Genomic DNA, 72,089 nt, shown 5'->3' with positions numbered 1-72,089 from the left:
CTGACAGGAATGTACGTTTTTGGGTGAAGTCACTCATGTTGCCATTAAGGCGTTTGTGAAATATATGCATAGATTCACCAACATATTGAAGACCACACACAGGACAATCACGTTTTCAAGAGCTTTTGCAATTCACATTGCAGAAGATCTTTTCTGTGAAACGTTGATGAATGCTGCAATTGATTATAACATTTGCAGCGCTTTTCCCCACAAGGCTGGCAATTACCTGCAGTATGGTTAGGTTTGGAAAGGTCAGCACGGATAAGTATATTTCTCAGGCTGTTAGGTTGTTTGAAGGCAATAATCGGAGGCTCAGGAAATATTTTGGATAACTTAGAAGGTTTCTCAATTGCTGTCAAATGATCACGAATGGTCTTGAAACTATTTCTCAGGCATGGATGGTAAGTGAGCACACATGGGATTCTTTTACTTTTCTGTTTTTTCTTTGTAAGTTAGCAGACTGCTTCTGGGGAACGATTCCGCTTTTCGAAAACTATTTCTGATGTATTTGTGTTTATATCTCCATCTTTTCAAATGACATTTGAACTGCCCCAGACGTTGTTTTGCAGCGTCTTCAGTGGAGCAGATTCGTCTTATTTTGAGAGCTTTGCTGTATGGAATACTCTTCGTGCAGTGTGGATGATGGCAACTTTTAGGCGACAAGCATTGACGAGTATCTGTAGGTTTAGACTATATATCTATGTTTATTATACCTACAGTAGCTAGATGTATCAAGGAAGTTTATGGTGGAATTAGATGTTTTATGGGTGAATTTGATGGTAGGGTGTTGATTGTTAGCATTTGTTATAGGTAGGGTGTTGATTGTTAGCATTTGTTATAATCATTTGTAATTCTTGGTCTCCCTTGTCCCATGGCCATTTCATGTCAACGTCATCAATGAATCGATAACAGGGAAGCGGGTTTTCGATGGAGCACTCTAGCAGTTGCTTTTCAACTTCACCCATGAATATATTGGCATAAGATTGAGCCATTTTAGTACCCATAGTAGTGCCATTTGTCTGTAAATAGTGTTCTCCTTGGAATGTGAAGTTGTTCTTTTTCTAGACCATAGTAAGCATTTCAACTAAGCAATCAGTAGGTGGCATTTTAAGAGATCGAGAGTCCCAAACTTCTCTTCAAGCTTCATTACCATCCGCATGGGGAATATTCGTATAGAGGGAGGTGACATCCATTGTGGCAAGAGTAGTTTTGGCAGGTAGAGGGTTTAAACCTGCCTTTTTAGTAGGTAATCTGTAGAATCTTTTATACTAGATGGCAATTTTTCTACATGTGGTCGAAGATAGTAATCAACGAATTCGGATATTTTTTCGGTGGGATAACCATTAGCTGAGACGATTGGTCTTCCTGGGTTACCAGGTTTATGAATTTTAAAGTACAGGTACAATCGCCCAGGTTTAGAATCTTTAGGTTTTAAATATTTGAGAGTATCGTTATCAACAATGTTATGGTCACACATTCTCTTTAAACATTCTGTTATTTTCTCGCTGAATTGGAGGGTGGGGTCCGCATTAAGTTTTTTGTAAAACCGGTAATCATCTTATTGGCGAATGGCCTCTTGGACATAGTTAGATTTGTCCATGACGACAACTGCACTCCCTTTGTGTGCAGGTTTAATTACAATGTCGTCATTAATATTCAAATTAGTTAAAGCCACACGTTCACCATGTGTTAAATTTTCATAGGCCTGATTGTTTATTTTTACATTTGTAAGTATGTCCGTTTCAAATAAAGGCAACAGTAGTATACCGCTGTTCAAAACTCATAAATCCATGGACTAAAAACAAAATCGGGGTTAGAAACTAAAACCGAGGGAAACGCATTAAATATAAGAGGAGAACAACGACACAACACCGAAACGCAACACACACAGAAACGGACCAAGCAATAGACAAAACACCACGAGTATAACAAATATAACATCAAAACCAAATTGCTGGGCCTTCCAAGTGCTCCACTCTGAGTCAAACAAAAAAACCTCTGAAACTGATATTACCAAGATGCTTGATTTCTTGACTGACAACATACTTGTTAGGAGAACGTGTTTTTCAACAAACTGTCGGCATTCCGGTATCAATGCCCATGCTACGTTAATCTTAAAGACCCAAATGTTGAAAGACACCTATCCTACCTCCATGACAACTTGGAAACTCAACATATACCCTGACGACACTTACCAAAGAAGAAATCCGGGATAATCATAGGTCAGTTCTATGTTCCTTTGGAATTTCAACCAAAGATGAAGAAATGGAACTTCCATCACTGTATTTAATACCTAAACAACGTAAGTTTCCTTACAAAAAGAACGGTAAATTGCTGGGCCTTCCAAGTGCTCCACTCTGAGTCAAACAAAAAAAATCTCTGAAACTGATATTGCCAAGATGCTTGATTTCTTGACTGACAACATACTTGTTAAGAGAACGTGTTTTTCAACAAACTGTCGGCATTCCAATCGGAAAAAACTGTGCCCCTCTACTTGCCGTCTTGTTATTTATTATTATGAGTCTAACTTCATGCAGGAACTTCTAAGGAAGAAAGATAAGAAGTTAGCAATATCCTTTAACTCTACTTTCCGCTATATAGATGATGTTCTTTCACTAAATAATTCAAAATTTGATGATTATGTGAAACGCATCTATCCCATCGAACTAGATATAAAGGATTCTACAGATACAGTTTAGTCGGCCTCATAGCTTGACTTACATTAAGAGGGTCGGTTGAAAACAAAACCTAAAGAAAAAAGAGATGAAGCTTTTTAATTGTGAACTTTTCATTTGTAAGTACATGTAGCAACATTCCAACAGCACCTGCATATGGGGTATATATATCCCAATTGATATGATATTCCCATGATTTCATTTCCTATCATGGTTTTCTTGATAGAGGGTTGCTGCTCACAAGGAAGCTATCAAACCAAGAGTTCCAAATGGCGAAGTTGAAATCATCCCTTCGTAAATCTTACGGACGCCATAAGAGTTGGTTGACCGTTATGAAATAACCGCTTCACAGATGATATGGGATATGTTTCTTACGTCGTAACTACATGTACAATCCCCTTCCCTTTCATGAATGTGACTTACAAAATTAAACTATTTACCGGATGTGTTATCACCTGAGCAATACGAGGGGTGCCAAATGTGGATCAGGATCTGCTTAACCTTCCGGAGCACCTGATATCATCCCTAGTTTTTGGTAGGGTTCATGCTGTTAATACTTTAGTTTTCTATGTTGTCATGTATACTATTGTTTGTCTTTTACATTTTTAGCCATGGCGTTGTCAGATTATTTTTAGATTCATGAGTTTGACTGTCCCTTTGGTTCTTTCGTCCCTGACACGGAGCCTTGGCCTACATCTAACAGCAAGCTATAAAGGGGTCCCAAAAATTACTAGTGTCAAACAATTCAAACCGGAAAACCAAACTGCCAACTCTTTATAACAAAAAAAGAAACACTTATAAACTACATTACCGATGAATAATTGAAGTTACAGTAATATACCGCCGTAATACACGAAACAATTACAAATAACGAAAAAATGACCCAATTGCAATATAAAATACACAGGTAAGTGAAAACAATTTTGTTGTTAGGTACATTGTATATGTAAAGCAAAATTATATCCGGGTGAGATTTGATCCGGAGGAAAAAATGTCACAGTAGTTGATGTTATTTTTTTATCTGGAGGAAAATGCTTCCCTGTGATATTTTTTCCTTTGCCGTGAAATTCTTTCTGGGTAGTTACTAATAGTTATTAGAAAAAACTTGTCCTTTACAAATACTATGAAATAATAACAATGTATTTGAATAAAAGCGAAATTGTTAAAAAAAAATGGATTATAATCATGATAATGGGAAATAATTTCACAAATTATCATTGATTTTTTTTTTATTAAATATTCAAATCAATGTCATCCTTTTAAAAAGAAAATTATCATGAAACATAGGGAAGAAAACAAGAATTAATTTCAAAGATCGTAATTGTGAAAATGATATTATGCTTAAATAAGGTTAGTGAAATACATGTAAAAGTGAGTTGTTTTCAGATCTCAGTACAAATATAAATTAAAAAGTAAGATAGAAATATAGTTGCATTACTACTGTTAACAGTAATAGAAGAATTTGATTATGATGATATTTTTAACAATATAAATAGTTTTGTCTGGGACAGAGATGTAGCTGTTGATTATATGGAAATCAAATAAATCATAGCATAACAATATATTGGAACAATGGCATGTTTTACAACCGCATAGTATTTACCTGTGAAAAAAATATCTGTCTTATTAAATCAAGTTGTAAGTCATCTTTTTATATAAATGAATATATAAAAAATAAGTTTCAAGTCAAATTTCACTATAAAATAGATTCAGAAATATATTATACTAATATCTTTAAAATATAAATTGCTCATAGTTACCTCCCTTTGATAAATTATGCAAATTTGTTCTACCTTTGTGAAACATTGTATAATTATAGTCAGGTATATATTGATTGTGAGTAACTTACATAGTAGTTAATGGAACTCTATTTCACACGGTTCTGTGAAATATAGTTCGGCAAATATATACCGGTACATACTATCCGCATTACACAGATAGATTTTCACTCCTCTTAAAAAACATCTACCTGTGAAATACCATATGCCTGGAATAAGATTACCGTGACAAATTATCCTCAGGATAAAATATCACAGAGGAAGAAATAAACCGTTACATATACGTGTACAGTTTAATAGGAAAAAGTTAATAGTTTTACAAAACAAATAATTTTGTTGTTCTAAGTACAAAAGAAGTGAAAATTTAAAGTAATGCCAAGCACTTATAAATACCAAAATGTGCAACATGCGGCTTAGGTTATCTATGCCTGGGATAAGAAAACATTTTGAACATATAGTATCAACAGGTTAAATAATTAAGAAAGTACGTTTAAAACATGTTTAAAATATTTTTACCACACGTTTTACAATCAATAATTAAAGGAAGTGAAAATTTAATATTCAAATACATTTTCAAAGAAAAAACATTATCATTAAAATACGACGAAAGTTCAAAACGGAAAGTCCTTTAAAAAATAAGCTTTACCTATTGGCAAAATCAAAAGCTCAAACGAAATCAAACGCTTAAACCAATTGCCAACAACTGTCAAATTCCTGACTTGTTTCAGGCATTTTCATATGTACAAAAAAGATGGAATAAACCTCTTACCTGCATGACAAACGTAAAAAAAGTCCATAATAGACAACAATGAGTAAAATTAACAAACGGATATCAAGGTAAAAATGTGTGTAAAATAGGGAAACAGCAAAGCACTTTGTGTTAATATCGTACTCACGTCTATCACAGACACAGTTGTGTACACAAAACAAATTCCACAATGACGGGATGTATAAGTACACAGCCACGTCCCACGTGAGATAGCAACACAAAATGTTTCTCAGTCAAACAATGGAAATAAGAACTTGTCGGCCTTAATAAGGTTTCTCATTTGCTCTGCATATATGAGACATTAACCAACCAACAACGATTCATCAAAAACATGCACATTTAATACTCGATTACAACTTTTTGCAACAAGCTAGCCAAGAATACCAATTCGCGTCGAAGCCACATCTCAAAATTCTTCGCGTTTTAATAGTGTTACATATATATGAAGTCGAACATATACTGCACTTGTATCATACTTTTAAATAACAGAAAAAGTAAAATTTATTCGGTTGGTTTTAGAATCTAAATATAGTCATTACATGTCTTTTTTCGACCGGTAATAAACCCTTGATGTATCACGTCTGGTCAGAATTGGGAACTTTTATCCAATGCCTGAAATAGAGCGAGTGTCACGCTCTCTGAACGTTACAAGGGTTCCCTTGGTGGCCTGTAGCAAGGTTAAATTTCTGTCCTCCAATATTTCCTCATTTTCCCGAGATTACATACCTGCCAACTTTCAGGAGACATACTTATTGTTTGTATTGCTAATTTGATCTTGTCCTGAACATGCATGACATATTTGCTACATGACGTCAAGCAACAGCTATCAAACATAATGGTTAATCGATAGAGAAAGATGTAACAATTGATAAAATATAGTTAAGAACCCTTGCGACAACTCTTTTGATGGGTCCGTAGGTGCAACGTGGCCTGTTGCAAGGCAACAGTCCTGTCCCTTTCCAATTTACCCTCATTTCCAGTGGCAGTCCAAATTTTCCCGACCATCATCCTAGATGGCCTCTATTATAAAAACCTACCTATTGTATTTATTGTTAACTTGTTCTCGTCCTGAATATGCATGAAATATTTGCCACTGGACGTTAAGCAACCAACAATCAATCAATCAAACATAATGGTTAATCGATAGAGAAAGATGTAACAATTGATAAAGTATAGTTTATATAAATATATTGGATTGTGGCTTTATTGAATTATTTGCCGAGGCCCGTAATATATACCGAATATTGTGCCAAGAGTGCTTTAGTTTGTATCCGTGCAACTATAGTAGACAGCAGGGTTTCCCATATATGTATATATATTTCGTTTAAACTTTTTTTTTTTCTACCCCCCCCCCCCCCCCCCGCCTTTATTTAGATGACTTTGCCCCCATTGTGTCTATGAGTATTCTCTCAAACTTATTTTAGAGTCTACATTTTAATGAATAACTCTTCACATTTACTTTAAACACAAATATTTTTGAGCTAAAAAGGGAAAAAGATTTCTTGTATTTTAAACAACTTTTCTAAATGAGGGGCCACTAAACTTTTAAAAATAAAGAAGATAAAGTTGTGGAATATAACAAATATTCATGGACATATTTTGATCACAAAATACCAGTATAGTTCGTTGGAAAAGTTTCTTTATAAGATAAATACTGATGTGCCCTTTTGTACTAACAAGTGGTTTTTACAACAAAACAAAAGCTTTTATCACATGAAATTGATCCCTAATTTCATGTGTAGTCATTATATTGATGGGTTACTCTGTCACGGAATAGAAGTTCCTTCATTATATAAGTTCCAAATGGTAAAACTATTCTGGAATATTATTTCCACAGGAATAAATATTACAGTAGATGTTCCTAACGGAATAAATAGTATAGAATATTTGTTCCAACAGGTACAGGTATTATGACATTGTTTATAATAAAGTTTCCACTGGAACTTCTGTTAGGTGGAACAAATATACATTGACAACTCTCATTCGAGGGGTTGTTCCCAACCTTCGGGATAGATTTTCTAGACAGTTTTCTTTTCTTAACCAAGAAGTGAAAAAAGTTGAGACGTAAAACTATCCTTGAAACACGTGTGTCACTTAAACGACTATAAATTAGTCTCCCTTATCAATTACCTATATTAAAGTCAAAAATTAATTAACGTTTTAAATCGGAGATTGTTCTTGGCTTTGAACATTTTTCGTCACAATAACAGCTTTAAAAGGAGAGGAGGCATCAAAAGTGTGTATCAAACACGTGCGTCGCAAAGAAGTAAATAAATTCTTTATGTAACATTTAGCGGAAGCCATTTTATCATATTATTTTGTCAAACAATTCAATCAACACCTTTCGTAATTAGTTCTTTGTTGTCTATAGCTATTAAATGCAATTAGCTGATTATTGTTTTTCTTACAAATCTTAATACGGTCAAGGTGAATTCCGAGTAGAGTCCAAGAAACTCTAACAAAAAAAGTAAATATACAAGATAGAGGGAAATAAATTGTTATAAATATTTCTTTCGTCAAAGAATTTTTATCGCCACAATTACTATTTTTTCGCAAATTGCGGAAACCCTGGTAGACAGAATGCAGAATGGCCACACTTTTTTTATGAAGAGTTATTCCAGCCCGTCTAATGATTCGGCCTTCCTAATATCAGACAAAATGTTTTAGTCATGATGAAAAAAATCCAATAGTGAAGGAATTAACAGGACCAAGCAACAACCGTCCATTTCTGAAGAAGACTTGCAAAATTGCGGTCATCAGATGGCTTATCCGTTCATAACAAAAAGACTTCAAAGGAAAATCTTGTTCGTCCTAGTTTTGTGTTGTGCATGGAAGAAGGGACAGAGAAAATCGAAATCGAATTGTTGTCAATGATAACACGTTTGTAGTCATATCAGATAATTGTGGTCGTCGATTTGTTGTAATGGCGGTCAATGAGACTACTAAAAATCTTGACAGAGGGGAAATCCAATTACATAGTAATACCAAGTATGTATAAAACAAAAATGTCATGAATTCAATAAACTCATCATAGATACCAGGACTAAATTTTGTGTATACGCCAGACGCGCGTTTTGTCTATAAAAGACTCACCATGCAGTGACGGTCAAATCCAATTACGCTGAAAAGGCCAAATAAAGTACGAAGTTAATGAGCTAAGGTAATCTATGTCTGAGGTAGAAAAGCCTTAGTATTTCAAAAATTCCAAATTTTGTAAACGGTTAATTTATAAATATAACCATATCAATGATTATTCATGTCAGCACAAAAATTGCTGACTACTGGGCTGGTGATACCCTCGGGGCAATAAATCTCCACCAGCAGTGGCATTGACCCAGTGGTTGTAAATAAACATCATAGATACCAGGACTTAATGTTGTGTATACGCCAGACGCGCGTTTCATCTACAAAAGACTCATCAGTGACGCTCGAATCCCAAAACGTTTAAAAGTCCAAATAAAGTACGAAGTTGAAGAGCATTGAGGTAAAAAATTCCTAAAAATTTTGCCAAATCCAGCTAAGATTGTCTATGCCTGAGGTAGAAAAGCCTTAGTTTTGCAAAAAATCCAAATTTTGTATAACCATATATCAATGATAATTCGTGTCAGCACAAAAAGTGCATAATATGCTAGACTAAATCAGGCCTTCTCCAACCAGTGCGACTATTTGATCCTGATTAGGTGTACCAATGAACCAAAAAATACGAGTCAGAGGCCAGTTTAGAATCGTCTTTTCGGGACATCTCAGAAAAATAAAAGAGACAGTAGTAGTCACCCATTCTTCGCGGCAATTCAGAATATGGCAGAACAAAATCCGGCTTACAACTTACACAGCCTAATAAACTGACATTATCGCCACACTCCATTAGTAAACCAAGCGCTTGTTGATAAATATTCCGTATTAACTTCACGATAGACTTGATGTTTATATTCTAGGTACTAACGTTTTTTTATCATCCTTATTACATGTTGTAAGGATAATTAATATAATATCAGTACCTGAAATATATACATCAGATATTTGTGTTTGAAAATTTTGACTACTGGTTAGTCTAATGTTGGACTCCCCAAGGGTGACTGGGGTATTGAAATATTGTCACTTGGTCTTCTCCCGACCGGCAGTAAAACGCTTGCCGAAGTGGGGCGTCCGTTTGGCTGTGCGGGATGTACCAAGTTCGCAGTCACGTCCGGTCAGAAGGGGGACGTTAAATCCGATGCCTCGTGTAAAGAGAGTGCCACGCTCTTTGCACGTTAAGAACCCTTGCAACAACTCTTTGAGGGGTCCGTAGGTGGCCTGTTGCAAGGCAAAATTTCTGTCCCTATCCAATATACCCTCCTTTTCTGGTGGCAGTCCAAATTTCTCCGACCATCATCCCAGATGGCCTCTATTGTATCAACCTACCTATTGTATTTATTGTGAACTTGTTCTCGTCCTGAATATGCATGAAATATTTGCCACTGGACGTTAAGCAACCAACAATCAATCAATCAATCTAATGTTGGACATCCATTGGACGAGCCGCGGTACTTGTAAATATCGCTATTGAACTATGGTAAATAATTGTATTACGTTTTTAAATGTGTTCTTTATATGCGCATTTCCGTATTTGCTATTTTACTTGCAATATGTGCTTTTACGTTTTTCTTTGTTGACTTAAGGGTTTGTTATTAAAGTGTTAACAGACTTTGAATTTTGAATTTTCGTCGGAGTTCGGTGTTTATGTTATTTAACTTTCTTCCAAATAACATACCGTGTTTTGTATGTATAATACAAAGAAAGTACTTTTGACAAAGTAATTCTTAAAAAATCATTTTGATATTATTGTGGAATTCATGTTTTTGAATTTTACTATGGTCGGAGTTTCATTTGTATGACTTTCAATATTTGAAATTCAACATTTATGACGCCATTGTAGACCCGGCTGATCTTTTTTATCGTAATTTTCTTCTAGAGAACCACTGAATGGAATGAAACCAAACATGGCATGAATGTTCCTTATGAGGTGCTTACCAAGTGTTGTTACTTCGTAGTCGATCCATCATCGAAGATGACCGCAAACGGGGGACTTAATTAATCACAGGACCCTATGGGAAACGCATACAAATGACTTCTTTTAGAGAACCACTGAATGGAATGAAACCAAACATGACATGAATGTTCCTTATAAGATGTTGACCAAGTGTTGTTACTTTGTAGCCGATCCATTATCCAAGATAAATGCCAGCGGGGGACTTCGTTCAATATAGGAGCTTATGGGAAATGCATACAAGTTACTTCTTTAGGAGAATCACTGAATTGAATAGAACCAAACACAGTATGTATGTTCTTTATGAGGTGCTGACCAAGTGTTTTTACTTTGTAACCGGTCCATCATCCAAGATGACCGCCAAGGATAAACTGTTAGTAGCAAAAATGTTAAGCAAAGTAAGATATACATATAAGTCAATTTGACCACAATTGTCAATTGACCCCTTAAGGAGTTATTGCCCTTTAAAGACTTTTTTCACAATTCGTTCATCATGTTGACTTACTTTAAAAAATCTTCTCCTTTGAAACTGCTGTATCAATTTCAGCCAAACTAAATGAGTTTCAGAGTATCTAGTATAAATTTTATATTTTATTTCCTTGTATGTCAAGAAACATAGCTCCTATGGCTAAAATAGAACATATGAGAAAATGATTTTTTTTTTTGCTTTTGAAAAAAAAAAAACGATTCAAAGAACATTTAAATAAATTGAAAAGCCAAAATCATCATTGATGAGAGATTTAACCAAACAAATTAAGATGAGCGATTCAGGCTCTTTAGAGCCTCTTGTTTATTATATATGTTTGATTGCAGGTATTGACTTCTATTTCACGTATAAGAGGTATAATAGTTTGCATTAAATGTATATAACAAATATACCAATAATCCGTAAGAAGTAAAATCACAAAAATACTGACCTGAGAAATACTGAGAAAAATTCAAAACCGAAATACCCTAATCAAATTGCAAAATTAAAAGCTCAAACATATCAAACGAATCATTACAGTTTTCACTCCATTAGTTGCATAATTTCAATATAATAAATACTGAATCACTAAAAATATTGTAGGAACATTCATTTGTCATTTCAGATCTTGATTACTTCTATGGATTGATGTTGAAATGTAATTGTTATTATATGATGTCTTTTGTTATTTTCAAAAAAAAAATTGTTGACAAGAGCTCAAATGATTGGTTTTCGTAGTCGCCTCAAATTTATGCTGTCACATCTTTTTAGTAATTGCCACTTGGTTCATATCTCATTATGTTGAATTTGTTTGGAACCTATTAAGAACCCCTCTATAAAAAGTAAAATCACATAAATACTGAAATCCGAGGAAAATTCAAAACGAAAAGTCCCTAATCAAATGGCAATTCAAACTCAAAACAGAAAAAAGGCGAACCATATCCCTGACTTGGTACAATTTATAAAAAAAGACCACATTATTGATATTAATGTCACCACCAAAGTGTTGACTACTGGGTTGGTGATACCCCCGGGGACGAAACGTCCATCAGCAGTGGCATCGACCCAGTGGTGTAAATAGTTCTCAAAGGTACCAGGATTATAATTTAGTACGCCAGACGTGCGTATCGTCTACATAAGACTCATCAGTAAAGATCTTATAAAAAAAAATGATAAAGCTAAACAAGTACAAAGTTGAAGAGCATTAAGGATCCAAAATTAAATAAAACATTGCCTTCCCTAGTACACTTCTTTAAGGCAATAATGTAATTCAATTTTATCTGAATAAGAAGAAAAACAAAGTTCTCTGTTAATTGCGAAAGTGTTCTCACTCATACGTGGATACATGACGTCTTTGACAGTGCCTGATTTATCTGATACTCTCATATCAAATGGGAAAAGAGAATCGGATAAATCTTCAGTACATGTACTGGCAGTAACAATTGTACTTGAATGTATTCTGCGTTCTTGCTAGATAAAGACAACAGTAGTATACCGCTGTTCTAAACTCATAAATCCATGGACAAAAAACAAAATCGGGGTAACAAACTAAAACTAAGGGAAACGCTTTAAATATAAGAGACCAACGACAAAATGTAACACACACAGAAACGGACTAAGCATTAGACTAAATCCTATGAGAATAACATATATAACCTCAAGTACCGTGACACGTCTTATAGTAATGTGTATTCACACTCAAAAATAAGAGAAAACAAACGACACAACGTTAAAATTTAACACACTCAGAGACGAACTATAATATAACAATGGCCTTATTCCTGACTTGCGACAGGATATTTTTAATGGAAAAAATGGTGGGTTGAACCTGGTTTTTTGACATGCTAAACATCCCTCTAGGAGATGGCTTTCCCTGAATAAGGAATATAATCTGAAATAGTTTCACCTGGTACGTTAGTGTTCCCGATAATATCCAGTAAAAAATCTATATATAGTTGCTATAACGACTATAAAGCTATAAAATGTCTGCTTATTACAACCCACGGACAAGTTCTCATCTTTGGCCATTTCTGAATGCGTTTGAAACCATTATTTCTAATATATAAAAAAAAAAGCTGATGCCTATATAATTATTCAACATGTTTCTTATTCTTAACAACAGACTGAAAATTATAACGCTGACAGTATAAATCTAAAATAAACAAGACCAATAAAGAACAACATAAACAGTTTTATAACAAAGTGATATTTTTTTATTTTTTTTTATTCAACAACAGTATTGCTCGCTGTTATCAATTACTCCACTGACACAGCTATCTCAGTGAAGGTCCCTGTTTCATTAGTACGAGAAGTAGGGATTTTTTCAAGTAGATAAACTGCATATTTTTAGTCTTTACAAAATATTATAAATATTACATGCTATTCTAATTATATTAAAGTATTTATATCATCTGACGTTATTTTCGGAATTTTATAGTTCATCCAAGTTGGGAATGACTTCTATCAGGTTCCATGTGTTTCTGGATAACGGGTTTTTTCAATCAATATCAAAAAGAGTGTAATTATCTTTTATCTACATCATGATTCAGGCAAGACAGATATAATTTGAAAGTATAATAGTCGTACGTAATCAAAGAACAACTATGCTGTGTTTTTTTTGTAATGTATAATGCCTGGTACCAGATAATAATATAAATATTGTAATTAATGTCTATCATGCATCATTAATAAATACAAAATTAGATAAAAACATAAGTAATACACAATGATAATATTACTGATAATATTACAAACCATGTTATCAGTTCAAACATTTCAAATACAACTAAATATTTTTCCTAATATTCCTTTTCTTTCATGGTTAAAAAAAATGTTTTGTAGAACAAGCCTATTTCTACGCTCAGTTTTAAAAACATAAAATACATTTATATTCTTTGTTCTAAACTCTGACAGATAGCGTATTTTGTGAATTGAAAATATAATTACTAAGAAAAATATTAATATCATAATATTCTTTAAGACAGACAGCTAGATACCATAAACATACTACGTATACACAAGCCAGAGTCTGAGCTTGATTTGCTATATGATATAAAAACTAAACTGAGGAAAAAAGGTCATTTATTCAAAATCATAAAATGCAAAAAATACATTTTGCTAATAAAACATTTGACATAAAAGTTCATATTTAATATGAAATAATAATACATAATTACTACGAAATTACATCAACTAATATCATGTCAATTGAATAAATGACAAAGAATAGCAAAGGTGGGGAGAAAAACCTGCCCCATAAATAAACATATTTACTTCAAAAGATAATATAAAGGGCGGTATGTGGGTGGGAATTTTGAACAAATTGTTTGATAAGAATCACAAGTTAACACATCAAATGCTGATGATAAAAGGAAGTGACCACAATGCACTTACACGTGAACTCATGCTGACCCGCAAGGCCATTGACCAATAAGAAAGATGATATCCAATCATGCATTGGTCATAAAAGAAATTTCTCTGCACGTGAAAACAAGTTATCTAATTTCAACAATTTATCGTTTAATTAAGTAGGACACTCTGACCCTTTGACCAGACTAGAGACATTATACATTTACAGTAATAAAAGCTCACTCTTTTATTTAAGTCGGTTAGTAATAACCAATTAAACAGAATTATCTTCTCTGCTGTCTTAAATTATTTTATTCCGCTTCATTTTCAATTAGCAAATAAAACTGGTTTTAAGACAGACAGCTAGATACCATAAACATACTACGTATACACAAGCCAGAGTCTGAGCTTGATTTGCTATATGATATAAAAACTAAACTGACGAAAAAAGGTCATTTATTCAAAATCATAAAATGCAAAAAATACATTTTGCTAATAAAACATTTGACATAAAAGTTCATATTTAATATGAAATAATAATACATAATTACTACGAAATTACATCAACTAATATCATGTCAATTGAATAAATGACAAAGAATAGCAAAGGTGGGGAGAAAAACCTGCTATGACGGGTTTTTTCAATCAATATCAAAAAGAGTGTAATTATCTTTTATCTACATCATGATTCAGGCAAGACAGATATAATTTGAAAGTATAATAGTCGTACGTAATCAAAGAACAACTATGCTGTGTTTTTTTTGTAATGTATAATGCCTGGTACCAGATAATAATATAAATATTGTAATTAATGTCTATCATGCATCATTAATAAATACAAAATTAGATAAAAACATAAGTAATACACAATGATAATATTACTGATAATATTACAAACCATGTTATCAGTTCAAACATTTCAAATACAACTAAATATTTTTCCTAATATTCCTTTTCTTTCATGGTTAAAAAAAATGTTTTGTAGAACAAGCCTATTTCTACGCTCAGTTTTAAAAACATAAAATACATTTATATTCTTTGTTCTAAACTCTGACAGATAGCGTATTTTGTGAATTGAAAATATAATTACTAAGAAAAATATTAATATCATAATATTCTATATCATTTATTTTGTAGCCCCAAATCAATTTTTTAGTGTTAAAATGTGTTTTCCAAGTTTAACTTTTTCTACCAGATTAAATATGTCTTTCCAAAATTTATCAAGAAAGTGGCATGTAATAAAAACAAGTGTTTATAATCTTCTGTAATATTACAGTGTGAGTTTTTGCATATTTTCCATGTGTTTCCGGATAACGGGTTTTTTCAAGCAATATCAAAAAGAGTGTAATTATCTTTTATCTACATCATGATTCAGGCAAGACAGATATAATTTGAAAGTATAATAGTCGTACGTAATCAAAGAACAACTATGCTGTGTTTTTTTTGTAATGTATAATGCCTGGTACCAGATAATAATATAAATATTGTAATTAATGTCTATCATGCATCATTAATAAATACAAAATTAGATAAAAACATAAGTAATACACAATGATAAATTACTGATAATATTACAAACCATGTTATCAGTTCAAACATTTCAAATACAACTAAATATTTTTCCTAATATTCCTTTTCTTTCATGGTTAAAAAAAATGTTTTGTAGAACAAGCCTATTTCTACGCTCAGTTTTAAAAACATAAAATACATTTATATTCTTTGTTCTAAACTCTGACAGATAGCGTATTTTGTGAATTGAAAATATAATTACTAAGAAAAATATTAATATCATAATATTCTATATCATTTATTTTGTAGCCCCAAATCAATTTTTTAGTGTTAAAATGTGTTTTCCAAGTTTAACTTTTTCTACCAGATTAAATATGTCTTTCCAAAATTTATCAAGAAAGTGGCATGTAATAAAAACAAGTGTTTATAATCTTCTGTAATATTACAGTGTGAGTTTTTGCATATTTTCGATTGTTTGTAATAAAACTTTGTTTGGAAAAATAAAATGTAATAGTTTCTATCTGAACATTTTTAGATTATTTTCTTTCAAATAATTATGAACAAATTTTAATATGTTTTGAGCTTTATTTTCTATGTTCTCAAAATTTAGTAGTCTCTTCCATTTGAAAAAGCCAATTGGTATTTCTTTATATTGTTCTAATAATATTTTGTATATTTTACTTGTTTCTAATTTATTTATATTTTGTTTAACATTTAAAGTTATTAGATTTTAGAAATACTTGAAATAACTGTGAGACACGTTTGATGCGTCTATCATGTATACAAGTGAGAGATTTAACTGGTTTGAAAAGCAGGTTCTACCCAAGATTTTCTTCATGAGAACCCCCAAGGGTGACTGGGGTATAGACATATGGTCATTTGGTCTTCTCCCGACCGGCAGTAAAACGCTTGCCGAAGTGGGGCTTCCGTTTGGCTGTGCGGGATGTATCAAGTTCGCAGTCACGTCCGGTCAGAAGGGGGACGTTAAATCCGATGCCTCGTGTAAAGAGAGTGCCACGCTCTTTGCACGTTAAGAACCCTTGCAACAACTCTTTGAGGGGTCCGTGTCTCTATCCAACAACCCTCATTTTCCAGTGGCAGTCCAAATTTCCCCGACCATCATCCTCTATTATAACAACCTACCTATTGTATTTATTGTTAACGTGTTCTCGTCCTGAATATGCATGAAATATTTGCCACTGGACGTTAAGCAAACAACAATCAATCAATCTTCATGAGAAAATATATGTACCAAGTAAGGAATATGACAGTTGTTATCTATTCGTTTGATGTGTTTGAGCTTTTGATTTTGTCATTTGATTAGAGACTTTCCTGTTCGAGTTATCCGCGGAGTTAATATTACTTTTTACACGACTATTGATTTGTTCAGGTCAATCACCTTCAAATGGTTTCACTAAAAAAATGTTCTCAGTAAATCACTATGTTTTGTTACTATTGGTATATATTCTGAGCTTCTTTCTCAACGCAACGAAATGATAGAAAATATATAAATGAGAATATGACCTTAATGATACAGTTATATGTTTTGTTATGAATTCTTTCATTGAACAAAGAAGCATTGACCTTCTGAATGTATAGGTAAAGATTGATAACAAATTATTTTTTAAACATACTGTGTGGGACGTATTTTCAACATCACGTTTTTGACTATATACGGAACAAGAAATAAGCTCGGGACTACTAAGACAAACATGTAGTTATTTTGTTGCTTGTTTGTTAATTTATTGTTTATTGTTTTAGCACTAGTTTGATACACCTTATTACTATACATATACGCAATCACATTACCATACATATACGCAATCACATTACCTCTGTGCGATTTCTGTGAAATCTTAACCTTAAAAAGAACGTATAAACATTCCACAATCCAATTGTAACAATAAAGTAAAATGCAATGGATAGAAAATTAGGTCGTCAACATAATTATTAAAACCTCAAACGAAGAAAGTAATGTCTTTATTATATTTCAATGCTCAAATTAAATCCTTGCAACAATTTATTGTCATGCGTGAGAAAAAGTTTTCAATGTAACAATGGGAAAACATTTAAGATTTATTTTCAATCGTGTTTTCTTGATGTAATCGGAGTGCTGTTTCTTGTCATCAGTCCGGCATTTGATCGTAGAGTACCATAACAGAAAACGTGTCTGCGTGTGCATAATTAGCTGTATTGACATGTATGTACAGTACAATTCAAATTGAGGACTTGTTGCAATAAGGGATTACATTTAGTGGTTAAAGAACATCTTGCCATTTCAAATTTCACTGATTTTGGTACAAAAGTATTCTCTAATAATATAAAATATATTGTGTATTTTAAATCGTCTTTGTCTATTGCATAAAATAAATCTTGCTCTCAATAATGACGACTTTATTATGTATACTAAAGAAATGTATCCTGTTGAATTTACTTTAAATCAAGCTTATACTAACAATTACCTCTGCTCTTTCCTCTATCTTGATATCTTTATCATTAACGGGAAGCTTAATACAAAAAGTTATGATTTTTCATTTCCTATTGTTAATTATCCATTTTTAGATGGTGACGTTCCCTTGCCACCATCTTATGGTGCTTATATATCTACGATTTGCTCGTGTATGTAACAATGTATAAGCTTTTAGCGAGAGAAATTTTTGTATAACTGAAAAATTATTACACCAGTGTTTTCGATATCACAAACTGGTCAAAACATTTACTAAATCTTAACACTGGTATAAGGGAATAATTCGAAAATATAACTCAACGTTCAGGTATTTCACATTCAAATTTTTTATGGTAATATTTATTACAAAGCACAAAAATGTCGGTATTCACCTCAAAAGCTTAAAAAAACTTTAAACAGGCTTATTAAGAAGGGATATAGTTACGATACTTTTGTTAGGTCATTAAAGATTGCATGTTTTGGCTTTAATATTGATTCACTTATAGGGTCTTTGCATCGGCACTAAACACATTTATTTAAAAAAAAAACAGATGTTGGCATGACACGGGTTATGTTCTTTTCGTCTATTTTATGATAGTATGATACTAAACCCCTAACGGGAGGGATTGTGCCTGATATTCATATAATGAAGACATAATTTTTCAGTCAGTTTAATTGAGGTCTGGAGCTGGCATGTCAGTTAACTGCTAGTAGTCTGTTGTTATTTATGTATTATTGTCATTTAATTTATTTTCTTTTGTTACATCTTTTGACATCGGACTCGGACTTCTCTCGAACGGAATTTTAATGTGAGTATTGTTATGCGTTTACTTTTCTACATTGGCTATAGGTATATGGTAGGGTTGAGATCTCACAAACATGTTAAACCCCGCCGCAATTTTGCGCCTGTCCCAAGTCAGGAATCTCTGGCCTTTGTTAGTCTTGTATATTTTTTAATTTTAGTTGCTTGTGTATAGTTTGGAGTTAAGTATGACGTCCATTATCACTGTACTAGTATACATATATTGTGAAGGGGCCAGCTGAAGAACACCTACGGGTGCGGGATTTCCCGCTACATTGGCGACCCATTGTTGGCTATCTTGAGGGTTATTCACTCTTGTTGTGGAAGAAAAATAACGTCTTGCTAGTTTAGATGCTTTATGATCGTAAGATAAAAGATATACGTAACAATAACGTTACGTTACATTAACAATAGTGTGCGCGAAAGTACGGGAAACAATTACATAAGAAAACGATCTAAAGTCTCTTGGCCTATATTAACGACAGTGGCCGTCAGTTGTTGTCTGTCTATGGTCGGGTTGTTGCCGCTTTGACACATTCACCATTTCCTTTCTTAATTTTATCACCAAAGCATTTAGTCTATTATGCAGGTTTCGTATTCTTCTTTTCTAAAGATACAAACAGAGAAAGATCACATTTGCCAGGGAAAAAAACCACTAAAACATGTATATAATGCACTCTTTAAATAGACTTTTCATATTAACGACTTTTACCTGCACTGTGGTTGCATATCCTGCTATCAGGTGAAGTAAGAGGGACGTAAAAGATTTATATCAATCTGTCAATCGGTACAATTTGATGTAGGAACTAACTGCTACCTCAGCATAGATTACCTTATCTGGATTTGGCAAAACTTTTAGGAATTTTTGTTCTCAATGCTCTTCAACTTCGTACTTTATTAAGCCTTTTTAACTTTTGGGTATTCGAGCGTCACTGATGAGTCTTTTGTAGACGAAACGCGCGTCAGGCGTTTATATAAAAAAAAAATGGTCCTGGTATCAATGACGAGTTTTATCTTCACTGATTATATGTTTGATTTTACTTATTTTTGTTTTTTTGGCTGCTTTTACAGAGTACCAGGCCTTGCGATCATAAAGCTTTCGAGCACGATTTTTGTACTCAGACTCAAAATCAACCAATCAGATACTGGATTTATGTTTCGAGCACTTATTTCGTACTCGGAGTACTGAGTAAAGTTTTTTGACCGAGCCCAGATGTCTTACCACAAATAAGGGTAACCTGTCTTAAATTTTAAATCCGGAGTCAATGGCGGTATAATGAAAACAGTCTTAATCTATTCATCTATTGTTACCAACATGAAATGCATACAACTTGTATTGTCACTTTTCAAATAATTGAAATAGCAAAGTATGTATAAGCTGTATTATCGCGATTTCCTAAAATTATAGTTACATTGTACCTACACTTTTAATTTGTTTTGTATTATCTTTTTTCGCTCCTCCTTCAGCTATTATCAAAACAAACAAAAAATGTAACAAAAAAACCGTTGTGAGCTAGTTACTCAAACTTAGAGCTTTAAACACTTATATTTAAATTTGGTATTCAAATTAAGTTCTACCTGGTTATAAACACATATTTTAAGTTGAGTTCATGGCAATTAATACTTATCTTTTTTGTAAACGAGGCATTTATTTATAACGCTTTATTTATTCACATCCATTCTTTCTCTTTTTTAAATCCGAAATATCCTTTTAAACTATCCTTTATGAAACTTATCAGTCGTTCAGATTTTTTCATTTAAAACATACCAAACAAATAAGATTATCCAGCGGTGGAATATCTTATAGCGGCGTATGTAAATGTATATTGCGTGTATAGCATTGCGATATTATCAAGAAATGTAGGCACATTTATCGATAGTTTCAGTTTAAACAGTTTGTGTCTACAGAAACAGGTAATGCAAAAGTATATGATGCTGAGAGTAAATGCTGTCTTAATATAATATTTATAATCAACCAAAAACATTATCTGTTGCATATTCAAATGCATGTCTTTGTCCCTTTATTCTAGACAAACTGTATCGACTGGTGCCTATCGGATGGCTTTATCAATGTTCGGCAATGTCGAACGGCACCAGCGATTTCACAAAGTCTCATTCTTGTCCATTGGAAGAATACGGCCAATGGTAGAGAGTTCACAGATGCTAAAGTTGCAATTCTTATCCTATCTCTATATTGTAATTTCTCGGTCCAGAATAACAGGACTTAATTGAGTATGTACGCCAGACGCACGTTTCGTCTACATTAGACTCATCAGTGACGCTCGAATCCGAAAAAGTTTAAAAGGGCCAAATATAGTACGCTGTTGATGAGCATTGAGAACCAAAATTTCTAAAAGTTGTGCCAAATACAGCTAAGGTAATCTATGCCTGAGTGTTGATATACGTTCAACAAATTATTTTGTGTATTTCTGATGTACAATTTTGGAGTATATTAAAGGAATACTTTGACATCATTTCCGTTGTATGTACTCTAGGGTAATGATTACAAGCTTTTCTTGTGTGTAGGCTTTACTTTTAAAATTTTCTGTGGAGATGTATACCACCGGGTGTTGGGTTTGTTTTTTTCTTTTGCTCTGAATACTTGAACCTCGGAAGTATTCCTATAACGGAATAAGAGTGTTCTATTCTACCTTATATTAAAAAATGATAGGGGGTAGTTTTGGATCCCGCTAATATGTTTTACCCCGACGCAATCTGTATGTATGTGCATGTCCCAAGTCAGAAGCCTGTGAGTCAGTGGTTGTCGTATGTCGTTTGTTTATGTGTAATATATTTTACCTTCTCATGCTCAAACTGGTAACTATATAGTTGCAGCAGTTAGGCGAGAAAACATTGATGTTACAGAGGCATCACAAATCTTATTCCGGAAGACTCTTTTAGTCTGTCCACAAAATAAGGTCTTCTCAGTTATTAGTATACTCTAATAGATAATTACGTTGACTTCGTTGTAAATTAAAAAAAAGTATGTATACCTCCTTTCAAATAAAAACGCATCTGAACCACCTCATTAATAATCTTAAGTGGCGTTCTTCTTAATTAAGTTAACTAATAGTAATACATTTCATATAATTTGTTATATGCTTATTCAACACATGTTATAAAGAACGATTGGTTTAAAATTTCTAAATTCTAAATGAGTAGTATATATGAAGCCAAGAATCAGACGTAAGGGGTTCTAGAATTACATGTATGTTGAAAGCTCTTTACATAGATAAATAAATAACAAAGTCTAAGGAACATATATATGGTTATTTTAGTGTCGCTCTCTAGAAAGGATACACTATCCAATGATTACAAACTAAAATAAACCATGCCCAGAGGGTATATTAATGAGGTATTATCAGTTACTTTGAAAATATTTCCCACCTGAATGTAAAACGTTAATTATTTTTCTCTAAACAAAAAAGTCGTCGGAACAACGTCCTGACATAATACTGATCTGAAATATTAAAACTGTATTGCGTATCTTTCTGCCACGATTTGTAGGAAAGTATTAGTGGTATTAGAAAATAAAGTCACATTTATTTTACAATTATTTAACCTATTGATTAAACAAGTCGATTAATTTGAAAATAGTCACTCATTTATATTATTATAAATCCGGTAGCGACAGACAAGAGTAATAGTTACTATGAATTAAGGTCAAGTAAAATATGAAAGAATGATGTAGTATTCAATATAACATCTGTAAATGAGAAGACTTCAATCAAAGGGCAACCCAATCTCCTACAAACAAAAACCTGATATTGGCTTTAACAAAACAAAATTGACAAGCGAGATATGATTTATTATGTTCATTTTATATATTTATTCCCATGCAGACGTTGCAGATCTGATTTTGACACATGATTTGTTAAGTTTATGTGATACACATTAACAGTTATGTTTTAACAGCAAGATAACAAATTGAATGACTGTGTTAGACATATGTTGGACATTTGGCGCATCACACCTTGGTATTATATAAGAACTAAGAATAAGGAGATAGCAGAAAAAAAATCGTTCTCTCAGGAGAGGTAAGTTTTAACAGACATTTATTGATAACGATGACATTTGTACCTGTGAAAGAACATGACTATCTTAAAAAGGCACAATATATATACATATATTATGAAGCCAAGGTGGTCGTGTGGTCAAGCGAGCCGGTTACAGTGCAGGCGAATTTGTGTCACGATATCTCAGTACCATGGGTTTGAATCCCGGCGAAGGAAGAACAAAAAATTTGCGAAAGCAAATTTACAGATCTAACATTGTTGAGTTGATTTTTAGACGAGTTGTTTATATATAATTTCGCAAGTTTTTTGTTCTTCCCTCGACGGGATTCGAACGATATTTGTTCAACCAAACAATTGTAGATCTGTAAATTTGCTTTTGCTAATTGTTTGATCTTCTCTCCCCGGGACTCGAACACATGCCACTGAGATATCGTGACACCAAATCGTCTGCACTGTAGCCGTAATGCTAGACCACATGACCACCTGGGCTTCATAAAAATAAAGCTTTCGGTGGCCGGGTGTTACCTGTCCACGTCAGTTATTATCTAGCGTCGTACTACAGTACATGATATATAAGGCATGAAGATGTTATTCCTACAGATCAGCTAAATTATCTATAGTAAAGGATCCCACAAATTAATGTAAGATACAGTCGCAGAGTATCAGTAAGGCGTCCATTGTCACTGTACTAGTACATAATTTTGTTAATGAACCAGCTGAATAACGCCTTTTAATACTCTGTTAACTACTAAGTAAAGTTTGAAAATATAGTATATACTATAATCACGTTTCATAATACTCTGTTTACGTTTTTTTTGTTTCTCTGCTGCTGACATAAATTAACTGTTGCAACATATGACAACAACGTACCCAGAAACATCGTCCAATTATTTTTTTTTTGTCTTATGAAGATATATGACTACATATCAGTTCATTAACAAGTCATTAAAAAAGAGTATAAACCAATTTGAAGGAACTTTGCTTATCTGCATTAAACACGAGAACTGTAACTGCTCGGTGTCTTTTGTAATTGAGTAACTGACTTACGTTATGTTTTCTATCTAGAATAATTTAATTTATTTATTACGGCATTAATCTTCAATAAAAATTACAGAGATCAACCCGAGCTGCGATGTTGGACATAACAATCCTATTGTACGTGGTCTGCATTTTGTGTTTTTTATCTGTCACAATATATTATACAATGAAAAGTACCATTTTTTGTTGTTTATATTCTCTGCTTGGGCCACACCAATTAAATTTCTTGTTCTACGGATTTTTGGACAAAATTTGGGGCGAGCGAGCGATTTGAAAATTTTAATAAAAAAATATTTAATTTGCAAATTTTTGAGGCGAAGCTTAAAAAGTAAAGGCGAGCGATGATAATTTTTTTTGGTAAACATAAAATAGTAGGTTTTGACTATATTAAAACTTGATTAATCACTTGTACCTTGACATTTCTTTAATTTATGAAGTATTTTTTCCCTGTTCAACAAGAAACAATTGAATAATTAAATCTGGTCTATGTATGTGTGACTGACAATGAGACAATTCTCCATCCAAGTCATAATCAGGTTCAGAACAACCCCTTAATGTTATGAATATCCCTTTTATGAGGGGTCAAAATAAGTTATAATATATTTTTTTTGTAAAAACACTTCAAGTACAAAAGGGCTTATATTTTCCCAAAGAACTATAATATTTGGTATTAAATGGTCAAAACATGTCCAAGAATTTTGTAATATTCCTGGACATTAACCATGTTAACACATTTACTTTAACAGTTTAATATTATTCAAAATAAGTGGACCCATCCCTCCTTTGGAAAAGTTGTTTAAAATATAATGTATTTCTCCTCTTTTTTAGTAAAAAATTCTAAGTTGTCAAAGGTTCTGTATAGTACTTAGTAGCACTGTACAAATCCTTAGTATTTCTATTTTCTTTTCTACAACAGTAAACATGGTGAAATGACCCCTTCAAGGCCCTTGTGTGAGGGAGGGTTGGTCCCAACCTGATAATAACAAACATAGGTCAAAGTACGGTCTTTTACACATAGCTTTGATCAAGACCAACCAGCAAGCTATAAGGGACCACAACTTAGTATTGTACACAATTCGAACAGGAAAACCAACGATCTAAATTATATTTCCAAATGGGAAAATACCAATGAACCACATCAACAAACGATAACTGCTGAACGACAGGTCCGTGAATCAACAATGAAAGGTGCGCAAACCTGCAGCGGGTATGACCGTAACCAAACATTATAATTGCAGTTGAAGGCAAATCCTTCAGAAGTTCTTTGTACTTTATTTTAACAACGAACATTTATTTAAAGGGAATATAAGTTATGGGGAAAGTAACCAACGTTTTGTTCTGTACTGGTATTTCTATTTATATCGGAGCACTCCCGCTTGGAATAAATTGGTTTCATGCTGAAACAAATATTCTCGCAAATATTTACAGTGTTTGGGGTGCTGATAGGTTTAAAATCGTTATATAAAGGCTAGACTGTGATTTTAAAAAACAAATGTTTAGATCTTTATATAATATTTACAAAAAAAACGGTGCGGGAAATGGACATGATTTCATTTCCGGATGCGGGAAGCGGGAATTTAATAAAAATCAAAAACATCTGTTTTGAAAAAAATAGGTGCGGGCGGGTCCGTCGAACAAGGAATCAAATTGGTGTGGCCTTGTATCTGAATATCATTGTTGTTTGTAAATGCCCCCTTCTTGTAATTACTGTAGAATATTAGCAAAAATGTTATCGTTTCATCAAAATAAATGTCGCAAGGATAACCTTAACACTTAAGTTGATGTTTGATAATAGTTTAAACGTTACCATGTAGAACATTTATTAGTGAAATGAGGTTAATATATTATTATCAACAGATGGTAATGGTAATACAATCAAACGTTTAGTTCTAAATAGTTTAGAAAGATGTGATGGTTTCATTTACACTTTCGATGAAATTACTTCAACATGTCTGTTTAGAACTCTACACTTTCTTGTAACCGGTTACCGTCTGTCCAGGCATCCGTGTATAAAGCACGATTCTCTTGTATTATCAGATATAAATGATTATGATAAACCAAGAGGCAATTAAAAACAATAAGCCAAACAAAGAAAAGCAACTGTCAGTTCGCATTTGGTTGATTTAAAAAAAAATCTAGTTTAAATACCCGTTTAACCAACCATTTTGTTCGGAAAATGTTAGGTATATGACAGTTGTTTGCCACTTGTTCAGTTGATTGATATCGTTTGATTTTAGTTAGTTTTTATGGGCTTCCCTTGTTTGAAACTACTTTCTAATTCGTTTTTTTTTTGTTACATATAATACTTTTATACATAAAAAGATATTTCAATGCAACTTGCTGTTACATGTATTTTGATTGAATACTAAAAAAAAGTTTATAATATGAATTTAAGTACATTTGTAAAATCCCGTTCACACTAGGACATTTTTACCGATTTAAACTAGACCGGTTCACTTTGGGTCGGTTTAAGGGCTAATGTGAACGCTTTGAATCGATCTTCAGTCGGTCTAAACTAAAACACCAAATGAGGTAGTTTTGTTTGAATCGATCTAAAGAAAACTGATCTTACTTTAAATGTGAACGCAGAGATCGGTTTACACTAGTACGATTGAATCGAAAACAACGTATGCGTATGTATAGCGGCAAAACTATCTCGGAGGTTCGTTGTTTCGCCCATATTTCTCTGTTAAAAGACCTTTAAAACAAACTGAAAACATATAGTCTTCGCCGTAGCATAGATTTGCGAAATATGTGTCTTCTTTTCTTATGTTGATTTATTTTCTTTGCAGGAATCGTAGTATTTCCGGCGTCGTGTTGTATTTTCGTTGTTCCAGTTATTTTTTTCAAAATTAAAGAAAACCGCAATTAAACAAGTATCATAATTTTAACTTGTGATTCAAGAGAAACAATAACTTTATTCAATTTTTTTTTCAAGTGTGTGTATCAGTGTATCAACACATGAATTTGATAAATCAGTTCTATTTATACACAGTCAATGTTTACAGTTTTACGGATAAAAAGGTTAGATCGATTGCGTTTTTAAATGTAATGTGAACGCAGTGGTTCAGATTAGACCAATAGAGATCGTTATGATTAAAGATAATGTGAACTCTTACTGTTTTATTTAGATCGATTCAAATCGGATCGATAAAAAAAAACATTGCTAGTGTGAACGGGGTCTAATATCTCGGGTTGTAAATTTAAAGTTTTCAAATAGCCATCATGACAAATTCAATGTTTATGTAAATATTTTATTATCTTTCAGAATCCCTAAATTATGTTATTTTAATTAGTTATTTCATTGTCCTACTGCGTCCCCACTTTCCCCTTAGGTTTTAGGGTAGAAAGAAACTGCTCGTTATCATCAATCGAACTAGTAGTACGTGAGAATTATATAAAACAATGATAAGTCTCTATACATTTTAATTGGTCATATCTTTCAGATAACTTTTGATACTTCCCATAAGTGACGGTTTAATACGAGTTTTACTGTACAAGCGTTACATGAATAAATGTTTACGATATTTAAATCTCATGTTTTGATTATTACGTACTAAATTATAATCTTGGTACTTGATAAACATTTCTAAGTGCATTACGTGTTGATGTCATTGTATTTTATTATTTTGTACAACTGGAACATTTCTTAAAAACAATTAAATCATCACAAAATTATGATGTCTGTGGGTTTGATATATTTGGTTATTTTTAGTGAATTAGAATTGATATTTAGAAAATAATTAGTCCAACGAAAAAAATTAATATATTAGACCATGAAGAAGAAACATTGCAACTAGCTGTTTGGTATAAGTTTTTGTATTGAAAGATTATGCAACAACTCATCTCGCTTGTAATAACGAGGTAATAACTGACTTAATAGTCATAAAAGATCAACAAGAAGAGTAAGTGGGAAATAGAAATATGGTCACCACAGGTCTACTTCCGACTGGCAGTAAAAATATTACCAAAGTGGGGCGTTCGTTTGGCTGTGCGTGATGTACAAGTACGCAGTCACGTCCGTTCAATATTGGGACGCTAAATTTGATAACTCGTGTATTGAGAGTGCCACTCTACCTACGGTAGGACCCTCTTTAGAAAAGTTATCGAGTGGTCCGTTTGTGTCCTTTGACAAGGCTTTATCACATGACCTACCTTTTGTATTTTTGTTCGTCCTTAAAGGGGTACTAGCTACGAGATATATACAAAATCTAAAGTAAGATTTTTTTGGTAAAATCAATAATGAAAGTGAAATAGTGAAATAATTCGCTTTTAGCATGCATGCTGTATTTGCCTATTGTCGTTACAAAACTAAAATCAATCATAAAATGTTCATGAAGTATAATCTTTTATACTATTTAGAGGAGCCTGGGAAAAGAAATATGATCGCTACAGATCTTCTTCCGACCGTCAGTAAAACCTTTGACAAAGTGTGACATCCGTTTGGCTATCAAGTATGCAGCCACGTCCGGTCAGGGACGTTAAATATATGCCTCGTGTAGAGAGGATGTCACACTCTGCACGCTTGCAACCTTTTCAACAACTCTTAAGGGTGTCAGTATGTTGCCGGCCAGTTGTAAGGCTAACTTTTCATCCCTATCAACTATACCTTATTTTTTTATGTCAGTCTAAAATTCCCTGACCTGCCACCGAGTCATCTATTACTGGTCCTACCTAGATATAAAAGGAAGAAATAGTATGAGTGCAAATGAGACAACCTTCCATCCAGGTCACAATTTATAAAAAATAAAATCCATTGTAGGTCAAGGTACGGTCTTCAACACGGAGCCTTGGCTCACTCCGAACAGCATGCTATAACGGGTCGCCAAAAAAAAAAAACTAGTGTAAAGCTTTTCAAACGGGAAAACCAACAGTCTTATCTATACCAAAAACGAGAAGAAACGCTTATGAACCACATCACTAATATATTTATTGTAATGTGGATCAGGATCTGCTTGCCCTCCCGGAGCACCAGGGGTGTGCTCGGTTGGCGAGTTCCAGACGATCGGAATGCACGGAATCAACCGGAAGTTCAATAAAACGAGACAGAACTGTGTTCTGAACGAGTTCCAAGTGTGCCGAAAAAAAATTAGGTGCAGACAGAATTCAAAATGGCGGATAAGGGAATTATAACATAAAGATACAATAAGCATTAGCTTTCCGTGAAATAAAAACTACAAATTAATAATCTGTTCAATCAAGAATTTGTATAATACGACTATATATAGATACAAATTAGTGGTTAAATGTATTTCAACGTACTTGATCATATAAGCATTATTTTTAGGGAAATGTGCAATAAAACTCTTTTTCTGTAAGAATAAAACTTTATAGTTGCCGTCTGATGTATATAAATGATAATCATGACAACTTTCAAGTCAGTCTTTTTTTTATTTTGACACTAAAAAATGTAATGTTTTGTTCGGAAAGCCCAAAGATTCAGCCTTCGTTAGTACGAATGTCTTGCCACTAGAAAAATAAAAAAAATTTGTTATCATTTCTTTATTATTTTGTTTTATATTGTTATAAATTAAAATTAAATTAAAGATTAAACAAAAACAACAAGAACAACAATCTACAGATGACTTGTTCACTTTATTTTCTTATATATACACATAAATACTAGCAGGCCCAGTTTATTATGATCCGAGTTTTCGATATGCCGAGTTTGTTCATTTAGGCCAAGTTAACAGCAGTGAGATACATCCGGTTCCAATTCGTTCGATTGGCGTCTGGATTCAGAACAGACGGGACCTGCTCAGAACACGGCAACCGAGCGCAACCCTGATATCACCCCTAGTTTTTGGTGGAGTTCGTGTTGCTTATGCTTTAGTTTTCTATGTTGTCTCATGTGTACTGTGGTTTGTCTTTTTGTCTTCTTACATTTTTAGCCAGGTGTTGTCAGTTTATTTTCGATCATAAGTTTGACCGTTCCACAGGTATCTTTCTTCACTCTTTTATTGTAAATAATTTTGATCTCGTCCTGAAAATGTTTGAAATATTTGCCACTGAACATTAAGCAATCAACAGTCAATCTGTTTCAGGCTTAAACTGTCTAGTTGGTTACTTGAGACTTTTTACTGGTATTTCAATTATATAAACATAATTTACGAATATAAATTTCAAACACTGTAACTATGAGGGTAAATACACTTTTGTTGTCTTTGAAATACCAACAATTGACTTCGCCTCGCCCAATAATCCTCATCACCAGTCAATAAATGAATAATGTTATCCTCCCTCACTACGTTTGCTATACCTCAGTTTCTGTGTTTCTGTAGACTGATTTGTGCCTTAAAAATGAATTTACGAATGTTTAAAATCTGTTTACTATATTTGTCTCTGACTTAACATTTGCGCCTATGACAATATGAAGCAAAGCCATCTAATTAAAAGAACGTAGTTTTGGATTTTCTTGCAACATACCTCATCAGTTAACTATGGCAATAAAATTTTGAATCAAACATACTGATTCGCATGCTCACTATTTCGTGGTTGACAAAATTGTAATAACAAAGTTCAATAGCACTTCCAATAATCAACGGCAAATTCCAAGCAACAACGCATCACAAATTTCTTTCATTAATGTGAGTTCATAAAACATATATGAAAAATCAAAAAAAATCCACTGACTTCTCTCAACATAAGTTCTAATAAATGTACTTTAGTATTCGGTTGATTTAAAGGAGTTTGTAAAATAAATGTGATAAATTGTATTGATTGTTTTTAATTACATGTACACGTACCCGTGAATTCCCGGATGTCTTACAGAAGTATATATTGCCGTCGGACCTTATTTTCAGTTGTTTTCATTTTTATGTTATGTTATTACCTTATTTTCATGTTATGGAAATACATTTTCTCGGATAAACAAACAATATCAAAACGTACAGAAGTTTGTAATTACATTTAATCGTTAAATCACAAAAAGTAACTAGATTTGTCATTGAAATTGGAAAACTATGTCTTCTAATTAGAATTCTCGTACAGTTTCGACATTGAATATAATTGACGAACGAAATACAATGTAAAAGTAGAAAATAAAAGTAGCAGTTTTCTCATTACTATCAAACAAGTTTCTCCGATTTGGTGATAGACAGTAACGTTTATTAGTTGTTATGCTTTTTGAAACCATTTTCCACAATTATTATCCCCCTGACAAAAGTAACACGTGTCCTTATTTTCTATCAGATTGTGTAGGAAGACATCAAATTGACTTCTATGCGGACATGCAAGGTTAATAGGCTAGATACGTGGGAATCATGTCCATTGTTTTCTGAAGTAGTTGGGTAAAACACTTTAATTTTAGGCTCAAATGAATTATAGCCAGTATAAATACTTATACACGAGTTGGAAAGAAATCCTTTTGAAATTCAAACGAACTTGGGTTCATAGTATACATGTATACTGTCAATGATCAGCAAAAAAAATAAGGGCTTTTTTCATTTCGTCATTGACAAAGATACGACAACGGACATGGTAACTGACTATTTCTGACGTCTTTAAACGAAATCCATTGGAAGTTGGATGTGTAAGGATTAATAATTTAGTCTTTAGTAAGATGCATGATTTTTTTTTAATTAGTTGTTAGAGGCTTTGAAACTAGCTGTCAGTTAACTGTGAGTACTCTCAGATCGGTACCTAGGGTCTGTTTCTTGTTGGAATGTACAAGTACCAGTCAACGTTCACTTGTAATTTTGTCCATCTGACGAGTTAACTTAAAGCCTTCTTCAATTGATATTTATAGTTCGTTCTTATGTTGTACTGTTATACCACTGTCTCCGGTTGGTGGAAGGTTGGGATCCCGCTAACATGTTTAACCCCGCCATATTCTGTATGTATGTGCCTGTCCCAAGTCAGGAGCCTGTAATTCAGTGGTTGTCCTTTGTTTATGTGTGAGATATTTGTTTTTTGTTCCATTTTTGAACTTAAATTAGGCCATTAGTTTTCTCGTTTGAATTTTTTACATTGTCGTTTCGGGGCCCATTATATCTGACTATGCGGATGGGCTTTGTTCATTGTTAAAGGCCGAACGGTGACCTATGGTTGTTAATTTCTGTGTTATGTTGGCCTTTTTGGTGAGTTGTCTCATTTGCAATCATACCGCATCTTCTTCTGTTAAAGGGATTTGCACAAGGATTTGTTCTAAGAAGGAAACTTTTTTTAAATTACAGATGTACATTAAAATATGTCAAAAGAAGCACTTAACTGAGCAAAACATGTTTAACTCCACCGCATTGTTTGCGCCTGTTCCAAGTTAGAATCCTTAGTATGACGTCCATTATCACTGAACTATTACTAATTTTTGTTTGAGGGATAGCTGACGCCTCAGGGTGCTGTTTTGGCGACCAATTGGTTGCCTTCGTCTGTTTTCTGTTCTTAGATCGACCTGTCGTCTCTTAATAGATATAGGAAGATGTGGTGTGAGTGCCAATGAGACAACTCTCCATCCAAATAACAATTTAAAAATTAAACCATTATAGGTTAAAGTACGGCCTTCAACACGGAGCCTTGGCTCACACCGAACAACAAGCTATAAAGGGCCCCAAAATTACTAGTGTAAAACCATTCTAACGGGAAAACCAACGGTCTAATCTATATAAACAAAACGAGAAACGAGAAACACGTATATATTACATAAACAAACGACAACTACTGTACATCAGATTCCTGACTTAGGACAGGTGCAAAATAAGCACATTCCCTGTTTCCATTTTCAATTTATATTGTCTAATAAACAAAACAAAAACACTCGTAAAATAGATAAACGAAGGTGGATATGGGTGCCAATGAGACAACTCGCCATCCACGTCACAATTTGGGAAAAGTAAACCAATATAGGTCAAAGTACGGGCTTTAATACGGAGTCTTAGCAGAAACCAAACAGGACAAATATAACAAAGTGTGTCTTTATGTTACCACTGTGTTTCTATATAGATATCATACAGCGTCACACAAGTGCACTCTAGAAAGACTCGGTTTTGTGTATTGCATCGGACATTTAATCTAACTATCTAATTGATTCGAATTTTTCATTAACCGTCTTTATTCTAATACCTGGCTTAATTGTTCAATCTAAATTAATTCATTTTAAAGGTTAAAATTTAAAGAGATCAGCATATTTTCTCGGGAATTTCAATATGTTGTTTGAAGTAGGAAAAGGTGTACCTTAATTATTTATTTTGATTTTTCATACTGTTAAATGGGTGTTTGTAAGACCAAGATATTAAATAAAAATCTTAAGTTTTGCGATCATATCCCACTGCGCTTGGTCTATATCTGTTATATAACATTTTTTTTATAAACTGCAAAAAATTACATCAATTATATTTTCTATAGAGATGAATTAATATAGATGTATGTATCTTTGAGACATTTAAAAAAGTTGTTTATTTGAGAAATCGAATATACCGAGCAATAAAGATAATTAGAGATTAGCACTAACTACATTGTACATGAAGTGTAGTGAAACACTTTCGTTTTGAATGATTAGTTGTTGGTATTTTAGGCCACTTTCAGAGCTCATTGCTATTTCGGGGCAGCTATTTTTCAAATAAGTCCTACACATTGATGATATACACATTTGAAATTATAATTTCATGTTAATGGATTGAAATTAAAACATTAGAACTAATCGATTGGATGTTTCTAAGTGTTGAATGTCCCGTTGGTATCTTCAGCCTTTCTAGAAAACAAATCGGAATTTTAATGTGTGTATTTTATCAATAAATACAAACATGTAAAATGCACTTAGTGCAATTACATTTGTATCGCTTTTCTACATGTTTAAGTTTTTTTTTAAGAATGACAACATCTATTAAGATGATCGTTGTTGATATGAATACAAAGGTTTATTCGTATAAAATTGTTGCAAGATCGACAAAAACTGTATATCCTGTTTCTGACGGATATCAGAAATTATCAGCTAAAATAACGGATCAAATTATTGAGAAGCAATATCTAAACAAAGATGCAAGGCTTATGGTTTCACACTCCAGACGCAACACACGGGTATGATGCATTCTTTATTTTGGGGTATGGTATACATGTATCTATATCCTATTTTTAGGTATACACGCAGTACATGTCCATATATCTCATAACGTAAGAATGTGAATTTAAAGGTATTTCTCTTAAGAGAACCATTACTATTTGACGTTTTTTAATCGGTGTATGAGTCTATGCTTCTGTTGCAACTACACTACACTGTTTAGCATCTTTGCGCACTCGGTCATCTCTAGTAATGCATGTTCTCTTCATTCAGTTTCATCTTAAATAAGGCAACAGCAATTAGTTGATGTCCAGAAAATGATGCATAGTAACATAACCATTCTCTCCTCAGCACAATACTGCTCTGTTAAAGCATGTGTAACCCTCTAGAAAATGTTTAACCTCCATGTGTTCACTCCCTACCATATCCCTGTCCTACCATATCCCTGTCCTTAACATGTTGATAGTGTCCTTTGGTTTGTCTCATTTAATAAGCCCACTGAAGACCATAAGGTAAGCTCTAGGAATTTCACTGTTTTAATTTTCTGTTTGTCATATGCATAAAAACCTGTATATCTATTGTACTATATACATTTTTATATAGATTACACCTTTGGTTTTCCCGTTTGAATGGTTTTACATTTCTACTTTTTGGGACCCTTTATAGCTTGCTGTTTGGTGTGAGCCAAGGCTCCGTGTTAAAAGCCTTACCCTGACCCATATGGTTTACCTTTATAAATTGTTATTTGGATGGAAAGTTGTCTTATTGGCACTCATATCACATCTTCCTATATCTATATAGTGACATGTTTATTGTAAAGTTCATTCCTTTATGTTTTATTTTGTCATATATTTTTAATTTATTTAATTATAATATGAATAATAAAAAAAACAAAGTTTTTCACATGTTAAAATAATATATAGTTAAGTCTATAAATTAAACGTTGAAATGTATTAAGAAACTTACCTTTAGCCAATAATCGATTGTTTTTAACAAAGCCACAACTGTTGCGTCAATGACATATATTTGCATTTCTTTCATTCATACTTAAAGCATGCAACAATAATCATTTAAACTTGAAAAGGGGAGTACATTTCTTTAACTTGATTACATCCTCATTGATGTATAACCAAATCGTACGTTCTTACTCAATAAACTTGTGTTAAAGAAACTATACTTGAAATACTTCAAAATGCAGGTGATTAACAAGCGTATCATACATTTTTTTTATATAAATTGTTAAAGTGTTCCGGCAGCGAACAACTTTTAAATATTTGAGTATCAACGATTCTTGGACAGGTATGTAAAATTTTTATATTTGTTATATATATTTTACTGTTTTTTATATCATTCAAATGCAACGATTTATTTTTGCAACCATTGAATTCAATGCCGAATTCTGCAATAATTATCCATATTAATATGTCTTTAAAATATATCACAAACAATTCATGTAAATGCAAGAAAGGACGAATAACCCTTAAAATTTACACCAGCGGTGAATAACCCATTTTTCACCGTCGAGTAACCTTTTAAGTTACTTAAATTTTTTACAAGTTAATATTCTTCTATGAAAATGACGTCACAGACGTAAATAAACAAATGGCAACGTTCACGTTGCAGGAATCCCATTGAAAGACGAGAAAGTAAGGCTTTGGACATGTATCTAGTGCCAATGATATCATTTGAAACGATAGTTTTCATGGCCATCAATACTTTACAAAAAAATTATTCTACCTTTGTTGTACATGTACATACGAGATATTGTAAGAACAAGTAAAGCACAAATATATTTTCAAACGTTCAAAGCGATTAAGAATATAACACAATGTTCACTGATGTTCCCCTATTTTTGTACTTGCATGGCTTTATAACTATTTTGATCTGAGCATCGCTGATGGGTCTTATGTAGAAATAACATGCGTCTGACGTATAAAGTTATAATCCTTGTACCATGTGATGATAACTATTAACACCACTGGGTCGATGCCATTGCTGGCGGAAGTTGTATCCCCGAGGGTATCACAAGCCCAGTAGTCAGCACTTCGGCGTTGCCATGAATATCAATTATATAGTAATTTTTATACATTTCCCGTTACAAAACTTTGAATTTTTCGAAAAATTAAGGATTTTTCTTATCCTAGACATAGGTTACCTAAGCCGTTTTTGGTACATTGTTTTGGAATTTTTGGTCCTCAATGCTCTTCAACTTTGTAATTGTTTTGCTTTATAACTATTATATTATGATCCTGGTACCTTTGATAAATATTTGATAACACTAATAAAGGAACAATTGACATACAGAAAAGTTGGTTGATAGGTATTCAAAAAGGTTTAAAAATAAATACCGCTGGTCAAAAGTCATAAATCGATTCAAAGAAAACAAATCCTGCCTACAAACTAAAACCGAGGCAAACAAATCAACTATAATCTTGATAATAGGAAAAAAGAGGGGCGTGAGATACCAGAGGGACATTCAAACTCGTAGATCGAAAATAAACTGAAAACTCCATGGTTAAAAAAGAAAATGGCCACAAACAAACAAACAATAGTACAACAGACACACCTTAAAAAAAACTAAAAACAAACGAACAACAGAAACACAAAATGCAACAAAAGCAATCGTCAACATACATATAAACGAGCTTTTTTATATAAACCGCCATACTGATGACTTGGTACAGGACAATTTAGGAAAACATGATGGGTTGAAACTGGTTTATGGCTAGCCAAACCTCCCGCTTAAATGACAATGTACACATGTTTTGCTACAATAACAACACTGCGCGACAGAAATACATCACACACAAAAGCAAGAACACTCAGCACAGAATAAGGTCAAACATCTATAATACTAAAATAACGAGGTCAAATGTGTCAACCGTCATCACGTAAGAACGATGAATCAAAGAATTCAACTTTATATAAAACTAATATAGTACAATGCTGTTGATTAAAAATTACACCACTCCAGACCGCCTTCAGTTTTCCACATATTTAATATTGCCAATAATTAAGAAGTTCCGGGTCCAATCCGATACCGATACCAATAGTATATTCACCTGTTAACTATTATATTATCTGTACGTTCCGCATCTGACAGGCGCACCACCAAACGCAGTATTTAGGATTTTGCTATATACACGGGTCGTAATCACAGGTTTGACACTACTAAATTCAATCATTGTCACATTGTTCCAAATTGTAGTATTTTAATCAGTATGACTTTCTAAGATGACAATACGAATAATAAAAATCTGGACGTAAAAAAAGGCGTATAGGTTCAACATGTACAGTTTTCAATTTGTTAGCCGGAATGACGTAAAACAGCGAATCAAAGAATTCAACTTTATTTATCTCATAAAGGACAATGCTGTTGATTAAAAGATACTCCTTTCGAGGGAATTTTGTTTTCCGAATAAAATTAATAATACGAATAATTGATAAGTTCCAGGTCGACGGGTTCAAACAGAAAGATGTTGAAAGCAGAGAAAACTGTGCATCTTATAATCGGCATTGCTTTATCAGATGACAATACCAATACTAAAAAAGGGCTTACGCATAGTTATATTCTTTAATTCAGTCACAGACCCGCGATATCACGGGTGTGTTCTAGTTATTATAATAATCGATACAACATGTAAACCGCAGAAACGTCTTCAATTAACGACAGCACAGGACATCACAAAATTTGACGTATTTTAATATTTTAAAATTTATACAAATATTTTAACAAAACGAGTACAACCAATTAGTATGATAATGGCGGTATTGAAAGACTATTTTGAAATGTATCAAACATATAGAATTTAAACCTCAAACAATAATCTATAACACAATATCGAACCAACACCACAACAAAAAACTTTATGAATAAGTTTTAAATCGACAGGTCAAAGTCTTTCAAGATTGAACTAATTTGATCCATGTACTGGTTAAATGATTGGTCATCATTTGTACTTCCTGTCAATTAGATTATAGCTCCAATCTCTCATTCAGATAATTTTCCAAATTAACCAATCACATTTATAAATCTGTAGAAACATTGTTGCAAGTCTTATTATTCCTGTATATTTTAATTTGTCGTGCAAACATTCATAAAAAAGAACATAACATTTTTCTACTTTTTTCAATTTTTCTTTTCTTGATTAGGATCATGAATTGTAGAGTACATGCCTTGTTCAGTTCGATATGCGTTTTTACTGCAATGTTTAAAATATCAATGAATGTTAATTCAATAGACGAACAACAAATGCTTCCTGTTTCTAAGGATTATTAAATGATTGTTGGTGACAATAATCACTCACAGTCTCTGTCATAAACTTTATAATATTGAGACGTCTCAAGTAGTGCATTCTATGGATGTTTGTCCCTTTTTGGCATTTCGTAATTTTAGTAAATATGATATGTTTATTCCCGGTCATAAAACACGATCGCGAGGATAAAAGATCAAATTTAACCTTTTTCCACGCATACTGTAAGCATTTGATCTTTTATTAAACTGATATAAGTATAAACCATATTAAAAAAATATTCCCGAAAGGGGATAATTATTATTGAGTTTTGAGTTACTTTTAGAATGCATGTTTACATGTTCTAACAGCTTTATTTCCAGAGTCAATAGAATATTGAAATCGTGTTCATATTATAAAACCAGTAGCTACTTAAATAAAAGTTTCATGTTTCAAAGTTATAGAATAATGAATAAGGACGATGACGTGATAAAACAAATGTCTTATTCAATGTATAATTTTATGTTCATATTTCAAACTTTAATTACGGATAAAGAAAATATCGTGATAAGTTATTGAATTACACCTGAATGACTCAAGAAAGTACATAGTCTGTTAATCAAACCTTGTGTTATCTCTCGTAATAGTTGTAAAAGTGACGCATAATTAAATAGACAAGCTGTTCGCACAAACAGCAAAGACACCAATTAGAACATTACAAGTGGCATATCATAATTAGAAAATAAATAAATCAAGCTATATGTATTTGAAACTCGTAACAATAAAACTTATATTGGGGTACATAACAACTACGTTCTAGATAATAAGTATTCGTGCTGCCTGACCTTGAGTTACAAAGAAGTAGACCCGATACTTTATTGGAAGTAATGTTGTAACACTAATATAGGCTCTCTTTTAAGATACAATGCACATGCAGTAGGTACTAGCACAGTTAATGTATGCAAAAATACTAAAATTTCACAATTTAAACATTTGTGCTTCATTTTGGTTTATGTGTCTAAAATGAAAGAGGCCGTTCTTCACTCTAGATCTTAATGTTCACACATTGAAATAGAATTCAGCCTCAATCGTTTTATTTATGTTACCTTGACCCTTTTATTCTTTGCTGTGGAGACGTCAACCTATGCCAAACATGACATACGTATTCAACATCCCGCATGGGAATTTCAACACGATAGAACAGGCGTGAAAAATGTTTCTGTTTAATGCCCGCGTCACACTGTCCCGATGTTTACGCCGATGGCAACACGATTATGGAAATTTTCAAAACCGGGACTGATCGTATCCAGATCGGGATATTCGTAGTGCCATCTTTAACCATGGTAGAACCATCGGCCACTTTTTCTAGCCTTCGGGGACAACTTCGGGAAGGGTTCTAAATATTTTAACATGTTAAAAAATCCCCAAAGGTGCATCCGATGTTGAGGGTTCGTATTGAGTTCGTATCACCATTCTCACCATCGTTATGATACCGGGAATGCATCTTTGAACATCGTATTGCATTCGTGTTTCCATCGTTTCCATCTGGCACTTTTGACTTTACGATGTCTACACGAATGAATCACGAAGCTACCCGAAGGTCTTACGATGGCAACACGTGAAGACCTCGTTACCCCGTCGTGTTGCCATCGAATAAAAGTATGAAGGCGACAAGATGGAACTACGACGACAGTTAATCCAGCTTAATGTTAGTTAATTTTAGCGCTAAAATACATTTAAAGTGCCATGCGCGATATGCACTGGTCAGTCTATTACGACAGTTAAGAAAGACGTTCACAAAACATGAAGCTCATATCATATGATTCTATAAGAACAAGAAAGGCGACAGCGTTGTTTCTATTAATTCAAATGGAACAAGAAGAGCAGCTATTACAGGCTCAGGATTCACTTTTACAAGTAAAATATTATTTTTTGTCAATTTTTCATATCAAGTAACATAATGAAAATCATAAACGCGCCTCGTACACCATACTGCAAGTACACGTACAATGTATATAGGGAAACCAACTTTTCTTCATTATTCTGATTGTTTTATGTATCGTCTGAGTTGTTGTCACACGAATGTTTACTCCATAACAATTTTTTTTTCTATATGTCATATTTTGCCGCATTTGTTGCTTTTCCCACATCCTTCCCTTTGTCTATATTATTATGATATTCTCCTGGAAAGAGCTTTTTTTTTAATAAAAGGGACATACAATTTAAATGCATCGTAAGCTGTACACGACGTCTTTTAGACATCGTATGGCCATCGCGCCATCATCGTAATCTATCATGTAATCTTCGTAATCCATCGTGTAGTCTTCATGATCCATCGTGTAGGCTTCGGCTGAGATATGATGCTTAAATATCCGTCTTTGGTTTACCTTCGTATGTCCTTCATTTGCTATCGTATATAATTTCGGCACCATCGTACAGACTTCCTTATTCATCGCACTTGCTTTGGTCATTTTTTGGTATTTTAACGAGATCGGGACCAACTTCGTACGAACTTACAATTTTCGCATTCGAGTGTCCATCGTATATAAAAATCGGGACAGTGTGACGCGGGCATAAAAGATGAATGTTACAACATATTCCGTGCATTTACATTACTAGAGATAGTACATGATAAGAAAATAAATAAATTGAAATATCAATGCTATATTTTACTTTTGTTCGACTTTTGAAAATCGTCTAAGTGAAAAGTTGATAGTTGTTTAAAATGTAAAGTGATTATTACAATAGTTCAGTCAAGGTTTCGTTGGGTAATTTAAAATATAACGGTGATAGTTTGCACAATAGTGAATCTTGAATATCCAGTATAGTCAAGATAGATCAATTTCTTTAATATGGTTATATTTATAAATTCACTGTTACAATTTTAGAATTTTTTCAAATACTAAGGCTTTTCTACCTCAGGCATATATTACCTTAGCTGTATTTGGCAAAACGTTTAGAAATTTTGGTTCTCAATGCTATTCAACTTCGTACTTTATTTGGCATTTTTTATTTTTTTGGATTCGAGCGTCACTGATGAGTCTTTTGTAGACGAAACGCGCGTCTGGCGTATATACTAAATTAAGTCCTGGTATCTATGATGAGTTTATTCATCTGTTAAAATTCAAAAAGAAAATAAGAATCAAGATCTTTGGTATCTTTTATTCGATTTTTTCACATCTTTATTTTTTAACCCAGGTCAATTTTATAGCTTCATATATTGTAAACAAAATTTGTCTTTGTTCAATGCCTGTATTTTTTTATTATAGCGGTTAGTATAGTTAATTGATTCAGTTGGTTCACCAAACTAAATACATATACCTTTTTACATCATACACGAGTTTGGCATGGGTGTATGTTGCATGTTGTTCCTTAATCCAATAAATTTTGAACTGGATGCACGACCTTATGACTTATATCCATTCAAAATATAACAAAAATTCAAAAGCATATTCTTTACCATATTTTTGCCAATCAACCACTGAATCTACTAAATTCAATTAAAGTTGTGTTGTTGTTTCTCGTCCCCCAAGATTTGTGTCCTTTTGGCCGCGACAATTTGTGAGAATTTTTTTTTTTCAAATGGTAAGGTCACTAGTTATATCGTTTCCATTTAGACAAAATATTAATGGGAAATTAAACAGTTCAATTAGGTTCGAACTAAACATGATTTAATCAAAACCGGTATCGTACAGCTCTTTCCAGAAATATATTTCTGTGAAATTATAATTTGAAACAGACTATTTCCGTTGTTAAAAGGTAGAAATGCTGCTCTATAATGGTGTTTAAACCCTGTTGTTAAAGAAGTAGACATTTGTTTGGTTTATATAACTATAAAGTTATTAATGGTCTTTTGCAAGTTTTGCAAGTTTTGCATTTTGATGTAAATGAACTCAATCCTAAAACTAAAAATGTTTTTAATTAAATTAAGATAATTTTCTATATACTTTTACCAATTGCCCTCTTCTGCAGAAAACAAATTATCACAGTATTTCTGCCAACAAGGGAAATAAATCGTATTAAATTCTAAATATGAAAAAGGTTCAGTCTTTCAGAAGTTAGTTTCCCAAATTTCATAATCAGAACGGACTGATATTTAATTAGAAAGATGCATACATTGTTGTGTAAATTGGGCGGTTGATATTTTTCTTTTGAATAGTTTCCCCATTGTGTCTAATCAGGCATTTTATAGTCTTTATAGCTACCTATACTGTGTCGAGCATTACTGATTGTTGTATTGTCCATCCTTTATCGTCTCATTTTTTGTATACATATTGTATATATGACTTATTATGAAAGACAAAATCAAATATCTGACAGCTACTACTTGGAGAATATTATTTGATAAATATTTATATAATACTTTCTAATATTCAAAATCAAAACAACACATTTGTTTCACCTTTTTCAGACAACATATTTATATAATTGTTGTACTTAAAGATTTAAGTTCATCTGATGCGTATATCTAATCGTCTGCTGACTGCAGCGATCAACAGCCTGTTTGTCTATTTGCAACCTGGTTTGAATTTATGAATATAGATCTCATTTTACATACGTTATATAATTGGATGTCCTTTAGGAAAACGATAGTGATCAAAGGAGATGATTAAAAAATAAGTATTTACAAATACGTAAATATTGTCATTCTGCAATATTTTATATTAATTATCGTGTCAAAAATGTAGAAAGGGATGACATGATCCTCCGGTTCATCTAAACAGCTGAAATCATTCGTTTCCTCAATAGCAAAACATCCATCTAATTTAAAATATTTTTTGTCTGGTTGGTTAGATATATGTCGTCATTTAAATATTAATGTAAAGCAGATGTTACCCGTGAAAAAGGAAGAAGTCCGTAGATGTTGATATATTTATGATATGTATAACATGTATATAATTAAATGTAGTGCATGATTTTCATAGTAATAATATCATATCAAAACCGATTATAATTTACACGAATGATTATTGAATATGTATTGTTATCGTAAACACTAAGTTTAAAGTTTAAAAGCATGAACTATGTCTTTATATACGCGTTAAAACCGATGGTGCGTTTCATTTTATGTTCATCTTCAGGTACAAATATGAGTAGAAAAAGTGAAATCACAACTCTAGTATGTTATGATTGAGATAAAATGATCGTAAGGCACATAATTAAAAATTCGATGTATCGTTACTTAAGACCTAGGACAAAGACGTTTCATAAGATGGACTAAGGACACGTCCTACTCCTAAAATAGCTTCGAGATCACCTCCCCAGGTTTCAGGTATAGTGAAAAACACGAGATTCAGCCAACACAATATGTTTCCACATTAAATATTTAGATTACCTAGCTTTATATATTGGATAGTATATTTTAAATTGAGGAATTCCAATTAATGATTTCGTGTTCTTTGTATAAGAATGCAAGAATTTATCGGATATACGCTAATACGACATCTCAACAGTAGTAAAAAGTAAATAAAATATAAAGTGGCCACCGTGCCGTTATTAAAAATAGACAATTGTCTAATACAATATGTTATTTTCGAAATGATATTCCATCATACAATGGTGTAAATGAGTTTAAAAGAATATATAAGAATCTACCATTAACACCAAATTCCGTTAATACATTTGGTCTCGGATTTCTCCTTGAATTACGATCAGTCGAATATCAAAATTTTTATAGAAGAAAATGTCACTATAATCTATAAAACCATTTTTTAAAGATAACAAAACACATAAACATGCTTACGCCAAAGTTCTATCTAAATTAATTTCATTTCGTATGAAAAGCAATGTTATCAATTACAATGTATTATACATGCAATTTTACTCTGCATTAATATTAATAAGCAACTTTGCGATATAGTTCTTGGGCATTCTTGATTGAATAAAACTACTTATCAGGTATTTGCACATGACATTTTTAAAAGATTTTGCTGAATATTAAGCTCTTATTGACTTACAACATTAATATCTTTACACTACATCTGAGCGATTTATCTAGTTAAAACATCGTTCACATTTTTTTGTTGGCATATTATTTATTATGTACGTGTTTGAATGTCCCTCTGGTATCTTTCGCCCTTTTAAAATTGTTTTTTATATGAATATAGATTTTTACAATTATCGAAATACTAATAGTATGTACCCTTTGCGTGATTACGTCTCCTAAGTTTTATTGTTATATATATAATAACATATACTGTACCGAAAATGCCAACAATAATAACGTGTTAGCTTTCATTTATTTAAATTGTTCATTATCAATTTCCTTGTTTGTTGAAACCTTTTAGATTTTTTTTTCAACACCGTGTTGTTAGTATAAAGGAACATGACTGCACTACTTAGCGTGGATTGAAATATGCCCCGCCTGCTAACTGTATATAGAATATACACGGTAACCACGAAATTTATAGGAGGTTAGATAATGTAGGGGCATTAAGGCCTACTTTTGGCCCAAGAAAATAAAATGTTTGATAACAATTTCAAATTGGCACATAATGTTTAGAAATGCATAGGGTCAAGAAATATAAATGAAAAACATAAAGATTTTTATGTGATGACGTCACAATTACGTCATAATATGTACTGTTTTCACAAAAACGATGAAAAATACAGAATTTATGCAGTTTTTTCTCTTTATTTCCATTGTGGAAACATCCTGCGCAGCCTAGAAACAAAAAAATAATTTAACAGAAGCTTAATTGTAACTATTGGCACAATCCCACCAAATATAAAGTTGTTTCTTGGGTGCGCACATACTTTTTCAATCTAAAATATACTTAAAATTTGATGAAACACAAGGTAAATTATGAAATTTAACAAAATATGCAAATTAGGTCATGATTTGTTGCCATGGTAACTTGTTTGATGTCAAATTTGTTTTGTTTTTCTTAGTACCTTATACCCTAGTCAAGTTTTAAGTAATTGAAGAATATGTATGATAAATTTTAAATTTGCAGTAATTTTTGGGCCAAATAAGGGCCTTATTGCCCCTACTCCATTCCTCTTTTACACTTACTGTTGATGACTGAAATTTGTAATAATACAGCAAAGAACATACACACAAAAATATTATGTTACTTGCCATCTTCGCAAAACTTTTATTCGTCCGCAAACAAAGTTCAGGAGCCTGTATTGCAGTGGTTGTCGTTTGTTTATGTGTTACATATTTGTTTTCGTTCACTTTTTGTACATAAACACGGCTGTTAGTTTTCTCGTTTGAATTGTTTAAAATCGTCATCTCGGGGCTTTTTACAGCTGACTTTACGGTATGGGCTTTGTTCATTGTTGAAGTCTGTATGGCGACCTATAGTTGTTAGTTGCTGTGTCATTTTTCTCTTGTGGAGAGTTGTCTCATTGGCAATCACACCACATCTTCTTTTTTATTTAAACGTATATAAGAATCATTATGTTCATCTGTCTGTATTATCCGTTTCGTTTTCGATGCATACACTTTTGTTACATGAAACTTATATTAAAACCAAATAACTCTGACCTTGACTTCGACATTTGACCCCTATGATAAAAAAAACTTGTCTAATTTTTGTTCGTTGCATATATGATACCAATCCTAAATTAAGTATGGAGGCACAGCATTCAAGCACTTTGAGTATATCACATACTAAAATCAGGTTACTCTGACCATGAATGTGACTACGTTATCCAATTTGTGTCCACTCAGATCTTTTAAACTGTAAATTTTTGGTTAACATGGTTTACATTAACTGGGTATGCAGTTGCATTATCTAGTACATATCATACGTTAAAGTCAGGTCACTTCAACATTGGCATAGACTCCTATGACTGTAAAACCTTGTCCAATCCGTGTCCGATGCAAAACTTTTGTATCACACGACCTAAGATAACCAAACATGGTATGCACTCGCAGCATGGGATTAAGATGTACAAAACATAATTAATAAAGTCAGACGTTTACTGTCCCCCTATATTAAAATCTTATTTAGCTCATGTCAATCTCACATCTTGTATACCTCAAATCATTGGTTAAACTACTTGTTATGCAGATGCTTCGCGGACCGGGGAGTCATTTTTCAAACTTTCGGGTTTTCCTCGCCACCTTTTGCATGTAGGGTCCTGAGAAACGCTAATAGTCCGTCGGTAGGGGACGATTAATAGCTGACCCGTGTTAAGAGATATCAATATCTCTTGCACGTAAAAGACACCCTTGTAGATTTCGAAAAAGAAAAGGCTAATGCCGCTAAAAGGCAGCATTCGCACCGCAAAGTGGAGAGCTAGGGATAAATATAAGTTGCAATAACTTGTTTCCCAATCCATTATAAACAAATATGTTTTAACTAAAAACTAGTTTTAATCGTTATCTGTTAATTAGCTTTTCTAATGACGCTCGTACTAGTTATTCCGACAGATGATTTGAATACTTAAGACGGATATGAAGTTACCCAACTGCACGAGCTCTACATATACATGTACGTTTAAAATAAAAACATCGAATTGTGACGAAATACACGTTTGTTCCAGTGTATATTTCGTTTACAAAACTGAATTTTACCCATTATTCCTTTTCTATTTAAACTACGATAAAATATTCAACTGACAATTATGAGTGATGGATATAGTATTATTAGTACATTTGCAAGCATAAATAAGTCTGCGTTGAATTGAAATCTGATTTGAAATTCTGTTTGTGTCTAAATCTAATCGTTTTTTAAATTTCCCAGAAGATACATACGACATTAAAAAGTAGTCAACTATGCTAAACAGAACGTTGACTTACACTTTAGTTATTTGATTTTAGTTTTTCAATGATCTTAATTTCAAGGAACAATAAAATACACCAAAATAGTTTGGTCATCAGAAATATTTGATTTTAAAAACGCGGAAGGAGTTAACATCAATATCATTGTACAAATGTACTTTTATTTCTCAACAAACCAAGTAATAACATTGGTATAGAGGAACATACTATATATGGAACATAACCATGCAATACTTACGGACATATACACATGGAAAAAAAGTATTGGAACACCAAATTGAAATTGAAATTAAAAAAACACTCTTTATTTTTTTGTGATATAATTTGGTAAAATAGAACTAGTTAAACATTATATAAGTATCGTCTGAGTTTAATCAATAAATATCTACTCGATAAGTTTTCATCTGCACATGCAGCTACTGTGCCCGTAAACGGCAAACAGGTGTTTTTATCCTCATTGTTTTCAACAAGTTTTTAAAGTTATGTGATTGACACCTTTTAATGGGTCCTCGACAACTCTTAACTGCAGCAAGATGGCAGATTATCAGCATGAGAGAAGCAGATATGTCGCTGTTACAACTGCACGTATTGTTGGTCATACCCATTCCACTATAAGTCGTTGTGAGAATAAACATCAGGCAATGAACGATGTCAAAGACCTTCCGAAATGAAGAAGACCTCCTATACAATTTGCTAGGGAAAATCAAGCATAATTAAGGTTGCTCAGAAGAAAACCTATTGCATACAATACAATCCTTAAAAGAGAGTGATGGGCATACAGGAGCCTTTTAACAAGAACTGTTCGAGATCGATCATGGCTACTGGTTACCGTGTCATAAGACCCGTTTCGGAGACCTTTGCTTACGAACAGACACACAGTTTTCCGTATCCAATGTAGTGCAGAGCTAGCCAAAGTTGGAAATTAGCATCGTGGAGGAAGATCCATTGTTCAAATGGAATTCGGTTCATCTTCCTTGGCCCGATCGTAGCCCGGATTTGAACCATATCGAGCATATATGGGACACTATTGCGCGGAAAGTGAACGAAAGGACACCTCAGTTCAAACACATCATGAAATAAACAATGCCCTTCATCAGAAATGGTTACTGCTGCCTTAGCAACAAATTAGTCGAGTTATGGCAGGAATCAGAAGACGTTTAGATGCGGTTATCCGTTTGAATAGAGGCTGCGCACAAAGTACTAATTTTTTGGCGTATTACGATCCACCATGATGTGAACAGTCATCTGAAGATTTATTTTGAAATGTCTGACATTGTAAAGTTCGACTACAGTAAAAGTTATTTTTTTGTTCCAAAAAACACTTCATTTTGATATTAAAATTGTGGTTATATAAATCATTTTTTTAAACATTTTGTGTTCGTTTCAATGCCAATGTTATCATAAACTATGTTTCAATAATATTATACAAATATTTTGTTATACTTCATCCCAGAAAAAGAGGCTGATTTTTCAAGTTTTAAAAAATCAAGGTGTTGCAATACTTTTTTCCATGTCTATACATGATTGAGTCAAACGTTGAATAAACCGAATAATAATAGAGGTTACACTCATAGGTCAGAGTACCAAGAAGAGGTTATAATAGTTTTAATTTACCAACTAGTGGTGTGTCCGTTTGGCTCTGCGCGATGTGTCAGAATGGGGAAGCAAAATCCGGTTCAGAGAGTGCAACCCTTGCAACAAAACGTTGAGTGGTCCTGATTGAATTAGATGGCATGTTAAAAGGCAAAATGTCTGTCCCTATCCAATATAGCTTCATTTTCCAGTGCCAGTCCAAATTGTACCGACCATCATCCCAGATGGCCTCTATTACAATGTTTTCTATTAAATGTTTACCTGTTCTCATTCTGAATATGCATGAGATATTTGCCACTTGACGTTAATAAGTATCCAACAATCAATCAATCATAAGTTGTTAAAAATGAAAATAGATTTGTGCTATTCATCACTTCGTACGCTTTAAATGAATTCGGTCGTATTTATATGTACTTCCGAATATCTATCAACGGGTATCATTGAATACAGAAAAATGAAAATATATATTCGACCAAATTTAAGAATATGAAAAGTCTGAATGCTGTCTTGTTTTACATCTGGAATTAATAAAATGAGGGTCGATTAGAACAAAACATGAGGATTATACTAGGAAGCCATTGGCCAAAAAGTTCGAAGTGGTGAAGTTGAAATAATTCTTAAGATAATGAACTATTTTGATATGAGCGTCACTGATGAGTCTTATGTAGACGAAACGCGCGTCTGGCGTACTAAATTATAATCCTGGTACCTTTAATAACTATTAACACCACTGGGTCGATGCATCTGCCATTGGACGTATCGTCCCCGAGGGTATCACCAGCCCAGTAGTTAGCACTTCGGTGTTGACATTAATATCAATTATGTGTTCATTTTTATAAATTTCCTGTTTACAAAACTTTGCATTTTTCGAAAAACTAAGGATTTTCTTATCCCTGTCATATATTAACTTAGCCGTATTTGGCACAACGTTTTTGGAATTTTGGATTATCAATGCTCTTCAACTTTGTATTTGTTTGGGTTATAACTATTTTGATATGAGCGTCACTGATGAGTCTTATGAAGACGAAACGCGCGTCTGGCGTACTAAATTATAATCCTGGTACCTTTAATAACTATTTACAGACGCCATTACGAATTGGTTGGCCGTTATAGGAAATCTTTTTCACTAATGATATCGAATATGTTCCAAATGTTGTTATTATAACTTGCATTTTTACCAACCATAATTCCATAGGGTAACCGGTCCGAGTACACAGTTATTTCGTAGTGCATTTCTTTAAGACAATAAATGTAAATAAAAAAAATCCCACCTGCGCTTTCTCAATAACATTTTTACAGTGTGTTGTACTACTTTTGGGACAAATTATATCAAAATTATAGAATACTTCATCAGCTCTAACTCAAAATATGGACAATTTTGTGTTATGGGGGTCTTGAAATCTTTTGACAGCTTCCGAAGTGCTAATTTTTTACCTTTTTCAGCTGGACCTAATCACTACTTTACCTAAATATTTATGACCCAAATTTTTTTAAAGTGTCATTTCACCCCCCCCCCCCCCCCCCCGCCCAACTTGCTATATGAGGCATAAAACATGGAGAATTAAATTTGGAAGGGGTATAACAAAAATTGGCAAGTAACACACTGTCCACATTAAGGACATCAAAGGACGATAACTGTGTACTCGGACCAACACGTAACATGGAATAAATTCAATTGTAAGAAAGGACGAATTAACATTAAAATTTACACCAGCGTTGAATAACCCTATTATTTACCGGAGAATAACCTTTTTAGTTTCTTGATCTTTGAGCGAGTTATATCACATAAGAATGACGTCAAAAACGTAAACAAACAACATGACAACGTTCAGGTTACAGAAAGTCCATCCAGAGACAAACAACAATGGCTTTTAACATGCATCTAGTGCCTATGATATCTCTTGTGAACGGTCCTTTTCAGGGCCATCAGTATTTTACAAAGAGATTATACTTTTGTAATTTATAATTAACGTAAAAACGTAAGTGATATATACATATTTTCGTGCATATTATGTTATACGTATCTATTCCATCGAACTAGAGATAAGGGGTACAACAGATACAGTTTAGTCGGACTCATATCTTGACTTACATCTAGAAATTGATGACGAGCGTCGGTTGAAAACAAAACTTTACGACAAAAGAGATGATTTCAGCTTTCCAATTGTGAACTTTCCATTTCTAAGTATCAAAAAGTAAATCACAAAAATGCTGAACTTAGACTGTTAGAGGAGACTCAATTCAGAAAGTCCATAATCACATGGCAAAATCATTTAACAAAACGCAAAAAAAACGAATGGACTAGAACTGTCATATTCCTGACTTGGTACAGACATTTTCAAATGTAGAAAATGGTGGATTAAACCTGGTTCTATATCACTAACCCTCCCACTTTAATGACAGTCTCATCAAATTCCGTTATATTTACATTGATGCATTAAATAAACAGACACAATAAATAAAATAGTCAAAATATTGGTACAACAGTCATCACCATATAACAATTCTAAAAGGGACAATTTAACAGAACGCAAAAACATCTATCTACGAACACGTTTATTGTATTATTTATATGAGAAGTTATAAACACATTGTTAAGTCAGTTCATTTTCACATCAAATTATATATATATAGGCATTTTTTTATTTTGTAATTCCAAGTTCCCTCAAACAGTCTAAAATAAACTACAAACTAAACCCAGCAATAGAATTTTGCTGTTTAAAATTTATTTTAACATTTCATGCGACATAAAGACCGACTTTTTCTATTGTTGTACTGCTACACCACCGCTCGTTGTTAGAGGAAAGGTTGAGCGCTCACAAACATTTGAATGCTCCTTGTTTCTCATAATTTGCAGGTATAAAACAAGACGCGTGCTTTGCAGGGGTAGTACTGGTTTGTTGTTTGCCAGCTGTGATTGTGTTTAGGAAAAAAACCATAAAAATGGTAATTTTGACCTCTGGTTTCTGTCGCCTCTCTTTTAAAGTTTAATTGGTTTTTGGTAATTGTGATCTATAGCGGACAAAAAATCCCTTATCAACGGTGAGACATTCAAACAACAAAATGTCACTACCAATGATTGCTGCTCATTAACATTTTAAAACTGCTCAGTACTTTACTATACTTAAAATCTGAAACCATAAGCTTAGTAGTTTGTTATGGGTTTTTAAATTGTCGTGTACTTATTAATGCCAAAGGAAATAAATTAAAGAACATTTATTACAAATTAAAACCTTCATTGCTTAAATCACACTTCATGTGATGGAATTCAAATGCACTGCACTTAACCTTCACTTGCCGACATTTGTTTGGTACTGATCTATGTCATAAGAATGCTGTGCATTTCAAAACAAAGCGTGATTTGACCATATAAATTAAGTCTTGCTCTTTATGCAAAGGTATAATCTAAAACGCTACAATTAAATTTCAATGCGAGAACTGTTCTTACGTGTTCAATTACCATAACAATTTTGTATTGTCCTACCGATCTTCCTACTGATCTATATCCTAATTAATGAATATCGTGTCGACTTTGTTTTCACGAAAGGTTATTTTGCAAGCTTACTTGTCTGTCATGTATTGTGTTTAAATTCACTGAGATTATAGCAGTCATATCTTCGTGAGAACAATTTTATGAATGTGATTCTCTGTAAATCATTTACTTTGATTCATACAGCTTAAAAGAAATTCTGAAATTTAATTACTGCTATAGTTCTACACTTGGCTACCTTTTTAGAAATCATCATGAACAGTATTCCAATATGTATCCTTAAAAATTAGGGCCCTTTTAGGATCATAGTAAATATTATTGAACTCGGAATATATCATTGAGAACTGTAATTGTGAAAGGTTTGCTTGTGGTACTACTCTTTGACATCACGGTGCTATGTTTTTAAAGTTCGACCCTCAAAGAAGATTGAATCCTTGAATTTTGAATTATTGGTTTAATATGTAAATGTATTCGACAAGAATGACCTGCACTAAGGTGATGTTCTAATCGACGAGGAATTACAAGTTATGTATTTGTAATTATTTGTAAACCTTCTTAAAACCTTATTCCCGATTACACTATATTACTAAAATGTCAGAAAGTACTAAAGAAGCAAATTTCATTTATTTCATGCATCCGATCATTTATTTATTCAATCATTTTAAGTCTTGAATTCATCCCCAGTTTTTGGTGGGCTTCGTGTCGCTCAGTGTTTAGTGTTCTGTGTTTTGTGTACTTTTGTTTGTCTTTTGAACGAATGAATTAATAATCTAGCTTTGTGTGCATTCTTAAAATAATTACAGAGAATACATGTTTGCGATCTAGAAAATGCTTACAACAAACATGATAATCCGATCGTTTCCGGCTCATATCAATAATGAAAATGACAAAAATATAGTTTATTGAGAAAGGTTTACGACCAACTGCAACATTTAGGTTCAAATAGATTATAGAACAGGTAAACATACTATAACTCATTTTTTAAAGCAAGTAATTTAACAGATATTTTAATTGTACACATACTGTTGCCAGCTTTTCTTCCGACAAGGCATGATTGACAGTAATACCATGTTATATTTTAAAAATGTTATATAACTTTCAACTTTGCCGATTAGTTTTGTTTTTCAAGAGTTATAAAGACAAGCCAATTTTGCTTTCTGCAAGTCATATGAAAGATCTCTTTTTTTTCATTGAACAGTTTGCGAACATGTGTGAGATTTTAATACACAAATTGTACAAGATGATATTTCGTAAGGCGCACGGTATCTCGAGAATTTATTTATAACTTATCTATATTATTTTATATGCACACTCTGTTTTATTGTTTCAATAACATAATGTATAAACACTTCATTAATGTCCACACTCACTAATTAGGAGTGCTCGACTCTAGTGCAAATATTTATTGGCTAAGGAATTCATATCATATACATGTTCATTGCCGAGAAAAAAATTGAATGAGTGTCTAATCTTCCAAGATCATTCCAGATCAATATAGCTTTGGGTTTGACCCCGAGAATAAATGTTTTTGTTTCACCCTCAGCTGCCATTACATGTAATGCTACAATTGAATGGAAAAAGAACTTTTTTACTTGTCGCCAAAAAAATAGATTGTTTTTCGCCAAATAAAAAGAAGATAAATTTGTCCAGAAAAAAAATCAAACAGCACCCCCCCCCCCCCCTCCCCTTTCCCCCAGGATATCAAATGGTTGCTGCCTTACCATACATATTTAGATTGCAAGTGACACTAAATCAACATTTATCAATATAACAGTAAAGGAGAAAGTATATATATGTTGTTTGGACCTTTAAAAATCATAACGATGTTCAAGCAACATCTTAGTACTTCTGTTTTATTTTGTCTTTTTTATCTAGACCTTATTGCATTAATAAGCAGCATAAACCATCCAATTGCCTTGTTGATGAATATTGTCACTGATATTTAGAGATGGACGACGGCTTTTACTTCGAAAGATATTTTGTTACAAACAGTATGTCGATTCGTTTGATGTTTGAGCTTGTGATTTTCCCATTTGATTATGGACTTCCCTCGAAATTCAGTTTTGTTTTGTGATTTTACTTTATACTAAGAATAAAAAATAAGAATACTGCTTTTGGAGTAGTGACTTATCTCGAATTGTACGTTAAACAATGAGTTAAATTGCTTATTACAATTTGTTTTTGTTTTTAGATGTAACCATAATTCCGTTCCTTACGCAATGTGCTTATCTTAATTATGATATCCATTAACTTCAGACACGAAACTAACTAAACGGTTCATTCTTCACTGCATATGATCTCATTAGAAATATGCGTTCAACTGTTCACAGATTGTATATCACAATTTTCAAAGTCACCTCTGTAGTTATTAAGAAAATTCAATTAATAAATTTACCATTGATGATTGAAGCTTGAAACTTTTTGCACGAGTTGGATACTGATCTCTCTAGAATTGCCAATATCACGATTGCATTTAATCTCTGAAAAAACAAAATTCGAACATTTTTTTTTATATGTGTATGTATTTTATCCTAAGCAATATAGTTTTGGTGGCAAGTCATTTGTATTATTCCGTGCATTTTTATTTTTCTCACCGTTTGAGTTTATCTTTTAAACCATATTTTAGTTTGTTAACTGATATGATTAAGTGTTATAGTATATGAGCTTTAATTAAAACAAAATCAGATAACGCTCTTTAAAAATATTGTTTTATAATTGATATACGTAGCATACATGCTGATGGAGGTTTTACTTAGGAGAATGATATTTTTGTCAACAGAAGTTACTGTAAACAAAACATAGTGAACGTGATCGAATACCATGAAAATTCTTATTTGGGTTTCAAAACGTCTAAATTTTTATGTTACTACTTTTGTCGCTAATTCAAGGCTTTTAGAAATCAGAACATTATTAGAATAAAGACCGGTCACAATTATAGCCCTTCTGTAAATCAAATCGCATACTCTTCAAATTCGGATTTTGGTAGTGAATTTTATTGTAAAGGAGGGTTTGCAGTAATGTTTTTTTGCAATTTGTGTTTCAAAATTGGCCTTTTGAGAAATCATTATGAACATCATTTAAGTAAGAGTCGTTGGTTAAATTCGGATTTTTTTTTATTCTAAAGTCAGGACGTGTGGCAAGAAAGTATTCTGAATGACAAAGAACTACAACTTTATATGTCTGTGACATATTATATATATTATGATTGTTTTAGTTGGTTGATTTTTTTTCTTTTGAAATCTACAATTGTTATTACTTTCTGATTTACACATGAAGTTTTTAAATGTTTTGATACATCATGTTTTGTAATTACCTTCCTATAGAGGACCATATCAAATTATTAACTTGTATAAGCGATAAAAATATTTGAGGCGTTCCGAAAGGTCAATAGTTGACATCAAATCTCTTCGAATATTGGTTTCACGATATAAGAACGGAGAATGAGCAAATGCCTCTTTGCGTACTTTACTCTTTCTTTAATTTCTTTCCAGGATTCCCTCATACAATACATAATATATGCATGTATAGGTACTGGAAATAACTGTACTATGTCAGGAATGTGACGTTTGTTTCCATTCTGTGCGTGATAAGTAATGAAGATAGTGCTGAGCTTGTTTGGTAATGCATATATTACTGTACTTGGTATATTCCAGCTTCGTTTGTTTTACTACATGCATTGAACCGCACTTAAATTTTACTAACTGACATTTTGTGGTGCTAATCTATGACATTGGTGTGCAATGCATTTCAAGACAAAGAATGAGTTTAAGCCTACGAATTAATTCTTGCCAGTGCACACAGCTATAATCTGAAACACCTTAATTAAATTTCAATGCCAGGACTTGACTTACGTGATCAATGATTATAAGCATAATGTATTGTCATACCGATCTTCCTACTGATCTGGGCCCTAATTGATGTATATCGTGTCGACTTGTTTTCACGGAAGGTGAATGTGATTATTGACTGTCGTTTTGGTTATCTTACTTTTCTGTCATTAGTGTAGTTAAGCTCTTTGAGATAATAACAATCATATCATCGTTGGAATTTATTTGTGCATTTAATTCATTGAGCAATCATCTATTTTGATTCATGCGATTTAATAGGATTTCTTACATGTAAGTATTTCCTACTTTAAACATTTTTAGCTGTTATTTACTAGTCTGGTACCCAAAGGAAGACTTGGTAATGATTTCGTAAGATGTTTCAAAGACATCTGGTCCAAAGGGGAAAAGGCATATAACAGCGTTAAATAACGATCAATATATGTATTCATCCATAGGGAATTTATTTATATATAACACTTGTTGATGGTAAATTTGTTACTGTAAAATCATATAGGAAGTGATTGAAAGAAATTAAATTGTCATATTTGTGTTATTTTTTTTTAAGCGTTAACGTGAATTTACTTGAAATTAACACCCCTTGTATCTAAAATACAAAACCAAGGCTATGTTCTATATGATAGATATGTTGCTCATATATTATTTAAACTCATCACGTTGGTTTAGATGAAAATCGCTGTACCATTGTCAATTTGCAAAATTCATGTTAAGTTTGCTCCTGTTTGTAGCGTTAAATAATTTATTCATCAATAGTTTTTTTAAACTCCAATAAACAGATTGATGTGAAAATATAACTACGATAAGAAATATAACAGTACAGGAGGAAGTATAGTTGGATTTTTATGTTAAACCCTTCGAATTTAATAGTTTTATAAAATTGTCAGAAATGATCCTCCAGGTGTTCAAAAGACAGAAGTAAGTGAGATATAAATAATGAAATTATTTCATATTTTATCTTACATAATTGTATCAGGATTTATATCTTTTTCGTAAATGCGAAACTGCAATAAAAAGTCATATAGCCTTATTTTATTTTTATCTTGTCACTGTAATTCAGACACGTGGAACGCCTTGTAACTAAAACATATTTTTATTGTGGTACAAACAAGGTTTTAAATAAAACTGGAATTCAACATCAAGTTTAGAAAACCTGCATTACTTGTTACTGCTTTATTTCATGATATTACTTAATTTGATGTTATTTTAGTTTTCTTCTTCTTAGATGATTTTTTTCATATTCAACCTATTTATTATGATTTAAAGACATATTGCATAAATTACAAATACTCCACGCATTAGGGAGGGTAGAAGGGGTCCTGATCCCGAATTTCCGGGCTTAAAAGCACGAAATTCCGAAATCCCGGGCTTCAAAACAACATTATCCCGAGGTCCCGAAATTCGAATTAAGAATCCCCAGATCCCGAAAGGGCCAATCCCGAAATCCCAAGCTTAAAAATACCCGTTCCCGGAGTCCCGTTAAAGGTCCTTTCCCCCCTCATGCATGCATTGACGAAGACAACTAACATAAGCTTAGTCCACCCTTACAAGTCTGCTTGAATAATTGAATGTTGTGTTAGTCCATGCAAAGATCATTTGTTGGAACAAATAGTTTTCGTCATACGGATGCATAACCTTGTATCTTCGACAAGACTAACATATTTCTGCGGACAAGAGGTTTGACTGTTTTTCAGTTTATATTCTATTGAACTGTGAATGCTATCCTTTTATTACGTATATATAGATATATATTTAAGGCTTCAATGAAAGATAGTTTTTTTTATCAAAGCCACCTTTATGTTTTCATTCTATCAAAGGCTTTGTCAAAGACAGAATTTATCAAAGCCACCTTAACGTTTTGATATTTGCAGCCAATATTTAAAATTAAAAAAAATGACGATTGTAAAGTTTACGCATTCTTATTTTTTTTATAACAAGGCACTATTATTCTTTAAACGGTGCAAAAGTACTGCCTGTAAATCGGGAGTCGCTTTTTTTCTATACTAACGCTTCCTATATTCTTCTTCAAAATAGGTGTTCTACTTAATGGCACAGCATGTATCACCATCAATTTGGTCTTTTTCGGTTTGATAAAAACGACAAACATTTTACACCGTTTTGTGCAAGTTCTTGCAATTACTGTTCGCTTTCCTTTTTTCAACTGGAAATAGATACCTGCTATCTTTACATCATGATATGTTTAACCCTCAATGTTATTGTAATGAACTTAAATTTCACTTACCATTTTTTTTTTGTACTGACTTATGACAAAAGAATGCTGTGCATTTCAAGGCAAAGCGTTATTTAAGCCTTTACATTTAGTCTTTCCCTATACGTTAAGGTACAATCTAAAACTCTATAATTTAACGTCTATGCGATAACTGTTCTTACGTGCTCAGTTACTATGACCACTCTGTATTGTCCTACCGATCTTCCTACTGATCTATAGTCGCCGTCACGTAAAATAGGCACCATGATTTTTGTCAAAATTTTCTTAAATATCAATCGCGTTTACTCGAGATCATGTTTTTCATTTAGCGGAATAAAAATCCAATCCAAATATATACTACTGTCCTACCTTTTATTGTGTTTGCACTGTAAAATCCTGACCTTGTTACTGCAACATTTAGTTTTGAATAAATTATACTACAGGTAAAACATATAACATTAGTTAGTACTCGTTTTTATTATACCTTACCGTTTTAGTATTAGAAAATATCATTTTTAAAGCAATTACTTTAACAGATATTATAATTGTAGGCAAACCGTTGCCAGCTTTTCTTCCGACAAGGCACGATTGGCAAAAATACATGTTATGTTTTATAAATGTTATCTACCTTTCTATTTTGATGGTTGGCAAATCAGTACTTTAATAGTTATAGTGACAAAGCAATTTTTCTTCCTGCGAGTCATCTGACATGTTTCTTTTTTTCATTGTATGGTTTGCGGATTTATGAGATATTTAAATACACAAATTATACAAGATGATATTTCGTAAGGCTCTAGGTATCTTAAGACCAATATAGCTGTACTTATGTCATTTTGTAACATTGTTATTTACCAATAGTGTGTCGACTCTTACCATACATATTTTGATTTCAAGTGACAATAAATCAACACTTATCAGTATAACAGTAAAACGGAAAGTATATTTATGTTGTTTAGACCCTTGAAAATTATAACCATGTTCAAGTAACATGTTAGTACTTGAATTCTGTCTTATTTTATGTCATTTACTTATATCTAGACCTTCTAGCATTAATAAACAGCATAAACTATCCAATTGCCTTGTTCATAAATATTGCCACTTATATTTAGAGATGAGCAACGGCTTTTACTTTGAAAGATATTTTGTTACACAAAGTAGATCTATTCGTTTGATGTGTTTGAGTTTTGACTTTGTCATTTGATTAGGGATTTTCCTTTTAGAATTTTCCTCGGAGCTCAGTATTTTTGTAATTTCACTTTAAACTAAGATTTAAATGTAAGAACACTGCTTTTGGAGTGGTGACTTGTCTCGAATAGTCCATTTGCCAATTACCGATTTGATTCTGATATTATACACTTTTCAAACGAATTACTTCTCTTTCTGAATCGTAGACTGGTTCCATACCGGACAAAATTGGCTTTTGCCAATGCAAAGCATAGCAAATTGAAAGTGGTGTATCGCCGGTTCAACTAATTTTTCAAGAAAAACAATTTCTGATGTCAAAAGTATTTACCTTATTTACAAATTAATGTCATTAAAAGATTTGAAAACCTTCAAGATTCAACTCACATTACGCACAGGTAAATTTGCTCTTTCTGCTAGCTCCCCATTGTAAATAAAAATTAATGTTCCTCATAAGGGAGACAACTAAAAAGTGATCTCTTATAACAAGGTCAATTGAGGGAATTTGCAAATAGCCTATAATAGTTAAACAATGAGTTAAATTGATTATTAAAATTTTGTTTTTGTTTTTAGATGTAACCATAATTCCGTTCCTCTCGCAATGTACTTATCTTAATTATGATATTCATTTACTTCAGACACGAAACTAACTAAACGGTTCATTCTTCACTGCATATGTTCTCATTAGAAATATGCGTTCAACTGTTTACAGATTGTATATCACAATTTTAAAGTCACCTCTGTAGTTATTAAAAAAAATCAATTAAGCAAAAGAACATACCATTGATGATTGAATCTTGAAACTTTTAAGACGAGTTGGATACTGATCTCTCTAGAATTGCCTATATCACGAACGCATTTAATCTCTGAAAAACTAAATTTTAACATTTTTTTTTATATAAGTATGTGTTTTATCCTATAGCAATATAGTTGTGGTGGCAAGTCATTTGTATTATTCCGTGCATTTTTATTTTTCACACATTTTCAGTTTATCTTTTAAACCATATTTTAGTTTGTTAACTGATATGATTAAGTGTTATAGTATATGAGCTTTAATAAAAAAAACTTTTATCAGATAACGCTCTTTAAAAATATTGTGTTATGATTGATATACGTAGCATACATGCTGATGGAAGTTTTACTTTTGAGTATGATATTTTGTCAATAGAAGTTACTGTAAACAAACCATAGTGAACCTGATCGAATATCATGAAAATTTCTCATTTCGGTTTCATTAGGTTTAAAACCTCTAAATTATTAATTCACTTCTTTTGTCGCTAATTCAAGGCTTTTAGAAATCAGAAAATTATTAAAAAAAAGAACGGTCACAAATATATTATTTATGTAAATGATAACACATAATCTTCAAATACGGATTTTTGGTTTTGGATTTTAATTGTAAAGGAGGGTTTGTGGTAGTGATTTTTGCAATTTGTGTTTCAAAATTGGCCCTTTGAGAAATTATTATGAACATCATTGAAGTAAGAGTCCTTGGTTAAATTTTGCTTTTTTATTCTAAAAGCAGGACGTGTACATGTAGCAAGGAAGTGTTTCAAGCGAAAAAGAACTACAACTTTATATGTCTGTGACATATATTATGTATATTATTATTGTTTTAGTTGGTTGACTTTTTAACTGAAATCTAATCTTGTTTCTTAATTTCTGATTAACACATTAATTTTAAATGTTGTAATGCACCATGTTTTGTAATTACCTTCCTAGAGAGGGACCATATCACATTAGTTACTGGCATAAGCGATACAAATATTTGAGGCTTTTCAAATGGCCAATAAGTGAGACCAAGTCCATCAAAATATAGGTGTGAACCCATTTGAGGTTTCACGATAAAAGAACGGATAATGAGCAAATGCTTCTTTGTGGATTTTACTTTTTTCCCCCGAATTTCCTCATTTAATACCTAAATATGCATGTATAGGTACTGGAAATAACTGTGCTAAGTCAGGAATGTGACATTTGTTTCCATTCTGTGCTTGTGCTCTAATGCAGATAAAGGCTGTACTTGTTATATTCCAGCTTCATTTGTTTTACTACATGCATAGAACTGCCGTTAAGTTTTACTAACTGACATTTTGTGGTACTTATCTATGACATTGGTGTGCAATGCATTTCAAGACAAAGAATGAGTTTAAGCCTATGAATTAATTCTTGCCTGTGCACACAGCTATAATCTGAAACACCTTAATTAAATTTCAATGCCAGAACTTGAGTTACGTGATCAATGATTATAAGCATTATGTATTGTCATACCGATCTTCCTACTGATCTGGGCCCTAATTGATGTATATCGTGTCGACTTGTTTTCACGGAAGGTGAATGTGATTATTGACTGTCGTTTTGGTTATCTTACTTTTCTGTCATTAGTGTATTTAGGCTCTTTGAGATAATAACAATCGTATCATCATTGAATTTTATTTCTGCGTTTAATTCATTGAGTAAACATTTATTTTGATTCATGCGATTTAATAGAATTTCTTAAATGTAAGTATTTCCTACTTTAAACATGTTTAGCTGTTATTTACTAGTCAGGTACTCATAGGAAGACTTTTTTAATGATTTCGTAAGATGCTTCAAAGACATCTGGTCCAAAGGGGAAAAGGCATATAACAGCGTTAAATAACGATCAATATATGTAATCATCCATAGGGAATTTGTTTATATGTAACACTTGTTGGTGGTTAATTTGTTACTGTAAAATCATATGGGAAGTGATGTAATGAAATTAAATTGTCATATTTGTGTTATTTTTTTTAAGAGTTAACGTGAATTAACCAGAAATTTACATCCCTTTTTATCTTAAATACAAAATTAAGGTTATGTTCTATATAATAAATGTGTAGCTGATATATTATTTCAACTCATCACATTGGTTTAGATTAAAATCGCTGTACTAATCACTATTGTAAATTTTCAAAATTCATGTTTAGTTTGCTCCTGTTTGTAGCGTTATATAATTTATTCATCAAAAGCGTTTTTAACTCCAATAAACAGATTGATTTGAAAATATAACTTTGATAAGCAATATAACAGTACAGGAGTTGGATTTTTTTATCCTTCGAATTTAATAGTTTTATAAAATTGTCAGAAATGATCCTCCAGGTGTTCAGAAGACAAAAGTAAGTCAGATATTAATATTTAAATAATTTTATATTTTATCTTACATAATTTTATCAGGCTTGAGATCTTCTTCGTTAATGCAAAACTGCAATAAAAAGTCAGGTAGCCTTTTTTTTTTTATCTTGTCACTATTATTCAGACACGTGAAACGCCTTGTAACTAAAACATATTTTAATTTTGGTAAAAACAATGTATTCAATATAACTGGAAATCAACACCAGGTTTTGAAAACCTTCATTACTTCTAATTACTGCTTAATTTCAAGATATTAGTTCAAATATTTTCTTAATTTGATGTTACTATCATTTTTTTTCTTCTATGTTGATTTTTTCATATTCAACCTTTTTATAATGATTTAAAGACAAATTGTGCAATATAAATTGTCTTAAGAAATAAATTGGAAACACTTGATAGTATGACTAAACCTTTCCATGTTATATTAAAATGAAAACGTGGGAGTTAAGCTTACTCCATGCATGCATTGACGAAGGCAACTGATACTAACTTAGTCAATCCTTACATGGACTAAGTCTGCTTGAATAATTGAATGTTGTGTTAGTCCATGCAAAGATCATTTGTTGGAATAAATAGTTTTCGTCACAAATATGCATAAACTTGTATCTTCGACAAGATTTACATGTTTCTGCGGACAGAGGGTTGGATTGTTTTTTCTGTTTATATTCTATTGTACTGAGAATGCTATCTTTTTTAACATATATATAGATACTTTATTTAAGGCTCCAATGAAAGATAGTTTTTTTTTATCAAAGCCACCTTTATGTTTTAATATTTGCAGCCAATATTTAAAATAAAAAAAAAAACAAATATCGATCATAGTAAAGTTGTATCATCCTAATTTTGTTTTATATAACAAGGCACTATCATTCATAAAACAGTGCAAAAGTACTGCCTTTCTTCTATCTTAACGTTTTCTATATTCCTCTTCACAATCGGTGTTCTAATTAATGGCACAACATGTAATACATTGGTCTTTGTCAGTTTGATAAAAACGATAAACATTTTACACCTTTTTGTGCAAGTCCTTTCAATTGATGTTCGCTTTCCATTTTCAACTGGAAATGGATACCTGCTATCTCTTAATCATGAAATGATTCACCGTCAATTTGAAGCTGATCCCTGTCTGCTGTACCTCGTTTAGATCGCTTTTACTTTACTATATTTTCTGTAGAATTTTTTATTTTATTTTTAATTTTTGAGTGAAACTTGTATAATTGATTTTCCCTTTCACATTTTCGTCTAGTGTTTTATGTTCTGCTTTAACCTTTTGTCATTGCGCTTATCAGGGTCCTTTGCAAAGTCATCTTAATCACTGTCTGATTCCGAACATTCTTATGTGTCCCTTTTTACGAACAGTTGAAACTCAATTTCGGAAACGGAGAAGAAATAACTTGATTTGGTTTTTCAACACCTTCGAATAACTGGTAGTGTAATTATGGTTATAACATTACTTAAAGTACATAAAAACTGTTATAGTAGAAAGCAAAACACTTTAGTACATGTTTTTGGGCGCATATATAGCATTTCAAAAATAAAGTTAGTCTACAGAAACTAGCAACAGCTACTGTTATGAATAAGAAATACATGTTTTTCAACAAGAGTCAAAAACCCAGGTTTGAAAACTTTTATTAGACAATAAACGTTCTCACGACAAATTTCAGCAATTCCTAAAAGAATATCACAGGAAACAATGCAAAAGTAAATCGTATATTAAATTTTAAATATATAGCCAGCTTCATTGTTCATTATATTGCTAAACATGCAAGTTATAAATTGAACCATGACTTCTTCGACTTATATTTTAGATTTAGATAACATTCTTATTTCTCAAACTTTATACGAAATGTTTTAATTCTTTTTAAAAAGGCAACCTTTATGAATAATTTTGAATATAATTAGATTTAAATTCTTCAACAACAAATATGCATTACTTTAAAGACATACTTCTTTTATCACCAACGCAAAACCTTATTGCAGATTTTGTTTTTGTTTTTTTGTTGAAAAGATTTTTGTCCTTCCGGTAAAAAATAACATGTTAAGTAACAAAGGATTAATCGAATAATATGGATAGTTTATGTATGAAGTTTCCATTGATCTTATATATTATCAAAGTTAAGCATAATGGAAACTGTCAACTAAGGATGTTCGATTTGAATATCTAAAGATCTTCAATCTTGCTTTTTAAAAGAATTTTATCGAGTTACCACGCAATTTCAGAACTGTTATCATCACTTGTAATACAAAACGTTACACGAATTTTACATAATTCCCATGTGTTTTCAAGCTACATTCACATTTTTTTTTAACAAAGATCAATGTGAAATAAAAAAACAAAGAATATTGTGAAGGTCATTTGAAAATAACAGAGAATTACGAAGACAACAAAACATTTAAAAAGCAACAAATATTCTTTACTAGAAATATGGTAGCTACTTGCACTTTACAAAATTTAAATCATTTCGTGTTTGATTTTTGATTTTTTTGCCTTCCATCAGGTTTATCTGATCAACAGTCCGTTTCTAGTTAGTGCAAGTTCTAGTATAGACAAGGAACTTCCGTTAACTACAGGTGTTTTAAGATAGATTTTTAACTGGGATGTCGATTGCTATGTAGATGAAATCTTAATGTGTATTCATTGGTGATTTATTGTTTGCAACAGATAACTGCGGGTATAAACTGAATAAATTATAAATTTTGCAGTGATGAAGTTATCAAAAAGATTGTATTTTGTTTTCTTCGTGTCAAACGCTGTACCTATATTGGATACAAACATAATTTAACTTCGTTGAAAAATGCATATGTTCGATATTATCGAGTCCACAAGATTTTTTGTGTGTTTATATTGAAGCCTTCAATAACTAGTCATATTCTTCTAGATCTTATATCAAGTTTATATTCCTAAAATTGAAACGATGACACAAAAAAATAACACATAAAAGAGGAACGAAAGATACCAGAGGGACAGTCAAACTCATTAATCGTAATAAACTGACAACGCCACGGCTACAAATGAAAAAGACAAACAGACAAAAAATAGCGCACTTGCCACAATATATAAAACTAAAGAAAAAGCAACACGAACCCCACAAAAGCTAGGGATGATCTCAGTTGATCCGGAAGGGTAAGCAGATCCTGCTCCACAGGTGGCACCCGTCTTGTTGCTTATGTGATAAGATTCTTCCGTAGTGCTTACATCAAAACAATTTAACCGTACGGTTACCTATAAATGGTTATTTCTGTATCAATTTGGTCCATTGTCGAGAGCTGTCTCATATGTATCATTACACACATTCTTATTTCATGTAAGCCAAATCAAACATTACAAGGTTAACGGGCTTTAATTGATAAATTTTTGGAAGTTGTGCCAAATATGGTTATGGCATTTAATTTCTGGAAGAAGGCGAATATCAAAAAGTAAAATATATAAATAATGAACTCTGAGGAAAATTTAAAATAGAAAGTCTCTTTATGTCTTTGCAAAGACAGGAATATGACAGTTGTTGTTCATTCGTTTGATGTGTTTCATCATTTGATTTTGCAGTTTTGAAATTTCCTCGGAGTTGAGTATTTTTGTGATTTTACTTTCCCTAATCGAATAACAAAAGCAAATAGTCCAAACATATCAAATTAGATCACTGCAAGTGTCATATTCATGACTTGGTGCAGTCGAGTTTACTAAAATTAAACATATCAATAATATTCATGTCATCATGAGTCACAAAATTTGAGAACGCTTTAAGTATATTATTATGTAGCTAGGCAAGCGATTTATAATTAGTCTCGACCGACCCTGTATCTATTTGTAAAATTGCAATTTTCGCATGGAATCGTCTTTCAAATTCAATTCTTTTAAATAAGTTTGGCACCAATATTGTATGAATTTAATTGTCATCGACTGTAATTTATTAGGATGATTCTTTTATCCGAAACAGAATCTTGTATTAGTTGTTTAAACAGACAAAATCATTAATGTTAAGTACGATACGAAGTGTTGTTTTCTTGTTTTCTTGTTTGTGATTTTAAATCATGTATCGTATTACAATAGGCAATATTTTATTAAGTTTATTGTCAATTTCAGATAACCTGTAAATGATGCAAGTTAAACAAAATGCATGTGATGCAGATGAAAGGTATACAAAATACATGTGATACAGTTTAAAATGAACAACAATAGTACGGATGGTAATAAATCGGAATATTTCAGTGACGATGACAAACCTGCATTTTATGATTTTGTACATGGGCTTTATATATACGTTATACCTATGATAGTGGTAATTGGGATGATCTGTAATGTTTTATCGTTTAAAGTGTTTGTGTTTACCAGTTTTAGCCGCCATCCATCCAGTATTTTCCTGGCATTACTGAGTGTTTCGGATACTTTCTTTCTCCTCGCACTGATATTTACATGGATGGGAACCTTAAAGAAAGCAAGAATTGACACTGGTGGATTATGTTTAGTTACAATATACATAACGTATGTCACAAGTTTCCTCTCTGTTTGGTGTGTTGTTCTGATCATGCTTGACAGATTTATCATAATATGTTTTCCGTTACGACGACCACGGGTATGCTCAAACAAAATGGCAAAATGCACTGGCATTGCCATAACAGTATTTTCGATCTTGATTTATAGCCATTGTTTCTTGACCATCGAGGTTGTACCTGTTATTGGCTGTAGAGTAAAAAGGGAGTATTTCAGGTTTTTAGCAATGGTTACTTATATAGATACTGCCATCACGTTCATCATTCCTTTTATAGCCATTTTTGTTTTAAATATATATGTAATTGTGATAATACGGAAATTTAACTTCAAACACGCAAAACCACGGGTCGTCAAATATTATGCTCCGACATATAATGTTTTATCTGTTGCACAAATGAGATTGACAGTCATGTTGACAATTGTATCAATTGTATTTTTGGTTCTCAATTTACCGAGCCATGCTATTAGATTCTATATAATTGTTAATGATTTAATCGCAAACAACGATATGACATTATTTTTAGCTCAACAGTTCTGTCAGATTTTGTATTATGTAAACTTCTCCATTAACTTTACAATTTACTTTGTGTCCAGTAATACATTCCGCAGATGCATAAAAGAAAGAGTAAGGTGTATGCGATATCAATAAATAAACATCTTTCTTTTTTTTCTTGATATATTAACGATACAGTACAGTCGAGGCCAATATTGCATATGCTTCCAGCAAAGATGTTTAAGATTCTATGTTTAGCCAGTGGAAAAAAAATCAAAAACTCATATCATTAAAGTACATAAGTACAAATCCGAACGAAATTTTACAAAAAGGTAATTCTTGGATTTCTTTTAACGAAATTATCGTCACTGATGAGTATTTTGTAGACAAAGCGCGCGTTTGGCGTAATTATAATTTTTTTAATCCTGGTATCTATAATGAGTTCACAGCTAACGAAAGCGACATGTTCAAATTTTTATGAATGTTGATAAATTTTGTTCTGAGATTTTTAATGCATCTATGGATGTAAATACATTAATACTTGAATAGTTTTTATGTAGCTCAATCAATTGAAATAAGGGCTCATGTGTTTAAAGTTTCTTGAGTAAAAATATTTGTGTTTCTAAATTATATATAGGAAAATCATTGGAAACATATATATTCAAAAAAGTTAAAATGTAATTTTCTTATGGGAAACTTTTTTTTATCATTGGGCCAAAACTATGATTTTCATAGTCCGAGTACGTACTTTTCATTCATAATCATACATCAAGAAAAAAACTGTATTTGTAAAAAATAAGTTGAAGAAGTCAAACTAGTTCCAATTAGATGTCAATCAGCCAATACACAATACACAATCATTATCATATATAATGAAAACGATCATGTAATTTTCAAGGGCATTGTATGGATACATACGTACACGCATTTTAATTGTATTCAACATATTTCATTTACCAAACCAATATACTTTTGTTAAACTGCATTTGCTATTCTTCCTTCATATATGCACATGACTAAAATGAAAATTCATGGTGTCAAAGCTTATATGAGAAAAATAATCTTAATGAAACTAGACCAAAACTAATCAGAACGTCAGGTATAGAAAAGACTGTACAATAGGCCCAAATACATCAAATTATATGCAATAAAGCATGTTTCTCATCCTTTTTTTCAAGTGACACCGGTTTAACATGCACATAAAATTCTAAATCGCACAATTTTTCAAAAAAATATACCGCTCATTGCACCCGACCAACAAAACTCATTTTCCAGAAATGAAGACAAATAAAAAATTCGCCCGCTCGCTCCATATTTTTTTTTAGCATTTGTCCTAAGACATAAAAATGATGATGTCATACAAGATGAAACGCTTGTTTAAGAAAATGTATTTACATTGTTTCCTTCCTTTTTTGTAGTTCAACACGCATTAATTAAAAGTGTGCAGGGTAGCAAAATACAACAAATTGTATCCTCAAACGCAAACAATTGTTAAATTACTGGTCTTGAATTTAAACTTATAATATATACCGGGTTATAATGATTGTGCGCCAGACACAAGTTAGGTCTACAAAAGACTCATTAGTGACGCTAGTATAAAAACAAAATTAAATAGCAAATACAGGATGGAAACTTACTTTGACATTCGGAGATTTTAGTCCTAACAAGATAATGTCAATTCTTCCATGGTAATTAGAGATAGAAAGAAATTTTTTGAAAATTACAGAAATTGAGTAACATTTCGAATGTTGATATAATGAAATCATAGGAGCTAAGAATTGTGACGCGTATAAAATACAGGTGAACATTTATAAAAATAGAAGAGGTGCTACGAGTATTTATGCTGACATAAATGGGTCAGTTGTTAAAACAATAAAACCAAAACAGGCTAACAGAGAACTGTACCTTATTCTAACTATTCTATATGTAGGATATATTTTTTTAACTAATCTTGACCACAAAACCAAGGGTTGCGACCAACTATCTCCTCTCCACACTTAGCAGACTAAGCCAACATGTGTGGTTACAATTTTGCGCCATCCATAGGTTAATTAAAGTCACATCCATTCTGAATAAATTAATCTTGACTAATAATAGTACTTTAACTCTCTTCAGTTTAGGTGACAACACAATAGCATCTAGAGTCGACAAACTTGTTGAAGCAGAGGGGAAAATATACGTTTATATTCCAACATTTGTGCAGTGAAAGAAACATACACAGGAACTTGTATTAATTTATTAAAAACAGCTAAATTGTCACTAGATATCGTCCTATGTTTATGGGGGTTAAGACTTGTTGCACAGTCAGCTAAATGGCAATTGTATACCTATATTTTTTACATTAACACTTACTCATGATATAGACGCTTTTTGATAGAATGCAGCCAAAACAAGAATAGAAACTGAATAACAAATGAAAAACATCATTTCGTGGATTCAAAATTCTCTATTCATCCGCCACGGGTGCAGAGGAAGGGATTGAATCGTAACCCTTGGCTAGCGAAAACTGCCTTTCAGGCGCAAACAATTTCATCATATTGACAACAATGTGTGAGCAAAACAAATATCAGTACATTAACAGTTGAAAAGCTATTTATATAGTTTTTAAATATATCATCGATCAAGTTTGCCTGCGGGCGTTGAAACAATTTAAGATTTTTTTTTATAAATCAAGTCAGAAGCGGTAATTTATATTGTCATGATATAGTTGTTTGAATTTTTTAAGCAAAATATCATTCAACTACATATAGGAGATATTTCTAATGACGAATTAGCACAAATCAATATGGGTATTTAGAAGATATAAAAAAAATCTTTAATTTGCAGTACTTTTATGTATATCTGAATATATTTTAGATATATAATTCTCAGTATCATGTATAAATATGTATATGTAAAATGTATTTTTATGTGATAAGATATGATTAAAATTGTTGAATTTATGTGTTGAGTGTTCTTTTCTGATTACGTTATAATGCATTTCAGGCCTTTCTTGTCCTCATCCTATTAACTGTCTACAACTTTGACTGACCTACGAGATAATTTTAGCTCTATGGTCTACATTGCAAACTATATATATATATGTTGCGTAAAAGTTATCGATTTGTACAAAAAATTTACACACATTTTAATTTGTATTTTGAATTTGTATAAAAAAAAATGATCAAAATTCACTTATAATTTGTAAATTAATATATCATATGGATTTTGGTAAAAAAGGCATTGATACAATTATTATAGAATTGGTCTTAAATGATCACACAATACACCTTAGTTACAAAATTCAAAAGTAGTTCTTTATTATTCGTTTGAGCAGGTGATCGAGGAATTTATGGAATCAGGCATTGTATAACATCTTTTGACTCTCACATACACATTTAGAAGTGCTGTTTTAAGTTTTGCATACACATAAAAAACATTCGTAACGACATGTTTTACAGGCATTTAAACTGTTTCACAAAGCGAACTTCCAAGCTCAGAAACTGTTGCTGTAAATAAACATGTGTATTTCAGAGCTTCAATTTGACTGTTAGACTAATAAATATCCCAGAAAGAAAGCAATACCAAACCAACCATCTGCATAGGAATATGATTATCCTAAAGTCAGTAATGTGTCAGTTGTTTTTCTGCCATTTTTTTTTTATCAATGTTATTTCCAACAAGGATCTTTGTTTTATAAACATGACTGTGCATAAGACTTATTTGAAATCGGTTGAGACAATCTAAACTTTAAAACAAATATAAAACTTATGCAGAACAGACAGACAGACTTTATTGTTATAAGAAAACTAGTTGGTGTAGTGTATTAAATCATGAGACCCAATTGCATTAAACCGTCAACCTTTTCACAAACAAAAGTGGAGCGAAATATGTCATGTAAATTCAATCTTTTGATATTCAAATTGAGAATATAAATCATCACTTGTTTAAAGAAAGATTTGATTTTTTTCATGGATTTTTTAAAGTAACAAATGCGTGGCAACAAATCTTTTGAGTTCCTTTTCACGATCATCAGAATGCTGTACACGATCTTTTACGATCCGAAATATCAAATTTTTACAAATAATACAATTTTTGAATTAAAAAAAATCCTCAAGATAACGATTTGAACTAATCAAACAGTGCTATTGAATGATATTTTTTAAGAAAATGTAGTTTATTCATTTAAAATTTGAATCATGCTTGTTTACTCTTTTCTCTCAAAAATTTCGAAAATCAAACTGTTTTTTGTAGTTTTGTAAAAGCGATGTATTTTGTCGATAAGGTTTAATGTGTGGTCAGTCAAGTACAATTATATCGTGTGAATCAATGCCTTTTTCACCAAAATTCATAATATAAATTGTTGTACAAGTTATAAGTCAATTTCGGTCAAATTTTCATAAAAAGTACGTTTTGTATAAATTGTTATTTTCTTATCTCGCCCTCATCCTGAAAATTGTCTTTGACTCCAACTTACATCTTACTTTTTATCTATTATACAGATGATAGCTGATGTGTTTCTAATGTCATACTTTATTCCCTTCCTCTTTTCCCGAATTAGACTTTGAACGGGCCTGTACTTACATGAGTAACACTTCAGGTGCCACATGTTGAGCAAGATATGCTTACCGTTTCGGGGCACCTGACACTACAACCAGTTGTTTTGTGTTCGTGATGCTCGTTTTTCAGTTTTTTATGATGTGTTTTGTGTATTATTGTTTGTCTTTTTTTTATCAATGGCGTTAAGGTTGAAGCTTATTTTCGACTTATGAGTATGAATTTCACTTTCGTATCTTTTGCCTTTCTTGTATCTGTGAAGCATTGAATAAAAC

The 72,089-nt window shown here is 32.3% G+C and overlaps 1 protein-coding gene across 1 annotated transcript; it reads left to right on the top strand.

The window, feature by feature from the left end:
• Positions 1–22,764: 22,764 nt before the first annotated feature.
• LOC134710068 (lysophosphatidic acid receptor 6-like) lies at positions 22,765–67,726 on the top strand. The gene is made up of 2 exons (XM_063570243.1): positions 22,765–22,856; positions 66,378–67,726. The coding sequence occupies exon 2, from the start codon at positions 66,460–66,462 to the stop codon at positions 67,432–67,434; it is 975 nt and encodes a 324-aa protein (XP_063426313.1). The 5' UTR covers positions 22,765–22,856; positions 66,378–66,459; the 3' UTR covers positions 67,435–67,726.
• Positions 67,727–72,089: the final 4,363 nt, after the last annotated feature.

This window comes from Mytilus trossulus, chromosome 1 (assembly GCF_036588685.1).
Source record: "Mytilus trossulus isolate FHL-02 chromosome 1, PNRI_Mtr1.1.1.hap1, whole genome shotgun sequence".
Taxonomy (NCBI): domain Eukaryota; kingdom Metazoa; phylum Mollusca; class Bivalvia; order Mytilida; family Mytilidae; genus Mytilus; species Mytilus trossulus.
This window is presented reverse-complemented; position numbering and strand designations above follow the sequence as displayed.

Coding starts and splice junctions, on each gene's coding strand:
- LOC134710068 (XM_063570243.1), top strand. CDS start 66,460: ATGAACAACAATAGTACGGATGGTAATAAATCGGAATATTTCAGTGAC.